The sequence below is a fragment of the Equus quagga genome, chromosome 4 (assembly GCF_021613505.1).
Source record: "Equus quagga isolate Etosha38 chromosome 4, UCLA_HA_Equagga_1.0, whole genome shotgun sequence".
NCBI lineage: Eukaryota > Metazoa > Chordata > Mammalia > Perissodactyla > Equidae > Equus > Equus quagga.
In genome coordinates this window covers 35,444,148-35,515,165 of record NC_060270.1, presented here as the reverse complement: position 1 = coordinate 35,515,165, position 71,018 = coordinate 35,444,148, and the positions used below count along the sequence as shown (strand labels likewise).

At 41.4% G+C, this 71,018-nt stretch overlaps 3 protein-coding genes across 6 annotated transcripts; 1 reads left to right on the top strand and 2 right to left on the bottom strand.

Annotated features, from left to right (window-relative positions):
• Positions 1 to 20,043: 20,043 nt before the first annotated feature.
• Positions 20,044 to 27,321, bottom strand: CRYGS (crystallin gamma S). Its single transcript, XM_046659409.1, has 3 exons — positions 25,690 to 27,321; positions 20,786 to 21,028; positions 20,044 to 20,390 (listed from the first exon to the last, which is right to left on the bottom strand). The coding sequence occupies exons 1-3, from the start codon at positions 25,708 to 25,710 to the stop codon at positions 20,118 to 20,120; spliced, it is 537 nt and encodes a 178-aa protein (XP_046515365.1). The 5' UTR covers positions 25,711 to 27,321; the 3' UTR covers positions 20,044 to 20,117.
• A 141-nt stretch (positions 27,322 to 27,462) lies between these two features.
• Positions 27,463 to 49,961, bottom strand: TBCCD1 (TBCC domain containing 1). 4 transcript variants are annotated; one of them, XR_006888309.1, is made up of 9 exons: positions 45,697 to 45,970; positions 44,912 to 45,290; positions 41,311 to 41,466; positions 38,096 to 38,462; positions 35,759 to 35,945; positions 35,111 to 35,608; positions 30,875 to 31,028; positions 27,976 to 28,035; positions 27,463 to 27,872 (listed from the first exon to the last, which is right to left on the bottom strand). XR_006888309.1 is itself a non-coding variant. In XM_046659407.1 (8 exons), the coding sequence occupies exons 2-7, from the start codon at positions 45,245 to 45,247 to the stop codon at positions 30,899 to 30,901; spliced, it is 1,674 nt and encodes a 557-aa protein (XP_046515363.1). In that variant the 5' UTR covers positions 45,248 to 45,290; positions 49,807 to 49,961; the 3' UTR covers positions 27,463 to 28,035; positions 30,875 to 30,898. The 4 variants fall into 4 exon arrangements, 3 of the variants coding, with proteins under 3 accessions (XP_046515363.1, XP_046515364.1, XP_046515362.1); XM_046659407.1 differs by lacking the exon at positions 45,697 to 45,970 and adding an exon at positions 49,807 to 49,961 and having other exon boundaries at positions 27,463 to 28,035; XM_046659408.1 differs by lacking the exon at positions 45,697 to 45,970 and adding an exon at positions 47,613 to 47,738 and having other exon boundaries at positions 27,463 to 28,035.
• Positions 49,962 to 50,401: 440 nt separating this feature from the next.
• On the top strand, positions 50,402 to 68,289 carry DNAJB11 (DnaJ heat shock protein family (Hsp40) member B11). Its single transcript, XM_046659577.1, has 10 exons — positions 50,402 to 50,686; positions 53,314 to 53,470; positions 57,504 to 57,601; positions 59,348 to 59,480; positions 63,274 to 63,416; positions 64,194 to 64,276; positions 64,920 to 64,977; positions 66,083 to 66,194; positions 66,662 to 66,821; positions 67,828 to 68,289. Exons 1-10 carry the CDS (start codon positions 50,619 to 50,621, stop codon positions 67,890 to 67,892), a joined length of 1,077 nt encoding a protein of 358 aa, XP_046515533.1. The 5' UTR covers positions 50,402 to 50,618; the 3' UTR covers positions 67,893 to 68,289.
• Positions 68,290 to 71,018: the final 2,729 nt, after the last annotated feature.

Below are 71,018 nucleotides of genomic sequence, written 5' to 3'. Positions count from 1 at the left end.
ATAACAGCTGTCAGGCTTCTCGCCTACCAGTCACCTGGTCTAGAAACCCCAGTCTTCACTTCTACTCCAACCTCTTCCTCATTTCCCACATGTGATCAATTGCTCCATCCTGTTAATTTTTATTCTGAACCATTCCTTGCGTTCCCCTTGTCCCATTGAGACCCACTGCCCTGCCCTGTGTGGACTCTCATCCTCTCTCACCTGGCCTATTTCATTAGTTTTCTGAGAGGTCCCTTTGCTCCTAGAGACTCCCCCATCTTCCAAATCATCTTCCACACTGCTGCAAGAGTGCTCAAAACAGAGTAATGATCTGATTACATGGATTTCCCTACTCTGTAAAATGGTGTGGCTCCCTATTGCCTATCAAATAAAATCCACATTCCTCCATGATGTGATCTCCACCTAACTTTCCAGTCTTATCTTCTATTTAAACCTAAAATCGTCAAAATTAAAACAACTTTTTGTTCTCCACACATATCTGTGCTTTGTTCATGAGGCCTCTTCTGCCAAGGATACTTTCCCTTTCCCATCTTGGATGTTGGAATTCTATCCTCTGGGGCAGCTAGACTCCAAAGAGCCTCCCCAGTGAACCATGTCTCCTCGTGGTCTTGCTGTCATGTAATCCCCTCCCATTTGGATCTGGGCTGGTTAATAGAATGCAGTAGAAGTGATGTTGGCTAACTCCCAAGGTTAGATCACAACCTTGTGGCTTCTCTCTTGATCTCATGGAATGATGCTCTGAGGGAAGTAAGGTGCCATGTAAGAACTTCAACTCCCCTGAGTTTGCCATGCTGTGGGGAAGCCTGGCTAGCCAAGTTGGAGAAACTGTGCAGAAAGAGAGCTACCATCTCTCTGGTCCAGCCATCCCAGATGAGGTACCAGACATGAGAGTGAAGAAGCCAGGCTCAAATGCCTATCCCAGTTGAGCCTTTTGATGACAGTGGCCCCAGCTGCAATCTGACCAAAAGCCCATGGGAGACGCCAAATGAGAACCTCTCAAGGAGGCCAGTTGACCCACAGGACTGTGAAAGAGTATAATCAACTGTTGTTTGAAGCCACTAAGTTTTGGAGTGGTTTGTTACACAGTAATAGATTTCTAGAACAACTTCATTCTAAGTACAACTCAAATCCCCCCTCCTTAGTGCAGAGACTCCTGAGCCCTTGGACAGATGAATTCCCTACTCCCATATGCCCCCACAGCTCTTTGAGCCTCTTGGAGACGTATCAGTCTGACACACAACTTGGATGGGAAGGGTGAGCATTTTGCCTCGCTCATCTACGTGGCCCTGGTGCCAATCACTGTTCATGGCACAGAGGAGAGGCTCAGACAGTGCTTGCTGAATTGAGTTCATTTCCTTTCCCTTCTCCAGTCCCTCGAAGAAGACCCGGACACAGAGCATCCAGGACCCCCAGAGCACACGGTGTTGACTAGTCAGCTTGAACGTGCCAAATCGATCTTGGCAAAGCTTTCCAAACCAGAAGGAAGGAGAACTTTTGAGACGATTTTTAAAAACTGAACCAAAGAGAGATGGAAGAGGCTAGAGGTGACTGTCACCCCTTGCTCACTGACAACAAACAGTTGTGGACCTGAGCCTTCTGTGCCAACAGCACACTCCCCCAACTTTCTGGAAGCCTCTTGCAGGTTCTGGGCTGGGGTACTTTAGTCACGAGGGTGGCCTACGGGCATCCACAACAGGCCCAGCTGAAATGAAAACTATATATTCTTAGTTCACAGGACAACGCCAACCCAGGTCTTTTAACTCCTGTTGAACCTCAGAATCCGAAAGCCATCAAGGCCTTCTCATGGGCCAGGAATAAATCTATGTCACCGCTTCCCTTTCAAAACACGCTCACAGATGTCCCTCTGGTCACCTTAATTCCCATTAAACAACCCTCTCATTATTCTTAGCCTACATTCTGCCAAACAATTTTAAGTATGTTTTATGCAAATTGCAGCTGTCAAGTTATTCAAATGACAAAAGTCTCTACTCTGCTATAGGACAGGATTCTAATTAATCTGCCTTTATCCTCTATGTGACACGTGGTGAGGATCTTTCTAAAGATTTGGCCTGTTGCACCAGTGGTTTTCCATCTTGGCTGCATATTAGGATCCCAGAAAGCTTTGAAAAATATACTTATGCCTGGGTCCCATCCCAGAACAATGAAATCAGAATCTCTGGGTGTAGGATCTAGGCATCAATATTTTGCAAAATCTCCCCCAAGGGATTCTAATGTGCATCAGAAATGAGAGCCATTGTTCCAGCAGAACATAAACATTGGTGATGTCTGGGGTTCTAGGCAACTCCCGGCAGTTTCCTGCCTAGGCTTGTTTCTCAATTAGCTACAAATTATCTTCTTGTAAAATATGGTCTGTCTCAATAGTACAGGAGGGACGCTAGACAGACCTGAAGCTGTCACCAAGGAAGTTGTAACTAAAGTCAGTACAGTCAGATTTCATGAGTTCAATTCTGTGTCGTTGAACATTGATTTACTGTTCAACTACATAGTATGGTTTTTGTGACAACTCTAAAGACTGTAGCATGAGAAAATGTCATGCTATTAAATGAGAAAGCAGAATTTTCTTTCTCCACCATGATTGCAACTGCATAAAAATATACATTTTTAAAAGCCTGAAAACGAAAGCACAAAATGATCATAATTAGGGTATTGAATATGAATTCTTCTCTTTTCTTTCAAAACTCCTTTTGTGTTGATAACCACATTTTTAAAACTCAAAAAAAAAAGCAAAATAAAGTCTGAATAGTTGGATTTATTTATAAAGAGACTGCCTTTAACCATCATCCAGGACGAAGAGAGGTTACTGTGCAACTGGAACAAATATCTTGCCCTCTCTGGGCTGCCTTTCCTGTCTGCAGATTGCACCAAGAGAGCTGCAAGGCCTCTCGGCACCACACTGTGATTCCAGGCTCCTACAAGGCTGTTTTTATGAGACCAGTTAAGCAAATGTTATCCAATATGCTTCGCTTGGTGAGGAGTCGGGGCCAAGCCAGCTCTGAGCTGAGCTGTTTCACCTCCTCACCTCCTAAGCACGCCAGCCCACCGCTCTGCCCTTGCGCCCGCCTACACCATATCTTCCCGCTTGCCAACTTCCCTCTGTGGTCCCCTTCACCCACACACAACTGCAGGCCTCCTTCCGGGCCGCCCCTACATGATGAGAAGTTTGCCAGTTAATATACATCAAGCTGCCACCTTCAAACAGCTCAGAGAGCCCCATCTGTTCTCAGGAACCTTCCAGCTAGAAGGACCACCCACCACCTACCACCAGCAGCACACAGGCCAACCCAAGAGTGTCCCTCTGAGTGATGGGCAGGGGGTCCCCTCTGAGCCCACTGGGTCTTGGCCTGGGAGAGCAAGAGGAAGGAGCATCGGTCACCTGGCTGGACTAATGGCCTCACACTGCACCTAATAAGGACCTCTTTAGTACTGTTGGAGCCTTTGTGGATCAAGGTCCATCCTGAGCCACCCTCCCTTCAAGAGATCGGAGGACTGAGGCCCACACAGCTCTGGACGCCAGCACAGGGTTCAAGGAAACTCCATCCATTGTGGATCTGGGATGCTTGTCCCTTACAAAGCATCACATAATAATTGCTACTGCACATTGTTTCTTGAGTGCTGGCTGCTTCAGACTCCTTATCCCATCTAATGTTCTCAACAACCCCAAATGTAGGTGCTATTATCATAATCATGTCTTGAGATAAGGAAATTGAAACTTAGACGAGTCAAGGAATTTCCCCCCAAAACATAGCTGAGTGGTAAGACAGTGTGAAGCACTGGTTCAGAGTTCAAACTGCTTGGATGTGAATTCTTGGTCGCCACTCACAAAGCGTGTGACTTTGGGTGAATTATTAATCTCTCTGAACACTAACTTTCCCTTCTATTAAATGGTGTAATAATCTCTATTTATCAGGATGGATGTGTAAGGATTAGATGGCATCATCCATGAAAAATGCTTAACACAGTGTCTGGGCTTGATAAATACAAGCTATTATTTTTAGCTGGATCGGAACCCAGATTCCTCTTCCAGGGGCTCAAAAATGACTTTCTGTAAGTGTTGACATTACCTGGGTTTTCCCCTTCTCATGAGTCTCTGGAGTGCTGGGCTCCACCTGCCAGCACTGGCTTCACAAGCCCATGCTGAAGAAAATAACGGAGCACACATCCCGAATGCACCTCATTTTAAAGCCCCACAGCCTTCTCCTTCCAGATGCATATCTCCTCTTACTTATCAGAAACTTGGTGGCCCCATGCCAATGGGGTAAGGTGGGATGGGGGAAGGGAGTAGAAGATGGAGAAGAAATGAAATGAGACCACCCACCCACCCAGAGACACCCCAAAGGAGAGTGAGATAGTTTCAGAACCTCTTGAAATGGGTGGCCTTACATCCCACCTCCTTCTGCCCTATGGTACCCAATCCTTGCTCCAGGCGAATAGAGGTGGGAAGAAATCTTGCAAAGCAAATACAAAATTGTTTAGTACATAAATAAAGAGTGAGCACCCAGGTGACCCCTCTGCCTTTGAGATTGGGATAATCTAGAGGATGGGTAAGCGTTTTTCCTGCTCCATCATTTAGGTAAGAATAGATAGCAGCAGCTGCTGCTGGGAGCTTTCCGAACTTGGTGAACATGTGGATTTGCTCTGCCCAATTATGGAAAATCATCCAGTAAGGGATGAGGTATGTGTGCGTGTGAGAGAGATTTTAGTGATTTCAGAATCCAGGCCACAAGTAAACAAATTGAGGTATGGGTGACATCCCCATGGAAGGGACCTCAGAGAGGTACCGTCCCATCATATCCTTCTTCAGACCACTGGCTTAGTGAATGCTGAGAAAAGGTAAGTTCATTCATTGTCACTAAGCATTGTTGTGCACACAGTTTGTGGCCAGTTGGGAATTGGGACTGTGACTGTGGCGAGCTCACTCCCATGTGGTCAGATCTGGGGACCGCTGAAGAAACTCGTCTCATTAGCCTTTGACTCCAAAGCCTATGGGGCCTGGGCTTCTGGGGAAACAAGGCTGTGTGGGTGTAAATAGACTTTCCCTTTTTTTTCTATCGTACTTCACTCTGAGCAAGACTCACCAGCTTGTGACAAGGAGATGCTCTGAAGAGGGTTGCATGCCTTCTGCTCCTTCTCGGCCCTCTGGTGTAAGGTCATCCTCCTTTAGCTCTCTAGGACGTGTCTTCTGCCAGGTGGCCCCTCCAGGGGAAATCCTCCTGCCTCTTGGAGGTCAGGCACTTTTCCTTTGCTGCTTCTTTGGAAATAACTGGTCCTCCTTTTGCCATGACAGGCTGCACTCTGTGGCCAGTCCACCTCATTTTGTTTCCTGGGCAGGCTTGCATGGCCTCGCCTCCAGGAGGCTCCAGTCCTCGTGTAGGAATCCTCGGCATGAAACTCTGGACTTTTCCATGTGGCCTTTGTCTACCTCTCCATTCCATTCTCCCATTCAGTATTCCCTTCACCCCATTCCCCTTCCCCATGCCATGCTCTTGCATGTGGACTGAAGAGCAGGGAAAGCTGGTCTCGGGGGGAGGAGTTGTTGGAGACAGAGAGACAGACAGTCAAACAGAGACAAGTAAATACAAGAGATAGAGACAGAATCTGCTGCCTGGGTTGCCTTTGGTCCTCCAGGTCTTGGATTCTAGGATTTCCCGAATGCAGCTGTAATTGTATGATACTTCTTTTTACTTGAGTTAGCTAAATGTGCTTTCTATTTATCGTCCCCCAAACAGTCTTAATACATATCTCAAGCCAGCCCACCTCCCTGCTCTAGGATTCTGTCTGTGGGCGCCCGTGTCTCTGAAGTCAGCCCCGGGCAGAATGAGCTCCCTGCCTCTCTTCCCATGGCATTCTGTACATAGTTCCGCTGTCTACAATCCGTGTGTGGTAATGATCTAAGCAGCCATTTGCCCATTTCCTTTCCCCACACCTTTGAGACAGAGCCTGAGTTTCTTTCCAGACCAGGAACCAGGTATCATTCATTCAGCAAGGTATCCAGGAAGCCCAGAAGAGCGCCTGGGCCTATGGTAAGTGCTTATGAACGTCGGGTGAATGAATGAACCAATGAAAGAATAAACTGCCAGTGCAGTGAAATACAAACAGGTTACATAAAACTTCCTAAAATAGCTCTGGAAATTTTTGTTCTGACTTAAGTTTTAAGCAGGCCATTTGGCCCAAGAGACATGAGATGGCAGGGACGCCGCCCTGAAGAGCGATGGCAGAGGCCCATTAAACAGGGCTTAGTAACTGTTGCTATGTGTTGAGAGGACGTTGCCAGCCCCCTTCTCCTAGTAAAGGACATCATCTCCCTGGACAAAGGGTACACATGACCCTGTCCTGGCCAATAGGAATCCTTGCCTGACCTGTAGCACCCGTGTTTCCCCCCAAACTGCAAAGGGTCTGCTTGCTGGAGACAGGGGAGGTCGACATGCCCACTGAACCAAACGGGCAGAGAGGAGAGACAGACTGGAAGTTGGGGGCCACCTTGGACCCTCAAGCTGGTATTTTTATCCTTCTTCTACTCTGGGAGCTGCACCTGTGTCCTTACTGGCTTTGAGAACCAATGGATTCTCTTTCTTGTTTAAGCCATTTTGAGTTGGGTTTCTGACACTAAGAACATGAAGAACTCTGATTAATTCAACATACACCTCCTGCAGGAATCAGACCTGCTTACCAAGGCTGTCCCAAACAAGACAGCTTCATAACGCTAGCCCTTCCTTCCCACCTCCGTCTGGTTGGAGTCACTTGTGGACTTTACCTTCCTTCTGGCCGAGGCTGATATCCAGGGCACAGGTGACCCAAACAAAAGAGCCTGTGGACTAGGTGTAAACGTGGCCTTTCTTAACCTCCTAGACACAGTATTAACTGCACACAGGAATAACAGGAAAGCAGGACACCTTGGGCCCAAGAACAGGTTGGAAAAACTGTGAAATCTGATCAAACGTCCCTTACTGATACCACAGTCCCCTACAACGGAGGAGTAAAGCTCTCTGGAGGACTGGCAATACCTGCTCCCTCCCTCTCCAAGGAGTGAAATCAATAGTGTCCCTTTCCACAGCGTCCCTGGTATAAATATGGCAGCTCTGAGTGTTTCCTGACATAAGCAAATAAGGCTCCCACAAAGAGCACAGCCCGCTTGCTTTGAATACGGAAGCAACAGGCTTTCATTTTGACAGTCAACCCTTGACATCTTGTCAACCTCATGGGAAGTCACTTCTGCCTGTTCTCCACTAAACTGACACCTTTGGAAATGGTAGGCAGTCTTAGAAAAGGAAAGGCCCCTTGTGTTTGTTTTGGGTCAATTCCTGTTACAATGAACATTCTTCTATTTCTAGCAATATTCTCAAATGTCCGATTTCAGTGCTCCCTTCAAAAGGTGGAGAGTAAAAGAAAAATAGAGAATTAGTATTCTCTGTCTTTGACAGAGAATTTAGTATTTAGTATTTTGACACAGAATTAAAATTTTACGTAAAGTATCTCATTTAAATCCCCTAACAACTTTATGTGGAGATGGGATCATCTCATTTTACAGAAATCGGGGCTTAGATAAGCAGGTGGGAACCGAGAATTCCCACCAGGCCTGTCTCTAAACCACATACTCTTTCCACTCCACTCTACTGCCTCCCGACATTGGTGTGCTATCTGCAGTTTACAAGGCAACTCACATGAACAATCTCATTTAATCCTCACAACCCTGAAATCCAAGAACTATTGTTGATTCCCATTTGCTATGGACTGAACGTTTGTGTCCCCTGAAAATTCATATGTTGAAGCCTAGTCCTCAGTGCCATGTGTGGGGATACAAGAAGATGGCCATCTGCAAACCAGGAAGTGGGCTCTCACCAGAAACAGGATCTACTGGCACCTCGATCTTGGACTTCTCAGCCTTCAGAACGGTGAGAAATAAATGTTTGCTGTTTAAGCCACCCAATCTACGGTATTTCATTACAGCAGCCTGAACTGACTAAGACATCATTTTACAAAGGGGAAAACTGAAGCTCAGAGATGGGCACATAAAGGCAGCATGGTGTGAGAGAAGAGCACTGATCTGGTGAGAGGAAGACCTGGGTCTTACTCCTGGCTTTGCCCCGATGAACTTTGGGACAAGTCATGCATCCTCTCTGGCCCACAGATTCCTCATCTGCAAGGGAGGACAATGGACTGGATGGTCTCATGTCCCCAGCAGCTCAAATAGCCTGTGATCCTAGGAAACCTCTTGGTGTTCCTTAAAGTGAGATTAGAACGTTAGTTGTGAAGGAGGAGCCACTAAAAACTTATGCACACAAGCTGGTTCTGGTGGGATATTTACATTTGTTCCTATGCTGAAGTACACACTTCGAACTTTCTACAGTTACAATGCCTTAATCATAACAACACTGCTTCTAGAGTGCAATGACATTCCCATCAGAAATGGAAATGCCAAATTGCTAATAGCATCCCAGGGGCTTTACACCTCATGCTATCATAGCCTTAGATGATTTTTTATCATATTTAAGTTTATTAAAATATCAACTCTTTTTGTTTAGAAACAGGGAAGTCTATGCCAGTCTTTATACAAAAGCAGAAAAACCTCCATCCACTAGAAACAAGCCAGCCCACAAGAGTACAACTCCACGGAGCTGATCAAAATGTCTGAAGAACCCAACTCTGAATGGCTCCCATTGCGGGGGTCCCTTTGCTAGTGGGTGTTGCCACCAGTGGTGGCAGGTCAGTGCTGAGTTAAAGCAGCAGCTGGAACCGGAGTAGGTGAAGGCTCATGGTCCCCGTCTACGACACAAAACTGGAGAGGGAAGCCACGGTGTCTTGCATGGTAAGGTAGTGGGTGGAATGGAAAGAAAATGGGCAGGTCGGGTTTGAATGGGCTCTGTCACTTGTGGCTCTGTGATGGTGGGCCTGTTACTTCATCTCTCTGATCTTTAGTTTCTTCACCTGTAACTTCTCTGCATTTCTAGCTGAGGATTGCCGCAAGAATTGAATGGGCTTAAGGGTGTGTAGAAAATGATGACAGTTAGGTAGATAGTTTTACTATTCCTGTAAATACAGTAATACTACTATACCATTACACTGTTACACTAGGTTGTCTATCTAAATAAAAAATGTTCTCATTCTTAGCTACATAGCACCATTGACATGCCACCTCCTGCAGATGCTGTGTCCCAAGATTTTTCACAGAATGTCTCTCATTGCTTTGGTAAAGTTGTCTTGGTTCAAGATCTGGCCTTCATCCTTGTGAGCCCAGAAACCAGCTTCTGTCAGCACAGTGAAGATGGGCCCATCCAAGTCGGTAATTTACGATGAGTAATAACTACCAGAGGAACCAGGACTCTGAAGACCTCATGACCAACAAGAGTCACATTGCTTGGAAGCCAAGTCAGAATCAGAAGTTTGTCTGGAAAACATGGACTCAGAACAGGGGGAATTAGAGGACTCAAGTGTTGACAGCTGTAGGCTGGTGAATCCAGCCACCGTAGGCGTGCCTCCTACTTGCTCCTGCCCTTGGGACCATGAAATCTTAAGGTACTAGGCCAGGCTTCCTCTTCTGAGGGCAGCGTTGGGACATACTCACCTACTCATTTGTCAATTGAACATTGACTTTTCTTAGATTCCATGGCTGACCAAGTCCCTCCTGTTTATTAACTCGTTCCTGCACATAAGGAACTTTTTGCTTTCATCAGTGTACTGTAAGACTTGGAGGATGGGGAGCCTTTCAAAGTACCTGACATGTAGTAGGTGCATGATAAATGTCTGTGTAACAATGAACAACTACCCTGGTGACATGTGGACAAGACAGTCCATGACCTGAAGAAGTTCACAGTCTAAAGAGGAAGAGAAACATGGATAGTTAACTATGATTCTTGATACCAAGGACTGTGATAGAGGCGAGGGTGGAATGTCCAGGAGCGTGGAGGGGCGGTGTGTAGGCATATAAGAAAGGGAGATTTTGTCAGAGAAGATCCCCCTGAAGGGACATCTCAGCTGGTATACAGGATGAGAAGACTCACAGCAAAAAGCTAGGCAGGGTTATTCCCCCTAGCAGGAAACAGCACGACACCTTTGAAGAATTATCAGCGATTGACGATTGACTAGGAGTGCAGTAGACTGGAGGTGTGGTGAGGGAGCTGGGGGAGTAGAAAGCGATGAGGCTTCATGTCAATTAGAAAGAAGACGTCCCTTTGAAGGCCTGGGGCTTCCTCAGACCCCTCGCTCCAGCTGCACTTGAGCACCTCCCCTTCGCTGGATGGCTCCGCGCTCACACTGCACAACTGTCCATTGAGGCCCTTGGCACAGTGTACTGTATCATGAGGGACGTGTGTCACGGTCTGGAAAGTTTGGATTTTGTTCAAAAAACACTCAGAACCTGAAAGATTAATTAGAAGGGTTTAAATTAAGGAAGTGACACAATCACCACTGTGTTTGAGAAAGAATCCTCTGGAAGCAATGACGCTGATGGATTGGCAGGGAGTGAGGGGAGGTTGGGAGGCCTGGGGGAGGACACACTGAGGACATGAGCTGAGGCTCAAGGCAGGGAGGGGGAGCAGAGAGGAAGGCTTGGAGAAATGCTTGGAGGGGAGACTGGACAGAATTTTGTAACCAAGTGAATATGGGAGAAGAGAGGATGAGGACAGGATGATGGCTGGGTTCTGAAGGTCAGGTGACAGTGTGGCTCTGGAGACATAGATTTGGGAGTCATATGTATGGAGAAGGAGAAGTTGAATCCATCGGAGAGTCAAGTGGGAAGAGGACCAAGAACAAAATGTGAGGGAACCCTGATATTTTAGAGACAGGAAGCAATGTGCCGGGAGTGGGGAGGAGGCTGAGCGAATGCTGGCCCTCTAGTCTCTTTTCCATGAAGCAGGAGGTGGAGGTATCTGTAGAGACCAGGCCTGTGGTGGGGGGGCTTCAGGGAAGTGAGGAGAAGACAGCTGCTGTGGGGAGCGGGTGAGGGAGTTGACTGGGGACACCGAGAAGGACTGCCAAACACGGATTGTTTTCTCCGGGCCTGACAGCTGCTGTCATTCGGGGGACCAGATGGAATAATGAGGTAAGAGTCTCCCAACACAAAAGCTATACTCAGAGTAGAGCAGGTACTTTTAGACACAGAATTTATTCCTCTGAACCACTAGAGGGCCCCTGGTGCCGAGGCAGTCGTTTGCTTATGAGAGTGTGGGAAGAAGCTCCCAGATGCCCTCCCCAGTTACAAGCAGGAGCAGGCCCTTGCTAACATTTGTAGGCCTGGAGCAAGAGTACAAATGGAGGCCCATATACCAGATGTCTGAACATTTAGGAACTCTAAATTAAGCTATTTTTAGAGCTAGCCTGCATTCCCAGCCAGGGCCTCCCAACCTCTTCCCAAGCATCATCCTTGCAACCCAGAGGCAAAAGGAGGTGAGCTCTGCTCTGGGGCAGCCCTGCCACCTGTGAGTCCGAGGGGCAGCTCAGATCTGCTGGTGCAGGATGGGGCACAAGCTGGACCTGGGCCCAGGACTGCCAGCTGTGACTAGACCCTCTGAACCCAGGACAGGGAACTGACACAGTCAAGGTCCCCAGGAAGCTGAGGCGGGTAAGTTCCCCTCCCTGTGTGTCATTTTACCAACTCAGGATTTCCAGGCAGTTCTAAGCACCTCCCAAAACTATGTCACCCAAGTAGAGAGAAGGGAAAGAGCATAATTATCTTGTGGAAACTTCTCTGGCTAGATACCCACTTTGGGTGACTTGAAGCAACTATAAACAAAGCAGGACTTCTGGAAACAATCCAATCTCCTTCTACTGGTACGTGGGAAAACACAATATGCTACATCCATACAGCAGAATACTACTCAACAACAAAGAAGAAACTACTAATATATGCAACACCACATAAAACGCACTGAAAAGTGTTATGTTAAGTGAAAGAAGCCAGGCACAGACGGCTACACGCTGCATGATTCCACCTACACGGCACTCTGGAAAAGGCGAGCTAGGCGGGGAGAAGACAGATCAGTTGCCAGAGCAGAAGGGGGGCGGGCGTTAACTGCAGAGGACATAAGGGAATTTGATTGGATGATGATAATGCTCTGTATCTTGATTGTGGTTGGTAGTTACAGAACTGTATACGTTTGCTAAAACTCGTCAAACTAAACAGTTTAAAAAGGGTGAATTTTATAATTTGCAAATTATACTGTAATAAAGCTAACCCCTAAATAAGTAAATCAATCAACCGGCCCCTCTTTCTCTGGTTTCCCAGGGCAGATGCTGCGATTTTCTCCCTCTTCCCTGGTCTAGGGGTCCATTTCAGCCCAAGTGACCCTCTCCTGTGATTACCCTTTACTGCTGGCTACTAAACCAGAGAGACAGACAGACAGACAGAGACAGAGAGAGACAGAAAATCAGACAGAAAAGACAGAAAACGTTTTGTATTTTGTGATTTGTAGGCCTCCTCCGTGCAGGCCCCAAGTCAGGGAAGGAGTCCTCTTTCCAGGGCCTGAGACAGGATGCGGATGTCCCAGACTTAGGGAATCTCTGTTGATGAGTCTGGGTGTACCTCCACTTCCACCACCCAATGGATTCTCTCTCATTAACACACAACTCTTTGATAGTAAACCCTCTATCAACATGGAATTTTTGCTGAAATTTTAAATGTGCATTTTTTTAAGGAGTCCCATAGTCCCATTTTAAAGTGAATATTTTCCCCCTAATTTACTTGTTTTGCAAATTTGAAATTTTTCACAGATTGGATTTGCTTATAGGGGAATATGCCTGAAGGATAAGATGTCAAGCCTCCATTTTGCTTGATAGATCTGCCATATGTGTCTTTTCATTATGGCAGGGCCCAACTGGAAACCAGAAAAACAGAAGGCAGAAGGGTTGAAGACAATACAAAACATGGAATAAACAAAACGCATTTCTCTTCATCTTTCTGATGCATACTCACAGGGACTCACACGTTCCTCCCAGACCAGCACTCCAGCTCCCGCTGGTATGTTACTAACCTTACATGAAGTCATAGGAGTCACTTACCCTGAAAGTATGCCTTATACCTGTGATAAAAACGTAAGAAATGGCTTTTTATTTATTTATTTTTATTTTTTTGAGGAAGATTAGCTCTGAGCTAATATCTGCCACCAATCCTCCTCTCTCTTTTTTTTCCTGAGGAAGACTGGCCCTGAGCTAACATCCATGCCAATCTTCCTCTATTTTATATGTGGGATGCCTCCCACAGCATGGCTTGACAAGAGGTACGTATGTCCACACCCGGGATCCAAACCGGGGAATCCCGGGCCACCAAAGTGGAGCATGTGAACTTAACCACTGTGCCACCAGGCCAGTAGCAGAAATGGCTTTTTAAAAATTGTCATATCACGGGGAAGACTTTTGGCATGAACATATGTTACCCCAAAGACTGCTCTTGACTATGGGGGTTTAGGTAGTCTATAATCCCCCCTAAAGTTACATAGCCTTTCAGTGACTCAGTTTCTGCATATGTAAAATGAGAATAACAGTAACTATCTTCCTTGTCTCACACAACCATGGTGAGGGCTTTACAAACTCTGAAATAGCACATGCAGTGTGAGCTGCTGCTGAGCAGCATGAAAATATGACTCCCTCACAACCACAAGGACCCCTGGCCTTTAGAGGAGGCCCCAAAAGCTGGCTAGTGGTTGGGATACTTCTATTTCTACTTTATAACCAACCTGCAGGCAGGCCCTCCCCTCCTCCTGCTCACGGGAAAAGTGATTTGAACAGTCTAAAGATTTCTCTTTCTGTCCTGAGTACAGGGTCCTGGAGTACTAGTCTAGTCAGGTCATCGGGTTTACTGTGAACTCAGGCAAACCATCCAGTGTGTACTGAGAAAATGCGGAGGTCAGCACTACAGCCAGGCCCACCATTGTCTGGCCCCACGGTTCAGTGGACAGGCTAATGTGGCCTGTTCAGGGAGGTGGGGCACGAACAATGGGAACAAATCTCTGCTTGCTGTGCTCCCAAGGGGCAAAATGCTGGCAGGATTTCCCCCAGAGCTAATCAATTCCAGAACCACTCAACCAGGGTGCTGAGCCCCTCTGGCTGCTGACTCACAAAGGGCCACACTGGTGCTGGGGAAATGGGAAACCATTTCACCAAAGTGAAAGGAAATGAGATCGTTCAGCAGAGATAAGAGTAGACCAAGCGGGCAGCACCGGGCCTGGCAGAAATGAAGTGAGGGAGATGAACTTCCTCTTTCTGTGCAAGCAGCTCCTCCCCTCAGCTGCACAGAGTTCTCTGGCTCCCTGCAGCCCCTCCATCGCCTCCCCTCCATGACCCCACCTCCTCCCTCTGCCTGCTCACAAGACAGGATCTCATAAAGTCACTCACAAACACCTGAGTCCCTGATCCTTAAAGATCATTAAAGCGGGGAGGGGCTGGAGAGACCACTAGCTCACTGGTTCCTGACTTTTCACCACCACCAACTCCTCGCATGCCTGCTCCTGTGGGGCTTCTGTATTTTGGAGATTTTAGAATAGCTGCCTTCACTGAGCACCTACTCCTTTGGGTCATTCACTGGGCTAAGTGTTTCCTCTTATTGTCTTATCTAATGCCAACAAGACCATTGGGAAGTAGATATAATTATCTCTATTTCACATGTGAGAAGACTCAGACTAAGAGGGGTGTGTTTGCCTGAAATACTACAACTAGAAAGTAGGAGAGTTGGAATTGAGTCTAGGTCTGTGTGGCTTCAAGGCCTCACATGCTGCCAGCATTTAAGAAGAAATTGCTCACGCTCCTAGCAATTGCACTCTTAGGTAGGTACTTGAGAAAAATGAAAATATATGTCCACATAAAAACTTGTACATGAATGGTTATAGCAATATTATTTGTAATAGTCAAAATGTGGAAACAACTCACTGTCCATCAGCTGATGAATGGATAAGCAAACTGTGGAATATCCATACAATGGAATATTTATTTGGCCATAAAATGGAATGAAGCACTGATACATGTTACAACATGGATGAACCTTGAAAACATTTTACTAAGTGAAAGAAGCCAGACACAAAAGACAACATGTGATTTCATTCACATGAAATATCCAGAAAAAAAAAATATGTAAATACTTATATACATGTAAATACATATATTTTTAGTATAATACGTAAATTATTATATAATAAGTAAACATATACATACAGAAAGTAGATTAGTGATTTCTCAGGACTGGAGGGGATGGAGAGACAGGGTGGTGATCCCTAAAGGGTACAGGGTGTCTTTCTACAGCGATGAAAATGTTTTTGAGGTGATGAAATGATGGTTGCACATATCTGTGAATACACCAAAAACCATTTAGTTGTACACTTTAAACAGGTGTGAATTTTAAATGGGCAAATTGTATGGCATGTGGATTATATCTCAATAAAACTATTTAAAAACAAATAGCTCATGCTAAAACTGACCAAGGTATCGTGGTTCTGCCTTGTGAAGACTGAGAAGCAGAAGCTGCACATGCAGTGAAAAGAGCAGGAGCTTTGGAGCCAGTGACCTTGGACACCTTGTTTAGCTTCTCCGAGGCCTAATTTCTTGTCTGTACTCTGGGGTTGGTGACCCTGACTCACCACGCCGCTACGGCGTACAGGGAAGTCCCCAGCCCCCCAGTTCTAAATTTCCCCGACTTTAAAGTTTGAGGCTTGCGTGAAGAGGTAGAGGTGGGTGGTGTCTGAGGACAGAGAGGCTGCCGTTGCCTTGAAGTCACACCTACAAGGATCTTTCTCTCCTGTGTGTACCAGAAGCTGGTCAGCCAGAGGGAGGAAGGAGAGCTTGGCGATTCACTGCCCTCTGTCACCTGAGAGACCCCAAATAAGAGAGACCAGGTAGAAGGTGGAAAACAGGGGGATTTGTGTGAACTCAAGGGACAAACCTACTGCCCCTGGAACTGGTAGGAGCTGGAACCAGGAGGGAGGCATGTGGGAGAGCTAAGAGAAGGCCAGATTCCTATAAAAATGTGGCTCTTTGTCAAAGCAGTGGGATGGGTTGGATGATTCTGATGTTTTTCTTCCCAGATACGAGGCATCTGCCAAAAATGCAGAGATGCTTTTCTGAAAACAATTGGGGGATAGAAAGAGGCAGAAAAAAGCTGAACACGTGAAAAATCAAACAAAACAAAAAAATCAAACCAATTGGTAACAGAGGTACTCAAGTACTAGGAAATGGTACTAACATGTTAGCCATGGTGGTAAAGTACAGGTGATCTTCATTATTCATAGATTCTGTATTTGTGAATTCTCCCACTCACTAAAATTTGTTTGTAATCCCCAAATCACTACTGACAGTGCTTTCAATGTCATTCATGGACATGCGCAGAAAAGCAAAAAATTTGAGTCGTCCGATGCACATGTTCCCAGCTGAGGTTGAACAAATGCTCCGCCTTCTCATTTCAGCTCTCATACCATAAAATGTCTTTTTTGCGGTCTATTTAGTTCTATGTTTTTTGCATCCTTTTTCTTTTGGTTGGTGATTTCACTATATAGAACAACCCCAAATGTAGACCTGAAGGTGCTGACTAGTGTTCCTAAGCACAAGAAGCCTGCAGTGTGCCTTACAGAGAAAATACGTGTGTTAGACAAACCTCATCCAGGTAGGAGCTGGCCATGAGCTTGATGTCAATGAATCAACACTATATATTAAATAAGGTGTCTTTAGACAGAAACACACACTAAAAAGTTATGTATCAATCAGTAAACAAAAACGTTGTGACCAGAGGCTCACAGGAACCTAACCGTTTATTTCCTCTGGGAGTGATAGTTCAGTACTTGTTATTCAGTGTTCACAGACTGCATAGAATAAAACTACTGCAAATAATCAGAATCGACATATGTGCTACATATTTTTCATACTTTATCTCATTTTAATGCCTACAAAGTGTTCTCTTTGTTTTGCAGATAAGAAAATTGAGGTTATACGTATTCGATTATGTGACTTAGAGCTACCATGTGGAAGTGGCAGGATTTGAATCCATTTCTCTCTAATTCCCCAAAGGGGAAGGGAACTCTCTAACCCTTGAACTGGGGTGCTAGTTCTTGGGACTCGGGGGCCAGGCCCATATCAGGGCTGGTGGGAGGGCACAAGGAGAGTTGAGCTTAGTCAAGAACTAGATATATCTGAGAAAGGAGGGTGACAGAACTGAACACAATCCTCCAGATGTGGTCTGGTCAGACTATAGCTAAGACAGTGGGGAAAAGTTGATCCACAGTCAGCACCGAAGAGAGGCGCCAGGATGGTGGAGTCTGGGAGCCAACCACACCAAGAGAGGAACAATGGAAGGAATAGGAACTGCTCAGCCTAGAAATGAGAGCATGGAGGCAAACAGGAAGGATCTTTAAAGATCGAAAGGGCTATCTTGGGAATGAAGAACCAGGGGGAAAGCAGAATTAGGATTGCGGGTTGAAAGTTACAGGGAGCAGATTTTGACTCAATGTAAGGAATATTTCCTGATATTCAGAGCTCTCCAACAAGCCTATATTGGGGACTGGTGGTCCAAAGGCCAAATCCAGCTGCAGACACATTTTGTGGGCTCACAGTGTCTTCTTAAAAATTGTATTAGATGCCCTTCTGTAGGGCATGTCTCCAGTTTTCCTGCACCACTTCCTGTGCTTTTTGCCCCATGACACTCATGTGTAACTTGCCTTGGCCTTCAGGTATAGGGTTGATGGATTTAGTAAATAAAAATACAGGATGTACAGTTAAATTTGAATTTCAGACAAATGACAATACATGGGACATACTTATACTGTATTTATATTTGTCCCAATACTTGGGATTTGCTGATACTGTCTTGTATTTAATCTGGCAACCCTATCCTAGAAGCTTTAAATAGGAGCTCCTGATGTTGCATTTTGAGGAAGTGGGCTCTATATTTGGGAAATATTCGAAGACTTGTCTCATAGGAATGCTTGGGATGGAACAGGGCTAAAATGGTCTAAGTAAGCCCTTGCCCTAATTTCTTGAGAGTCCCCATTCCAGAGTGACAAAGCAATAAAAGGTAAAGAAAGTTAGTAACTCTGAATAACAAGCCAGGTGCTATTCTAGATGCGCTTGACAGATGGGATGCCAGCTTCTTGCTCTAACAGCAGAATGTTCTACCAGAACTGGGATTGATTGATAGATAAGGGCATGAAGTATTTTTGATCTCTAATATCAATTGCTAGTAAAATTCCTTTTAAGTGCAAGTTGATTGATGTGTCTATAGCTGGGGATAATGGTGGCAACCTTGTTCTGGATCAGGGCACGAACCAAGAGGCATATAACATCCCCAAACGATAATTCTGTTTGATCTGTCAAAGGCCATCTTCTACTTCTCTGAGACTGCCATTAGTCATTCTGACATTTGTTTTCCTCTCCTGCTGCCAGAACTGCTTTTCTGGGTGTTTTGAACAGATTGTGACCAACTCACCAAAGACTGGAACATGGAAACAGTTGATACGTGAGAAGAGACTGGCACTGACTCTCACTGTGACCATGTCCTCAGTTTCCTCGGTGGAAAAGGAAGGGCAGGATCTGTCAGGTCACTTTAAGAAATTGTGCCTCTAAAAATGAGCGTCAGTAGTCTGGACATCAGCTAGTCTTTCAGTGTCCTCCTTCTGGCTTTCAAAGAATTGGAATATTTCTGTTCAACGGGACTTGAGTGAGCATTTGGAGATAAGGAAAGTTAGCTTCCTGGCAGGGCGACAAGGTCCAGAGCTCTTTGCAGCTCAGCAAATGGTCTCCCTCGTGTCTCCCTCGCTTACTTTCATTCAAGTTTCTCAAAATCTCTCACTCAAGACAAACACAAAAAAAGGCAGAGGAAGTTAACAAAATGAATAAAAATATTTGGGGGAGAGTATGCACTAGACACTAGAGAGTAGAGCATACACAAAGGGAACATCCTTAGCAATTCTAATTTGTCCTTTTCAGGAAAGCTCCCGGGAGGTATGGGCTTTGCCACCTCTTTTAAAGATGGTGTATTCAGGGGCCGGCCCCGTGGCTCAGTGGTTAAGTTTGTGCACTCCGCTGTGGCGGCCCAGGGTTTCACTGGTTCGGATCCTGGGCGTGGACATGGCACTGCTAGTCAGGCCACAGTGAGGCGGCATCCCATATGCCACAACTAGAAGGACCTGAAACTAAGATATACAACTATGTACCGGGGGGATTCGGGGAGATAAAGCAAAAAAAAAAAAAAAGGTGTATTCAGTAGGGCCCCAGGTTCACTCAGATGCTCACTAAATGTTCCTGGTGAGGCTGCGTTTCCCTCATCATTCTCCTCTTCATCAAGATGAGAAAGATAAAACCTCAGGCGTTACCCAAAGTAAGTGAGCATCAAAACTCCATTTCAATTATTGTAAAGTACGGACAAATTCTTTTTACAGAAAAACTGAACTTAAGGGTTGAGAAGTAACTGACACAGGAGTCTGGATCTTCAACAAGGAGTAGGTGACTCCTGGCTCTACTATTACAGTCATAGCCCTGTTTTCCCTGGCTGTTCTTGATAGGTATTCTGTGTCCTCAATCAGACCTTCAGGGGGACCCTGTCTTTTCCACCTTTTTAATTTCTCAGGATCTCGTAATTACATTATGCACACACATCCTCAGCCAATGTGTGTTGAATGAATGAGTTGGAAATAAAGAGAAAAGAACAAGGGCTTTGGAAACATAAATAACCTGGGCAAAATCCTGCTTCCTCCATTCACCAGCTGGTGAACTTGGGCAAGTTTTTAATTTCTCTAAGCCTCAGTTTCCTTATTTGTAAAATACAGATAAACCACCTCTTTACATAGTTGTTGAAAAGAGAAAATGGAATAATGAAGGCATTCAATCATGGCAGCTATTTTTATTGTACTTGTTGAATTAATACAGAACTTAAGTAACAAGAACCACTACACAGCACTGTGATTTTCTAACCTTTTAATGCAGTCCCATTTCGTTTGGCACAAAGATACAGACTGGTAAACTGAAGGATGAGCTGCTTTGTGTAACTGCCCACTATGGTGGGCGCTCCTCTGCTGGTCCCTAAGCGTTTAAGGAGAGGCGTTACAGTCAACAGCAGAATGCATGCCAATTGTTTTATTTATGATGCCTATTTAGATGACAAGGCCAGCCAGCATTTGGCCCCATCCATGTCATTACTCCACAATGCGGCGGAAAGACTGGACAGCTGGGGAAGCTGCACCCCAATCGATGGGCTTCTGGTACTCCTTTTTGTCCAGGAGGTACTGCCTGCCACGGTAGTTGGGTAGCTCGTAGAAAATCCAGGCACCCTCCAGCACCTTGCAGGAGTGGACCTCTCGCATGTGAAATTGCTCCATGATGGAAGGGCAATCTTCAGAGGTTTCATACATCTGACCATTAAAATCCCCTTTCTCAAAGATCTGAATCTTATACTGGCCTCCACTAGACTGAAAAACACAGGAGGAAATGAACAGCAACCATTATGGAAATAACCAGCAGGTCAAGGACTCAGAGAACAGCATGGGTCAGAACCCACCATCTCGAGTGCTAGAGGATCTGAACTTCTGTCCTCACTCTGCACTGACTAAAACAGCTGACTTTCAATAAGAAAAACTTAATTTTTTAAAATACTCAAGAGGTAGAGGAGGTGCCATAGAAATGACTAGTATGTTCAGTCTGTGATGAACTGACCTTAGATTTTATTTAAGCCTTAGCAGCCAACAAAAGACAACCACCCCTTAAGGAGAGGGAGCGAGAGAGAGAGAGAGAGAGAGAGAGAGAGAGAGAGAGAGAGAGCGAGAGAGTGCAAGCACGTGCGAGCAAGCCTACCCTCCAGACTCACCAGGCGAACAGCCCTGCAGGAGCTGAGGCGGTCGTTGAGGCCCATCCAATGCTGGTGTTCAGGGTACTCACCCCGAGGTAAGATGTACATGTACCCAGCAAAGTTGGGCCTTTCATACACAGCCCAGGTGCCTCCTTCTACTCTAATGGAGTTGCAGCGACTCAGGTACACGTGGAAATCTGCACAGTCGCAATCAGAGTCATACTGGCGGCCTTGAAAATTTTTGTCTTCATAGAAAGTAATCTGAAGTACAGGGCAAATAAAGAGAAGAACGGAGGAGTTGGGTGGCTTTATTCATAGGAAAATAAAAATTAAGAACACATTTCCTACTTTATACACTCCTTTCTGCTCAATTTTGAGGAGGAAAGGTCTAGTTCTACCTAACTTCACAACATTTACCTTCTGGCAGACAAATGTGGTTGTCAACAATAGTACTTTCTGAAGGCTTAAAATAAAGCAAAACGAAAGAGTGCTCTAACATAAACCAGCAGTTTCAGACTCCAGTTCATTGCTTTCTCTTTTTGCTCCCACAGCTCACTGTACTTACCACATTACATCATAAATTATCCACTTATATAGCTGTCTCTCCCATCAGCCTCCTACTAGACTTCTTCCATGGGCAAGGGTCAAGCCTTATTTAAGCTATGGACCCATTCCCAGCACTTGACAAACCCTCAGTAAATGTTTGATGAAGACGAGTGAGTTCCAAATGCAAAAACTCGTTCTAGGTGATATGGAAGATATACAGAAAAAAAATAAAACATAGACCTTAGCTTAGACAGCTTATTTTAGATGGATATAGAACACACACATGAAAATATATCATATTATTTTCTGTATTATTATTTTGCTGCCAACAGAGCAGTTGCAAAGTAACAAAATGACAAGGCAAGAATGTCCTTTGTTTCAAACTCTTACCAAGTTTCTACCACAATCTTTGGGGTAAACCTCTGAGACCTCTGACAGCACTGGAAAATATGCAACCCCAAGAAACAGGAAATAATAAACCTGTGCCCTAGAGCTACAGCTCTACAATCAGGCAGCTCCATCACTTAGCGAAGCCATATCTCTGGGCTCCGGCTTCTCATTTGTCAAACAAAAGGACTAGACTAGATTGGAAGCCTTGGCTGCAAAATAAAACTTTTTTGTTTGAAACAAGAGATGGAATTCCCAAGAACTCCTAGGGCTTCATGAAGCAGTGTCTGAAAACCACTAGACCAAATGGACTACAGAGTTTGCCCTTTTTTGTTCTATAATTCCACAACTGAGGTCAACATTAGGCTATTAGTTAAACTGAAATCGCAGGTGTAATTGAGTCCAGCAGTTAATTCCCTGGCGTTATGCTGCCACCTCGTGGCTAACTTACTTTATCGGTTTAAAAGGACAAAACCATGTCAGCCATTTCAGACGAAAGGAGCAGGCTGAGTCGCGAGAGGATCTTTGAGGTGAGCATTGAAGGATAAGTGGAGGTTTTTCAGAGGCAAAGGAAAAAGAACAGCCTGTTCAAAGGAAAGGAGTGAAAGGACATGCCCTTAATAGGGACAAATAGTTCATTAAGCCTCGTGCATACTGAGTATGTGGTGAAGTATTAGGACATACAGCCAGACAAGTGACACAGAGCCATGCTAGAATCCCTCTGGTGATTGTGTTGGAAATGTAGTGTAGAGGTTTGTGCCTGTGCCTGGAAATGGATGGTTGCTATGGGCGAGGTGAGAGATGATGAGGGCCAACCAAAGGGCACTGCAATGTAATGACAATGAGGAAGCAGAAGAAATGTAAGATTCGGTGACTAATTAGATGTAGGGAATGAAGGAGAGGAAGAAACAAAGAATGGCTCGCAAACGGGCCTAAAACCTCGTTCTTTTCTACCCCAGGTGAGTCTTTCTAGATAATAACACTAATAGTTATTTCCTTCCACCTTAATTCCCTGCCCCCCGCCACCCTTCCCATTCCTCTCAACTCTTCCATTCTCTTGTCCCTAAAAGCTTCCTTACCCCTTCCCAATCCTAAATCATGTACTTCATCTGTTTCTTCCCTCCCCAAATTTCTCTCTTCCATCTCACTTTCCCATTTCAGCATAGCACAGATTTAGAGGTACATGGGATCCCAGTTTACAGATGAAGAAAACAAAACCACAGCACCACTGTGTTACTAGCTATAGTTACTAGCTCTGTGACTTTGGACAGGCCACTGAACGTCTCTAAAGCTCAGGCTGTTCATCTGTAAACTGGATAACGATATGCACTGCAGAAGCTTGTTCTGAGGGTCCAGTGGGACAATGCCGATAAAGCACTTAGTTTAAAGCTGGCTCATAATTGCCAATAATGCCAATATAGTTGTTACAGATAAAGAAGTTAAATGGCTTGCCTAAGGTCACTCACTAGTTACATGTTAGTTGCAAGTGAGTGGATTGCAGTGCAAAACTCCTAGTTAGTAATCTGTGGGTCATTTTATTTTACCTTATCTCCCTTTGCCGTCTTCCTCCCTGCACGGCTAGCTCTGGTCAGCACACACCATCTACTCTCTTAGAAGTGGAACAAGACTGACCCTGAGTCTGTGAGGCTTTTCTCAAAACCTGTGGGAAGACCTTCAGGAAAATCAAGGTAACTTCTCTAAGAACAGATAGATTCTAAACTCCTTCATTCAATTTACCTTTGGTTTTTGGTCAACTATTCACCAAAAAAGAGGCTTTGCAAGGGGTATGTTACAGGAAATTAAGTTAATATCATCTTCTTTATTGTTTCTCACTCACTGCCTCTGCACATGCACCTGACTGACATCAGTATCTGAGAAGTGGAAGGATCCACGATGTTCTATAAGGCCCCCTTGCTGTTCATCCTTCCAGCAGAGCAGCCGACCATCCCAAGGTTGAAACAAAGCACACGGAACCATTACTGAGCACCAGGACCAGGCTCTCCTTCCAGTGGGAGACCTTCCAAATCTCAGGGCCCAGAGAATGTTGCACCTCCACTCAATTTCCGTTTGTAGAAGGACCATGAAATTCATTCCGTGGTGAGCCCAGAGAAGGTCTGGACTCTTGGGCAAAAAATTTTGTAGAGAAGGCTAAGAAATGTGCAGGAGATTTTTCCTAGAAATTATTACAAAATTCCTCTCAAGTTTTTTGAAAAATAGCTTACTAATCCAACACAGCAGAAAGAACCATGTCTTGAGCATCCCAAAGGTAACAAAAACAAACTTAGTAAAACGTATTGCTTTTGCCAAGCTGATAACTCTTCTGATTAAATTGCTAGCAAAGGGAGAAGCAGTAAGAGAAACAGTAAGAGATAATTTACTATCTCCTTTAGCCTAGCAAGCAAAAGTTATTTAAGTGAACAGCCCAGCTACAAGAAACAAAAGAGAGCACACTATTACTACAGAAATCTGCGAAAGCTGGGGATGTTTTCATAGATGGTTCTGGAACAGTTTTCCCTCGAGCATATGGATATCCCTCTATGGACTTCAAATTCTTTTTAGTGGGATTTGCATGGCATATTTTCAAGAACCTCAGAGCACTAAAGACACTGTCTCATCTTTCTCTCTAAACTTTCTAGATGACAAGCATGATTATTAGTTCTATTTTCTAAATGGAAAAAAAATTAGGCACTAACCAGCTACGGAACAAGTTAACAGGTGCCTCCTGACATGACGCAATGGGAAGTACCTGACACTGCCTGTGTAACTTTCTTGCCAAAGACTATTGAGTCTACACAAGAGGAAAAAATCAGACAAATCCAGATTTTGGGACTTCCTAAGACACCTGATCCAGACTTTGAAAAATGTTCCATGTCTCAAACAACAATAGAAAGGTAGGAGGACTACTCTATATAAAAGAGACTAAAGGAAAAAAACGAGGCTAGAGAAACGACAGTGAAATACCATGCATGACCCTTTATTGGGTCCTAGATCAGGGGAAAAGCCAGTCATGTGGTACATTTTTGGCAGGAATTGGAAATTTAAATATAGTCTGAATATTAGGTATTATGTTTACGATAAATTTAGGGGACATGACAATGATACTACGTTTATATGGGGAATGCCCTTGTTTTTAGGAGATACATGTCTAAATACTTACAGCAAAAGTATTGTCTGATATTTATTTTCAAATGGTTTAGTAAAAAGAGAGAGACAGAGAGAGACCAAATAGGGCAAAATGACAACAGTCGAAGAACAGAAGTGAAGGATATACAAGTATTTGTTCAACATCTCTTGTTTATTAAGATTCAATGGGTTTGAAAAATTTCAAAGTTAAAAGTAAGGGGGGAGATCAGGCTTTGCCTTAGACACTCTGCTCAGTGGAAGAGCTAACAGAGAATGAAGGTAGCTGCCCTCTTCCCAAAGCCCGCCTGAGAGATCAAGTTCCAGTCCAACAATTGTGAATCAAGTATTTTAGAGGCAATTTTCCTAACTTAAGCACTTTATTTGGGGAAAGGGATACAGGTAACTGCTTGCCTACAGGGGATATGTGGCGTTTAATTCACGTGATTGGTCCATCCACCTTGGCCTTTTAGAATAGTAATGGTTGAGGCTAAATTTCACAAAACATATTGAATACTAAAAGTTTTCTACTCCACAGAGTCCTCTTATCAGCACGTACTATGTCTATGGAAATGCATAGAATATTAGTTGCTGGAAGGCAGAAATCATGATGATTTATACATTATATACCTGTATATTATTCAACATAACACCACCCATAAAGATAAACCCTTAATAAACTGGTAATTCAGTTAGAGTAGAAAATATAATAAGCATTTCTTAATCTTTTCTCCCAATTCCAGCCTTCTAACCACTATCATACTCACCTCTAGGCAAAGAAGCAAAAGCTTTTCTCCATGTTTCCTTCAGTGTATTATTAAGTGAAAAGAAGATGGGTAGGCCAAAAATCAGCATGACCGTTTTCTTACCTTGGTTCCAGTTTTAGACATTTTTGGAGCATAGATTGGTTTCCCCAGTACTGAAATCCAGGAACAGCCAGAGAGAGTTAGAGGCACAGAGACATTTATACTGGGCTGGTTTCAAATCAAACATTTGCTTAGTCATGAGAATAGGATCCAAAAATTGAGTCAGTCATTTAGAGGCTATTGATGGTTTCTAGAAAAACAAATGGGATTATGAAATAAAGCAAAGCTTCAGTACCCCCTTTAATGCTTACCAAGCCTTGCTGCATTATAGACTTTGCTGAGTCAAGACAACAAAACCCAGACAAAGTTTTCAAGATTAAAAAAGTCCCTCTGATCTGGGCAATTTGGTTTTCTAGCAAGCAGCCACCTTGAAATCCCCCACGTCCTTTTTTTCTTCAACAAAGCTCGCAGGAGATGAGTCAAAAGACCACCCACTAATTCTCAACAAAAGTGACACGTTCTAAGGCAACAAAACTTATGTGACAACTAAAGGCAATGCATGACCTTGTGTTTGGGAAAAAAGTCATTATAAAGGACATTTTTGGGGTGATTAGCAAAAATTTTAATAAGGACTGTGTATTAGATAATAGTATGTACTATTGTTAAACTTCCTGAATTTAATCATTTGCATTATGGCTACATAAGAGAATGTCTGTTTTTAGGAAATACATGCTAATGTATGTAGGACTAAGGTCCAAGATGTCTGTAACCTACTCTCTTAAACTGTTGAGCAAAAATAAAATAATAATACTATATAGAGAGTGGTAAAGTGAATGTAGCAAAATGTTAACAATTGATGAATCTAGACAAAAGGTATGTGGGAATTCAGATTCCTGCAATTGTTCTTTAAGTTTGAAATGTTTTCAAAACACACACACACACACACACACACATAAATTCTAATCCACAAGAAAGGGTGCTACAGTATGTAGACTGAAAGACAGAAAGCTACTGCAGAATCCTGAATTTGCAAAGATTTAGCTAAGCCTGACTTGCCACCTGCTAGGTGGCATTTCTCTGCCATGATATCATATTGGGACCTGTTTAGAGAACATTTTCTGGCACTTAATACAACTCTGACTTTAGGAATGAGATTATGTCTTACGGAAACTCAAAGAAACAACAAAGTGACTCTTCTCCATTTTAATTTTCCTAGTCCAGTATATTCTTCTCAAAAGTCTGACTTCCTTTTCTTCCCACTAACAAAGCTATCCAACAAATACTTTTATAAATGGGATGCCCCTGAGATATATTATGGTCAATTCATAAAATGGCAAATGTGCCTGGACATGAAGATTATTGATAAATAAAGTATTAAGTTATATGCTTAGTTTTATGAATTTTATAAACATTAAAGAAAATTTCTATTACCACTAATTTCATTAACCAAGAGCAATTTCCAAAACATACTTCTGCTACTCCAGTGTTTATCTGGTAATGCTTTGCTTGCTTGAATTTCATCTTAATATAAAAACTATGAAAACCTCAATTAGAATTAACACATACTCTGAGGGTTAATTTTCACTTTAGAAATAAAAATCAAGCTCTTTTTTGATATAATTACTAACTAAATGGCCAGTGAGCATATGAAACAATGTTTATCAGCAATCAGCTTCATTTTATTAAGTTGATCATCGTTTTCCTTTATCTTAAAGCACACAGCTTTCCCAATCAAATGTAAACTTTATTTTGATATAACAGCACACAATGACATTGGAAACCGTTTCTAGACTTAAAAGTAAAGCTTTGTCTTTTCATTAAAAGGAGAAAATTACGTTTTAGAGTTTATTTATTGAAAATTTAAAGCAGAAAATGAAAAATAAAGATTCTAAACAATTTCATTGTTTCATACTTTAAGGACTAAAATATCTTTGTATAAAACTATTTCTGCAATTTATACACCAACAAATCATACTTTCATCCCAATTATTCTTTTAAAGGAGTAACAACTTCCTTTTAAATAGTTACAAACAACTATAAAACTCTTATTTAACTCTAGAAAGGATGAAACCCTTTCATCATAGAAATTAAAATGTGAAGTTTACCTGTAAATCTATACTCAATAACTTTAATATTAACATACATACAATGGGACTGCCTTCATCCAGGTTTTCATTTTGGCATCACAAAGATGAGCCTTCTGATGCTCTATAAATAATATGTTTATAGGACAGTCAGAAGTTTAGCTGAAATTCAATGTAAACAGTAGTAAATAAGTATGGAATGGAAATTAAGGAAAGGTCTTAAATAAAAGAAAAAGCCCCAAAGTCTCTTAAGCAGCAAGAGCACCTTCTCAATTTAGTTTCAAGATGTGTACCATCTTCCATTCGTCCTCATGTTTCTAGAGCCCTAAAGGTAACAAAAGAAAAACATTAACAATTTTCTATTGCTTTCATGCAAATAATAAGAAAAAACCATGCATTTATTAAATCAAGGTCAGATGATAGTTTAGAGTAACAAAACACAAAGTTTAAAGTTAATTATATTCCTTTTTTCTGAGGGTCACATTAGTTCACAATAGAAGAAAAGAAATTCATACATAGATAAAAAATGTAGCAGGCTATGTGTGGGGATTAGTCTAAACTAAAATTTTATCCTCTTATAGTTCCCATTTCCTTTACATAATCTTTGATAGACTTCCAATTCTTAACCTCAGCATTTATTAACTAAATATTATAAAATTATTGTTTTATAAAAACAATACACTTTAAAATACACACTTTAAAAATGTAAACAATACATAAAGTAAACTATAAAGAATAAAGTTTTGCAGCTTTGAAAAACAGTTCAGCAGTTCCTCAAAAAGTTAAATATGTGACCTTGCAATTCTACTCCTAGGTATACACCTAAAAGAAATGAAAACATGTCTACACAGAGACTTGTACACAAAAGTACACAGCAGCATTATTCACAACAGCTTAAAAGTGGAGATAACTCAAATGTCCATCCACTGATGAACAGGTAAACAAAGTGTGGTAGATCCATACAATGGAACACTAGCAGCCATCAAAAGGTATGACCTACTGACACTTGCTACAACACGAATGAACCTTGAAAACATGCTAAGTGAAAGAGGCCAGACACAAAGGCCACATGTTGTATGATTCCATTTCCATGAAATGTGCAGTGTTGACAAATCAAGAGACCAAAAGTAGAGGAGTGGTTGCCTGGGTCTTGGGGGAAGAGGAGACACTGGGGGTTGGAGGAACGGGGAGTGACTGTCAATGTGTATGGGGTTTGTCCTTAGGGTGACAAAAATGTTCTGGATTTGTTAACAGTGATGGTTGCATAAACTTGTGAATACAATAAGAGCCACTGAAATCCTCACTTTAAAAAGGTGAATTCTATGGTATGTGACTTACATCTCAATAAAAATTAAGAACAAGTTTTCTCCCACCCTAGACAACCAGTCTCATGCCTCAAAGACACTATTAATAATTTCTTTATATCCTTTCAGAAATTTTTAAGGCACATAATTAGCATATAAATGTGTGATAATCCCTCTTTTCTCAAACATACAAGGCAACATTTTATTCCCCCCCTTTGGCCTTCACTCTCCAACCCCCCACCTTAGCGATCTTTTAGTATCAGCACATACAGACACACCTTGTTCCTTTCACAGATGCATTCCAGGACATGGATGAGGCAGTTCATAAGGCACCAGCCCTCTACTGAGAAGCATCTGGGTTGTTTCCAGTCTACAGCTATTTCAAATAATCCTGCAATGAACATCTTTTTTTTTTTTTTTTTGGTGGGAAAGATTCACTCTGAACTAACATCTGCTGCCAATCTTCCTCTCCTTTTTTTTCCCCCACAAAGACCCAATGCACAGTTGTATATTCTTGCTGTAAGTCTTTCTAGTTCTTCTATGTGAGCCACAGCCACAGCATGGCTACTGAGAGACGAGTGGTGTCGTTCAATGCCCAGGAACTGAACCCAGGCCGCCGAAGCAGAGTGTGCCAAACTTTAACCACTAGACCATCAGGGCTGGCTCTGAACTTCTTTTTTAAACAGATCTTTACATACCTGCATGCAACTGTAAGATAAATCCTAAGAAGTGAAGTTGCTAAGTCAAAGAATCTGTGCATTTTAAATTTTGATTTTGTCAAACTATCCTCCAAAGAGGTTGCACAAATTTGCACTTTCTCCAGTAGGAGGTAAAATGTCTTCCCAGTGCTGTATACTACCAGTTTTTCATTACTGCCAATCTGATAGATGAAAAATAGTATCTTATATTTCTTTAATTTGAGTGAAAGTGAACATTCTTGTGTTTCTAAGTAGTTTTATATAAACTACCTATTTATGTCCTTTGTCCGTTTTTCTATTGTTAGTCTTTAAAAATACTTTAAAATAGCCCAATAAACTAATTTCTACAAAAAAAGAATGAATACTACATATTTAGATTAAACAACTTCCAGTAAATTTGCCTGTGTCCATATTCTCTTCTACTGAGTCTGTGATCTTCCAGAGTTCAGTATTCAAATCTTCATTTGTACTTTTTTTTTTTTTGAGGAAGATTAGCCCTGAGCTAACTACTGCTAGTCCTCCTCTTTTTGCTGAGGAAGCCTGGCCCTGAGCTAACATCCGTGCCCATCTTCCTCTACTTTATACGTGGGACGCCTACCACAGCATGGCTTGTCAAGTGGTGCCATGTCTACACCCAGGATCCGAACCGGCGAACCCAGGGCCGGCGAGAAGCAAAACGTGTGAACTTAACCGCTGCGCCACTGGGCTAGCCCCTCAAATCTTCATTTGGATTAATTCTGATAATTTATTAATGCTCATATGTGCAATTAACAAAAATCACCTAATTTAATAATTGGTTTGTGTGTGGGGTGATGGGAAAGAGGAAAGATGTGTTAGAAAGGGGGAATAGAACTTAAAGCTGTGTATGGGGAAAGTAGTATCTTCGGACAGAACAACTTTTGCCCGGCAAGAAGTGAAAAAGACAAAACCTGGCTGTTATATTTACCCATAATTCTATAGGTACCACCTGAATATTCTGGTCTTCTCACTATAAAATGCCAAAATATCGGTATGTAAAGGTCTGTATATGCCACCACTAGTGGGATTAGTGGAAAAAAATTGGCAATGGTTGGTAACATGATATTCTGTGCAGTTTTTTTGTAAGCTTATAAGATTTCCCCAAAATAATCTGTTTTAGGTGGCCTACATTATAAATGCCTACCAGTGTGTGATGCAGGAGCCTTACTCATCCTGCTGCTTGTTTGGAGCCTGCTGCAGGAGGCACGAGGCTGTCCAGCTGTTGGCGATGTCCTGTATGAATCAGCCACTCATAAAACTTGTTCTCCACAAGTACCTGGAACTGCTTTCTTTGATCCCTAAAATTGTAATTGAGATCAAAAAGAATGTAGCAGCATTAACTCATATGAATTTTACTCGAAGTGATTATAAAACACTTTAATGGGATAAACATTAAATTAGTTCTAGTTAACCATTTGTTCTCTCCAAATAGTTGTTCAGTTCTATACATTGGATCACCACCACCAAAAGAAAAAAAAAGATTGCTTAGATACAATGCCTTCTTTGTAAAGACTTACCAGTAATTACATATTTTGTTCTACTGTGGTTATTCGCTCATCAGATATTTACTGAGGACCAAGTGACACTGGGTAGTGTTCTGACAATGGGGATAAACGTGTAAAGAAAAGAGAAAGCTCTGTCTGGGCAGCTGTGCGCTGTGTGACTCCAGAGGGCACCATTCACACTGTGATCTACGTAGTCTATGCTCCTTGTGGACTGTATATTGTAGTAAGGAAGACAGGCAATAAATAAAATAAATATATATAAACTTAAGTAGTTATAAGTGCTCTGGAGAAAAAATACAGCAGGGTAAGGGAATGGAGAGTATTGGCAATGCTATTTTACAAAAAGAATGGACTAAGAAAGCCTAAGATGACACTTAAGCAGAGGTCTGAATGAAGTGATGGACTAAGCAAAATAAATATCTGAAGAACATTCCAGGCAGAGGAAACAAAAAGTGCAAAGGCTCTAAAGTGAGAGCATATTTAACATGTTCAAAATAAGAAAGAATAGGAGCTCCTGACAGCCAGGAGCTAGCTCAGCACTCTCAGCTAGGCCTCGGTGTAGCTGGATCTGGCCTGGCCGCAGTGTTCTCCTGGTGAACACAAAGAACATAATTCCACAGAACACTAACATCAGATAAGGCCACCAAGGGATGCTGATAGATCGAGGCAAGAACAAGACCACCCCATAATCATACCTCAGTCCAGACAAAAAACAAACATTTTGTGGTCCAAACCACAAAAATGACCAAACATCACCCCTTCCTGGCTAATGAGTGACTGCTGCATCTTTAAAATTATAGTTTTAGCCCCACTTTATTCCTCTTACCTTTGATATAAAAATTAAGATTCCAAATCATAGAATTACCCTTGCTTCCAAATAGCATTCAATCCACAACAAAGCCTTGCTTCCTAGAACCCTCTCCAAAATTACCTACCATAAGCCAAAATCCAATTATAAGTTCTTTTCAACACGCTTTTACTGAGATGAAACAAGTTCTTTTCTTCCTTGCAATGAGTAATAAAATCCAGCTTTATTCTACAGATACATTCCTGGTGGTCTTTGGCCAGAGAGCAATGACTAAGTAAAAGCATTATAATGATTTATTATATTATATATTATATATGACAACAGTTCACAAAAAACACTAACTACACTAAGAACTCAGGTTCTGCAACCAGGCTGAATAGGTGTGAGTCCTGGCTCCTGGATGACTTTTAAATCTTTCTGTTCCTGTTTCCTCCTCTGTGATAGGGTATTGGTATGAAGAATAAATGAGTTAATACATAGAAGGCGACTAGAATAGTACTTGGCACATAGGAAGTGCCCGATACATATTACCTGTTACTACAGCCATCTTCATTATTCTACAGAACTGAGAATGACTGGTGTGTAGTATTAATATCTTGGTGGCTCAATCCATGAGATACAAACCAGGCGGAATGTTTGTAACAGATAACAGCAGTATTACCATAATGAATTCCCAGGTAAAGCATGAGTTTTCACTGTTACTCACCTTTATATTTTTCAGCAAGTAGCAACTGCCTTAAAGAGTCTCAAAGCAACTGTGTAACTATATATTATATATTTCATCCCTTAATCTATATGATGAGAACAAAGCCATGAGAAAGTATCCAAAAAATACCATGGCTGGACTAAGTCTTTTTTCAATTACTATTTCTCTTACGAAGTTCTATTCTAACAGGTCAGGTCTCAGACATTCTGGGTGAACAATCCCACCGAGAAGATGTGTCTCACAAACACATCACTAAACAGAGTGTCTTACACTCATACTACTACACACAGTGCAGCACGCACCACCGCGCAGAGTCATACACACACATTACTACTATATCCTATCTGCTTAAACCTTCACATGGATCTCATCAGGTGGAAAATAAACATATACTTTATATATGATACAATTAAGAACTAAAGAGGTTAAATGACACACTCAGTGTAACACAGTAAATGGCATAGTCAGTGCTAATTCCTGAGTCTGAATACTTTCAAGAACAACACATTTTAAAAATCTAACAAAACTAAGAGCTAATTAAAATAAGCATTTTTGCTCACACATTAAATAGCAGTTCTGGATCATCAGAAATAAAAACATTTTGGAATGACTGCTTTCAAGCCAATGACAACCAGAAAAAAACAACTAATACCAGGCAAATGGAATCCAATTATTAAAGTAAGAGGTCTTCTAAGTCTTAAGGAAAAGGGTCATAATGATCAAGATATCATCAGGACATACGACATTTCATGTAAAGATCTCCAAAAAGGAAATGGATACCCTTTTCTCAAACTAGCTCCAGCTTTGAAATGGACAATGTTGAGGAAGAAGCAACCCTCCATCTTTTGGTATTATGTTTCCTACTTTCCTCTCCTAAAATCTCTAACAAACAAAACTGATTAAATACCAAAATACTTGTACGAACAATAATTACTTATTCTGAGCATCCACTAATTTTAAGTTGTATGTGCTCCTCTGTCCCGAAAAAAACTGATTAACCAAAAGTTTCTAAGCTGGGCTCCAATTTTTGGAGTCATCTTTGATTTTCGTCTTTTTCACAAAATCTTGCACCAAGTCCTGCCTCCTGTCAAAATATTTCTGGTCTCCACCCCCTTTCTCTCCACTCTAGTCCAGTTTCTTAGTCTGGACTATTGCAACATCACCTTGACTTCTCTCTTTCAAATCTCCCTTAACCAGGGTCTTCAAATGTGCCAATCACATTTTTTAACCTGCCATAGCATCTAATAAAGTGGTTTGCATATTATAGGCATTCTATAAATATTCCTGAATAGATGAAATGGATTTATGAGTTTCAGTCCATTGTTCAAAAGTCCTTGATGGCTCCTATTGCTTAATTCAATTTAAACCTAAGTTTCACTGCTGACATTCAAGATTCTACATAGTCTGGCTCAATCTACCCATCCAACTTTAAATACCACTATTCTATACCCAGAATCTTATTTCAGCAATTAATTTCCAGAATACCTAAGGCCTGCTTCTACTTCCACATCTGCTCCTCTATTGCTATGAAAAGCATTCTGCCCAGTTCTCACTTCCTATCCAAACTCTGCTCCTTCTTCAAGGTCCAACACAAATCCTACTTCCTCCAGAAATCTTCCCTGACTACCCACACTGATGTTTTCCGAATCTCCATAAACCATCCTGGCTTCCAGAGTTCAAAGACTAATACATTTGAAGTAAAATTTTGTGGTGGACATAATAAACCACAACCATCTACTATCACAAGCATGTTATTAAAACTAAGATATTTCAGTACCCCAAAAGTAGGAAGGAAATAATTTCAGACTAAAAGACAACATTTTAAATTGACTAAATTTAGCTTTACTTAAAAACACTGTACTTATTTTTCACATTTTACCATGGATTAGGGAAAACTTTGACAAAAACTGGCATTAGTCCATGGACCAGCATTAGGGATCCACCCTTGGAGAGTCTGTAGTGTAGTGAAGCCAGGAAATCTGTATTTTTAAAAAGTTCCTTGGATGATTCTAATATACAACCAAGTTTGAGAACTGTCAGTATACTGTAGAGAAATAAATTAAAAACTAAAACCAATCCATTTAAGTACTGGATTATGTGGCATATTTTCATTCATATGAGTCTTATATCTGCCAAGGAAACTTAAGCTTCTTAAAAGAGGGGAGTCTAACACTTGAGTATACACTTGCTCCTATCCCCCAAGCAAACAGTGCTTGGAACACTGACCTGAAACTCAAGCCTTAATAAAAGACACACTATATCTTTTTCATTACTTTAGCACAGCTGTAAACATGAGCAGATTAATTTGCTTTCCCATAGAATTTTATATAAGACTAATTATTACTTCCAGAAAACACTCACTTTGTCAAACGAGCCTCCTTCACAATTTTCTGCCAGATCTGTATCTTCTGCTCTCTTTGACCCAGTGCTTTCTGATATGCAGATGGAAGACCCCCAGGTATCTCTGTTGTGTCCCCTTCCATTTCAAAAGGAATAATAAATATGTAGAATTCACAAGGTGGTAAGAGTCGGAAGACACTAGTGTCACTGTTCTCTCTGCACACAACCATTGGTTTATCCCAATAGTTAGGCACTGTAGCAAGGCCGGTCCTGGCCATATGGTCCTCCAGCATTGGGTAATGAGTATGAAAAGGGGCAAAAGTTACTGTCTGGTTCCCAGAGAGAATAAGTGGGCGTGTAGGCGTCAGAATGTGAAAGACGCAACCTGTTGTAGAAGAGATGGACAAACGATGGCAAACAGCAATGACTTTAATGTTGTCACAGCTGTGGAGGTGAAGAGCAGTCTGTACAGGGCCCAGAACAAAGGTGCTATTCCTGCACTTCTCAATTGTCACAGATCTGAAAAACGAAAAAATGAGGTAAATTCATCTGAATGAGAATAAGAAAAAAATATTTGACTACAGTATAATTCTCTGATGGCAGAAAAAGGATCAATCCTACTCCAAAGAAAATGTGAAAATATCAGAATACTACAAAGACTGTGCTTACCGTAAGGGAGAGAGCAGATATATAAAAGATTCGTTGCAACGATGAATCTTTACATGTGCCCCCACCAGAGTATCTGAGCTCTTGGCCAATGTCTGCTTGTAAACCTGGCTCATCACCACCATGCGGTGCATCCTAGGGGCCACATGAGTATTACAAGCAATCTTGGCTCTTTTGGTCGTCCCTTCAACTATTTAAGAAAAATATGAATAAATGAGAGAGTTTCAAATCAAAGAAAAACAAACAACCATATGAGGTTACACAGTCTACATGTCTAAAATTAGATACATGTGAGGTTTAAAAAAATGTGAGAGCTGCGTGTTGGGTAAAGAGGTATTTGCTATACTATTCTCTGCTTTTTTGTATGTTTGCAATATTTCATAATTTTTTGTTATAAAAAAATTTTAAAACTTAAAATCCACTCAAGATTGCCTATAGATCTAAGACTTTTTTTCATGTCTATCCTTGAAGTTAAGTAATGTGGCTAAGGTCATATGGCTAGTAGGTGGCAGAGCTGGCCCAACTCAAGTATTTTCTCCTCCAAGATGCCTTAATTCATCATCCCAACACTTAAATAATCTTTTTATTTTTTATTTTATTTTTTCTAGGAAGATTAGCCCTGAGCTAACATCTGCCGCCAATCCTTCTTTTTGCTGAGGAAGACTGGCCCTGAGCTAACATCCATGCTCATCTTCCTCTACTTTACATGTGGGACACCTGCCACAGCATGGCTTGACAAGTGGTGTGTAGGTCCGCACCCAGGATCCGAGCTGGCGAACCCCGTGCTGTGGAAGCAGAATGTGCAAACTTAACCGCTGTGCCACCAGGCTGGCCCCTTAAATAATCTCTTTAAATTGCCATAATACTAATTATGAACCCTTCCTAAGGTTACTTACCACATCAGTCCATGATATTTGGTTCATGTCTTTATTTATATATGTATTTATTTATTTATGTATTTGGGTTCATGTCTTTACTCCCAAGATCATTACTAACGTGAGCACATCTTCCTCTCGTACACAAATGCCTTGCACAAACTGACACACAAAGTTATCTGTTGCCCTCCTAACACAGTCCCACTATTATGTGATTGGCTTCTCAGACTGTACTTCCTGCAAGCCACCAGGACACCCTTGTAAAAAGTACTGGCCAAATGTGGAGAGGTCACAAAAGCATGCTGTTATTCTTCTTTTAAAACAATTCTATTGTTTCCTTTTATTAGATAAGTAATACATGCTTATTGTAGAAAAGTCTTAAACACTAGTAGTAAAAGAAGATAAAAATTCTTTGTAATCCTACTATCTACCACTGTTAACATTCTAGTATAATCCTAAGAGGTTAGATATCCTTCTTTTCCCTACTAGTGCCTACCCTAACAACATTAAAAAACTTACTTGAACCTATATTCTTTTATCAACATCAAGAATTATGTAGTATCTCCTATATACTTATGGGAGCCTTACGTATCTGAAAGTCCCTGACCTCATACTTAGAGCAATAGTTTGATTGGATACAGAGTTCTTAGATCACCATCTTTTTGCTCAATATGCTGTTGATGTTGTTCAACCATTTTCTGTTTTTTAGCATTATAAAAATTTGATGCAAAACTGGTTTTTTTTTACATTTTCACAGAACCTATTTTCTCTTTATCTTTGAAATTCAGAGATTGTGGAAGTATATTCTAGTTTCTTTCATTAATTTTGCTTGGCATTTGCCTCAGTACAGGCACCTACTTCTCTTTAAACTTATACTTGGCCTCCTCTTCTCTTAAAACTTATGCCTGAGCCCCAAGAAGTCATATAGCACCGGAAACTATCCCTTTAGCCATCGCTGGACTATCAGGAATAGATACCTGATGCAACCAAGGCCAGATTCTCCCTACTGTAAATATAAATTTTCAATTTAGAAATATCTCATCTGCTTGTGTCTGTGTAGCTAAAAAGAACCTCATCTCTACACCAACTCTCTGAGGTTGTAACTGTGGAATAGCTAAATTCTGCTGTGGTGCACAGAAAATAGGAAAGCCTCAAGCAAATGAGCATATGAGAGCAAAAGGGAAAGAGTCAGAAGATAGAAAAGCAGAGCAAGGAGAGCACTAACTGAAGTTAGGGTTTGTTAACTGCAACCTAAACAATTTGGACTAATAAATCAACTCTCTGAGACTGTTGCTGCCTTGACACAAAAAGCTGTATACAAAATAGAGAGGTTTCTTTTTCTCTTTTACAGTAGCAATATTTTTTAGGTCTTCTGCAGAAGATGTGTAATCATTAATACACCAGAAAACACTAGGTTCCTTAACTTGCCATTCAATTGACTCTAGATTAGAATATTAAAAAATACCTTGGTGAGCCCAAGCCAATTTCTTTCCAGACTTGAGGCAAGCAGATGTACCAAACGGATTCCCAGTCAAACAGGCTCTCAACCAGGCTTCCAGCTTGTAGAAAGAAAAGGTCTTAGAGATCTTTGAGAAGCCATTTTCTGCATGCAGTGGTTGCCACAATGCAAGTTCATGAAGTGGATATATCTTCCCGGCTCTACTCGCTGTACCTTCAATAAGAAAGCTGAGCGCCACGACAGCTTCTTGGGAGACTAGACTACTATGTGTCGAATGAAATGATGCAGTGAGTTGTTCTGGATCTAAAAGCAGCTCAAGAAGATCTGACAGATGATCATAGACAAAAGCTTGGTGACTGTAATCATTCCAGTTCTAAAGAATATCAAAATAAAGCACTCTTAACAGAGCAAAGAGATTCGGCAAGACCTGAAACTTTTATATTTTAATTATTTTGTATTTATACTTTGCCTCACCCCCAAAAAAGCATTTGAGGTGGCTATATAGACCTTATAAAGATTTTTTGTGTATTTACTAGGTATAAACAGATTCTCTCTCCACTTTAGCTAATTCAAAAGTAATGCTAATCGCTAACCCTTAGTGTGTGCCAAGCACTAAGTGTTATACAAAATTTAATGTATTTAACCTTAACAACAATCTTATAATAGATGCCATTATTATGCCCATTTTAGGCAGGGACCAATCATGCAAGGCCTTGTATGAAATATTAAAACATCTGGACTTTATTTTGTGTGACAGGGACTTTCAAACTATTTTCTAAATAGCTATACCTTTTTTCTTTTTAATAAGCTCTCATTTGGATGACAAAGAACATATCAAAGTAGAGCTGTCCACAGCCTCAAGTGCTCTTCCTGCCTCTTGCCGCATCCCCCTCCCCCATAGCAGGCCCTTTGGTGGGTCCATGGAGTATAAGATGAAAACAACAATGACAATGAGAATTCATTGATGAGTTTGAACAGGAAATGGATATAATCCATCTGCATTTTAGAAAGTCCAGCATAGTAGGTGGAATATAGACTAAAATCAGGGTGACTAGGTAGTACTTACTTACAGAACTCAAGGCAAAAAAAAAATGTCATTAGGGCCTATAAAAGAGGACGAAAAGGGAGAGATTTTTAAAGAGTTATTTTGGAGGGAGAATCAGTAAGACTTGACAACTAACTAGGTACGGGCGGTGAGAGAGAGAGCATGGGTGGCTGGTGGTACCCTTCACTGGCATAGGGAATACAACTTAATTCAAGTAAAGGGAGAGTTTACTATAGGTACTCATGGTCATCTCCCAAACTGAAGTGTAGGTAGGCCTCATCAGAACTGGAAAAGAATCTTGAACCTGGTTCTCTCTCGGGGGCCAGTGTCTCTCTGCATGTCTGTTCCATTCCCTTCTTTTTCTTTGATTACCTCAGAGTTTCTAATCCCTCATAACTCCAGGTCACTCATGAACATAGTGGCTATTCTGGTTCCAATGCCACATGAGCTGCCAGCTCAAGCACCTATCACCAACTGTGTAATTTCTTCCTCCCCTGGGGGTACTGATTGGGCCAGGTAATCATTTCAAATCAGACCAATTTTAAATATATACCTATGAGTGGGTTACTCTAGTCAAGTATCCATCCCTGGTCCAATCAGTTGTTGGCAGAGGTCATGCTGTAACACAAACTGGAGTCACCACTTACTGGTGCTTACTATGTAACAAATGTCATGACTGAATTCTCACAGCCATTCCAAAATAGGTATTATCATCTGCATTTAGAGAAGAGAAGCCAAGGCCTAGAGAAGCTAACTGACTTGCCTAAAAACATATGATATTAAGTGGCAGAGTCAATATGAATACAGGCTACTTTAGTTCAAAACACTGTCTCTACACGGTGCCCATTCAGCAGGAACTACGTGTGAAAAGAGCAGGCAGTGACTGGCATCTCTCATACATCTGAACTCGGATAATCTGAATGTAAGGTATAGACAGGGCATCTTTGTGAAGAGGGAGATCTAGAATGGACACAAAGTCAGTAGCCATAGAAATATATGAAGCCAAGGGAAGAGAAAGAATTACACTGAATGAATACGTTGAGTGAGAAGAAAAAATGGTCACAGACAGAATCCTGGGGAAACAGTGAACTGTAAGGGTCAGTGGGAGGCAGGCCCATGAAGACGAGCGAGAGGGAAAAATAAGAAGCAGAAGCAGGAGGGAATAGCATCATGGAATATAAGGGTGGACAGATTTATTTGAAAAAGTAGATTATAAAAGTGCCAAATATCAGAGAGGTGGTTTTTTTTAGCCTCAGAACATTTTTAAAGAGCCTGCACATGACAGTAACACTGAGATCTACATTTTAAAGTTTTTCAGGGGCCAGCCTGGTGGCGCAGCGGTTAAGTGCACACGTTCCGCTTTGGCGGCCCGGGGTTCACTGGTTTGGATCCCGGGTGCCAACATGGCACCGCTTGGCAAAAGCCATGCTGTGGTAGGCGTCCCACATATAAAAAAAGTAGAGGAAGATAGGCATGGATGTTAGCTCAGGGCCAGTCTTCCTCAGCAAAAAGAGGAGGATTGGCAGTAGTTAGCTCAGGGCTAATCTTCCTCAAAAAATAAATAAATAAAAATTAAAAAAATTAAAAAAAATAAATAAAAAATAAAGTTTTTCAAAATACTTCCACTTAAATCGGTAAAAATATTTTGGTATTCTTTACAAAAACAGAAAGAATAACATTTTCTGAAACTCACAATGTGAAGCAATTAAATTTAACTTCTAGGTCATATCATATATAATTACTTAAGTATGCTGAACTTAAGTATACTTAAGCATATTACTTAAACATACAAGAAGATATTTTTATAGAAATTTTTTCAGTATATTTCAAAAGACTTTGCAAACACTACATCTTCTCATTTATCCTTAGTCAAAGAAGTAGATTCAAATTCATTAACATTTGAAAAATGGGAATGCTAATAAGAGTATAGTGAATAATTTGCCCAAAAATCATGTAAGTAATTTCTGTGTTGTTGAAGGAACTGAAATCACTTCTCTAGTTTGATTAAGACTGCACATATGATTTTGTTTTATAATCAGAAAAAAATGTAAAAAGGAAAACAAGCCCGCAAATCACTGGCTTATATAAGTAATCCCAACATAATTTTTAATGAAAACAAACCATCTCTCTCACAAATTGTCCCTTTCAGAGAAGAAAGCTAAAATTTAAACAGTACCTTATTATGACAACTGGATTTTTCCGTCAGGTCAGGAGACTGAGACCTGTTTCTGGGACTAGGCCACTCTTCTCCAATCAAAGATGTCCTCAAGGAGACCTTGTTTAACTGCTGGATGTATAAGAAGAGCAGAAACTGTAGGGTGTCCACTGAAAGCTGTCCCAGAAGAAAATAAATGATGAGCACATGTCCTAAAACCAGTAGCTAAATAAATATCTACTTATTTACTAAGTAGATATAGTAAAACAAATTCACAACAGTTTGCTGATCCTTAGAAGACAAATGTAGAAACATTGCTAGCATTTGTAACGTTATGTCTTTGATACCCAGTTATAAGATTTCTAAAACTAATTAAAGTGGAGTCATTTACCTTTTCAGAAAGTTATGTAGCATCTATGACCATAGACATTCTCTTCCAAAACTGACGAAGAGGAAAGGATGAAGGATGGGCTTTTTTAGAGTACATTATTTCAGCAGTTTAAAATTACAGTTTAAAGAAAACCCCTCAGTATTTGAATAAATAAATAAATAGAGGAAAGGAAGAATGAAATTTAGTCAAGATACAGAGGTTAGTTTAACCTAAGGCTCACAGACTTATCAAAAAAGTTTAGGATATCAATGCAATACCTGAAATTCTATGCAATTTTTTGGTGTATGTGCATTTTGTGGAGGAGTAGGCCTCAGGTTTTCAACAAATTCTTAAAGGGATGTTTGACTTAAAAAATACTACTGGCCTGACAGACGTTTGTAAATCATTCCTTATTTGAAGAAGGGTGTGGTCTGAAGCTCAGGATTTGACGGTCATGATTATCTTCATATACCCATTCCCACACACACACACACAGGAGAGCCAAAAAAGTGAAGAAAAACAACTGGCACTATAGCTATACTCACTCTGATTCCCAACCTGGCTAAAAATTGCTATACCTAAGAAACTTAAAAATACGGATTCTCAGGATCACCTAGATCTATTCGATCAACTGCCTGTGTGCAACCCCGCAAATCTACATATTTAAAAAATTTTTTAGTTTCTTAAACTTTTTGTTTTTTTAAAGATTGGCACCTGAGCTAACATCTGTTGATAATCTTTTTTTCTTCTTCTCCTCCCAAAAGCCCCCCAGTACAGAGTTGTAAATTCTAGTTGCCAGTGCCTCCGGTTGTGGTATGTGGGACACCGCCTCAGCATGGCATGATGAGTGGTGCCATGTCTGCACCCAGGATCTAACTGGGAAACCCCGGGCCACCAGAAGCGGAGTGCGCAAACTTAACTACTCGGCCATGGGACCGGCCCCAACTAAACTTTTTGAGATAAGTGTAGATTCACGTGCAGTTGTACGAACTAATAAAGATCCCATGTACACTTTACCCAGTTTCCCATCTTGCAAAACTATAGTCCAAAAGCACAACCAGGGTATTGACATTGATGCAGTCAAGGTACAAAACACTCCAATCAACACAAGGATCTCTCATGTTGCCCTTTTATAGCCATATCCACTTCCCACTTCCCTCACCCCTTCGATAACCCCTGGCAACCACTTATCGGTTCTCTATCCCTATAATTTTGTCATTTCAAAAATGTTATATATTGGGGCCAGCCCCATGACCTAGTGGTTAAGTTCACGCACTCCGCTTTGGTGGCCCAAGGTTTCCCTGGTTCAGATGCTGGGCGTGGACATGGCACCGCTCATCAGGCCATGCTGAGGTGGCATCCCACATGCCACAACCAGAGGCACTCACAACTAGAATAGACAACTATGTACTGGGGGGCTTTGGGCAGAAGAAGAAAAAAAAATGTTATATAAATGGAATCATACAGTATGTAACCTTTTGAGATTAGCTTTTTTTCCACTCAGCATAATTCCTTGATTTTATACATACTTCCATTTAACAATTATTTGTTATCATTATTCCTTCATATACCTGCCTCCCCATGAGACTATAAGATCCTTGTCTTTTTCATTTTTATATTCCTAGTAACTAGCATAGAATATAGCACACAATAAGGACTCAAAACATTTGGAGCTTCTCGAAGGTTTGATTAATCTCTGCATCCACAGCATCCACTGTTGTACCTAGCACACAGCAGGCACTCAATAAATGTTTAATTAATGAATAACTATAATGCCCCTCCCCTCTTAGTCACTGGCCAAATGGTTTTTCAATTTCCAAAGCCTTGTTCAGATATTACCCCATGTGGCAGAGACTGGCTAGATGCTAATTACCTTTTCTTTTCTTGCTGGGCACACAATTAGATGGCATTTCGCAGCCTCCCTTGAAGTTAAATATGGAATAACTGGGTTATAGTCAATGGAATGTGGATGGATTTACATATACCACTTTCAAGCCTCTCCAAAACTCTCCCAAAAGATAAGGAAGTGAAGGACTCTGAGGTCCTAGTGGGCATGGATGTGGCAAATTGTATTATATTTGCAATTGTTCACTTTCCTATCCTCCAAGAGGCTTATACGACCCTATTCATGGCCATGGGATTTCCCTAACTCCTCTGAGGTAGTTTACCTTCCCATCTTATTGACTTTAGGCATGGATGTGCGCCAAAGCTTTAGCCAATGCAATGAAAGTAGTTGTAGTTTATGTCACATCTTTGCAAAAGTTTTAAGAGGCATATCCTGCTCTGTTGCTCTTCCCTTCTGTCACAAGAATAGGCATGACCTACACAGAAGCTGTTTCTTCAGCCTGGGTCCCCAAATGAGTAGACACATAGAGCCAAGCCACAGCCTGGAAGATAGCCAAGCTAAGGTGCAGCCTACATGTAAAATGAGCAAGAGATAAACCCTTGTTACCAGAACTCATTTTTGTTGGTTTGTTTTTAACTGCAACAAAGCTGACTAATATAAGAGTGGCTCCAAAGGATAGAAGACACCTAGATCCCTGAGTCACTGGTTGGACAACAGCAGCCTAGGGACTCATCTGACCAGATGCCCTGTGTTTGACGGCTGCATGAATGAGAAATAAACTGTTATTGTGCTAAGCCACTGAAATGCTGGAATTGCTTGCTACTGCAATTAGCCTCCTCTGATTAATATACTTTCTCTGTGAAGTCTTTCCTGGTCATCAGAATTAATCATTCTTCTTCTCTATTCTACTTTTGTACTTTATGCATACTTTTATTATTGTACATTCCACACTATTAAATGGCACTTTTTTACACACCAGCTTCCCCTACTAGTCTATGAACTCCATAAGGGCAGAGACACTGTTCTAATCATCTTTGAATCCCAGCACATAGCAGATGCTCACTTAAAAAACAGTCAGGTGCTCTGACTGTAAGATATCAGTAGTTCCTAAGCACTCACTCACCTCAAAATATTTTTAAAGTCAATGAAAATATTTCCCTCTTTCAACTGCAGGCTTCCTGTAACATTATTGCTTTGGAAATAGGTGAATAAAGATTACTAAGTAAGGACTAATTCATTAAATATTGCCAAACTGGAACTGCTAAAACTCAAATAGTTCTTTGGGATCACCATGGTTAGGTTAGGTTAATACCTAAAACTACACAGTGTATAGCTAGTACAAAAATTAAAAATAGTTTATTTCCCAAAGTAACTAAACACACATACATATACATATAAATGCAGACCTGATTTCTTTGCTTTTCGACCTCATCCTCAGTCATGCAGTTGGACAGAATCTCAGACCATTCCAGGCGCTCCTCCGGTGTCTTCACTGCAAGACTATCAAATATTTCAAAGTAAAGCCACGCCAGATCCTTAGCCAGCTGCAGTTTCCCACACGCAATGTGCCTCCATGTAGACCAGTACAGGCGTGGGTAAGCTCCCTCTGTGGCCCGGGTTCGCACATAGGTGGATATCTTCCTGAGATAGTGAAGACTGAACTTGGATGGAGGGGGGACCTGCAAGGCACCCACCATAAAGGGTTCTGCTTTTACCCAGAGGAGCACTCCGGACTGATCCATATTATCTCTAAGGACATCCGTGTGAAAAGGCTTCTTTGCATACCTAGGAAACAAAGTTTCTTCACAAACTGATTTGAAACAAAAGTCATTTATACATTTTCTTGTAACATGACCCCTCCCTTAACTGTTTTTAAATATACTGTCAGTTTAAAAAGCAGATCTAGTTCATCAACCAAGAGCAGAACAGATCTTCTGTCGGATCTCATTACAACCTATTTGAGCAAGAAAAATTTTGTGATAAAACAAAATTATCTTACTTGAATTGTTCCAAGTGGTTGTTTTTAGAGAGTGTGTGTAAATGCATGAGGTATGAGGTGGATCTCTGCTCAGAACAAGAAGAAAAGAAGAAATGCGGAAAAGAGTCGGCCTATCATAGGAAATCTTGCTCTACCCTGAGGGGAATACTAGTCAAAACAAGGGCAATAAAACTTCAGAGTCAAATCACTTACACATAGACGATGGTTGTTAAAGATTTGGTTAAAGATTTGGACGTGTTAGCTGACCATATAAGCTCAACATGAAACGCTAACAGGTGGCAGACAGGAATGCTCATGTAAATGTAGGCTGCAAAAATAGATCAAGGGAAGTTAAAGCATCTTTATTCTCTATAACAGTGAACCTACTCTGGCATATTCTACTGTGCTTAGTTCAGGTGGGATATTTTTAGATTTTGTTTGTTGTTTCTTTGTTATAACAACGAAACACTATTTTATGGAATATTTATAAAATATCTAAAAATAGAAGGGGATGAATCATCCACAGTCCCACCACTAAAGGGAATCTAGTTAATACTTTATTGTACTTCCTTCTTGTCTTTTTTTCTACACAGATTCGATGTTAAATTTTTGAATTTTCATAGCTGTGATAATTACAGCTGTATTATTATATATATACAATCTGTATTATTCTATAAACTTCATAGCACTCTAAATGAATGTACCTTAGTTTACTCAACTGTCATCCTATTTTCAGACATTTAGTAGTTTTAAAATTCTTCACAAAAACAAGATGGCAAAATATTGATCATTGCTGAAGCTGGATAATGACTACATGGGGGTTCATTTACCTACACTACTTTTGTGTGTGTTAAAATTTTCCACTATAAAAAGTTTAAATGTTTCACTCATAAATAATGCTATAATTACCATCTTTCTGCATATTTTCTGCATTATGATTAATTTTCCAGAGAAAATTTTCAAATGTGCATTTGTGAAATGAAGTAATTGACATTTCTGAAGCTCCAGACATATATTTCCATTGCTTTCCAAAATGCTTGCACCAAATTGTACCATCACTTGACCAAGGTACCCTCTTCAGTGAGCACTCCTCGGCATTGAGTAACATCACTTTAAAAACCATCCTTACGTGAGTGATGAAAAAATGTTTTATTGCTATTATTATATTTTGCATTCGGTTCTAAGGAAATCGTACTTCATTGGGGAATTTTCTGTTAAAAAGAGTCGATATCAATTGAGTGCTTACTATGTGCCAGGCAGCATGCTAAATATTTTGTGTTCTTCACCTCCTTTCATCCTCACAACCACTTGGAGATACACACAATTATCCCATTTTCAGATGAAAACACTGAGGCTTAGAGAAGTTAAGGGACTTACCCAAAGTCACATACTTAAGTTGGCACAGCCCTGGATTAGAATTCAAGTCTGTCTGATTTAAGAACTGTGTTACTTACAAATGTACTTTAGGAACCCAGTTTTGGGAGAATCTCTGAAAACCGGGCGTGGATCCAGAAGAGGATTACCAGAATGAGTGGCCTTAGACATGAGGCCATATAAGGGCCAGGTGAAGGAACACGGGAGCATGAACCCGAAAGAAGGGTGTGAGAGGACAAATGGCAGCTGTCTTTCAAGATGGGAATGGCTTAGCGTCGCTCCGAGTAAAATCGGACGACGAAAGCTATGTGAGGAAGATCTTAGTTCGCCCCCAAATGGAAACAGGCTGCTTTGTGAGGACTGAGCTCTTGTCCCCGAAGTGTGCCTTAAAAGCCAGATCCTGCGGATGAACCGCCTATTCTCACTCCGGGACTCGAGAGGGCTAAATTCGTAAACACACATAAACGGGGCTCTTTCTCTCTTCAGACGCTTCCCCGAGGGGCGCTGGGGTTAGGGCTTTTCGGGCGGGAAGATCGGCGTGAGGTCCAAGTCGGTCCTCTTGAGGCTCCGCCGCCACCTCGGATGATGTCCGCGGTGGGACGCTGTCCGCGGTCGTGCGCGGCATGGGCCGCCCCAGCGCCCCGACTGGACTTCAGAAGAGCGAAGCCCCAGCCGTCAGGGTCCTTCGTGGACCGGTGACCTGGCGAGCGTGTATGCAGCCTCACCAGCCCGAGTCTGAAGCGTAAGCGGCTCACCTCTCCTCCCCGGCGCCGGACCGTGCGCGGTACCTGCGAAGGCGGGCGCCGCTCCGCCGACCTCTCCGCGCGCCGCCGCGCCCAGCTCGCCTGGTCCGCCCCTCACCCGCCGCCGTACCCACCGCGCAAGCGCGAGGCCTCGCACCACCGAGACGTGGAGGACCATGTTGCTAGAGCGGCCAACTGCTTCTCCCTTGGGCTGAGAAAAACATGGTTGACGCCGAGAGATGCCGGGACCTGGAGCCCGACGCCGCTTTGTGGTGCCGCGCCCTTCAACTCAGGGGAGTAGGAAGGGTTTTTTTTTATTACTCCACAGAACTGTGGTCAGCCAATAGCTGCTAGAAGGTCAGCACGCTTTGGTCAATAATAACAATAACAACTTACCTTTATGGAGAGCTTACTATGGGCTGGACACTGTGTAAAACCCCTTTGTATGTAGTATCTCAGTCTTTCCAAAAGCCCTTTAAGTTAAGTACATTTGTTTTACTAATGAGGAAACTAAGGCATAGACAGGTCAAAGTAACACACCCCCTAAGGCCACAGCAAGGGACAAACGCAGGCCAGCGAGAGCCCCCAGAGTTAGCTCCTTAACTCGGTTAGCTTTCCCGCCATGTTACCACCTTCAAGAAGCTGTTTTGGATTCCACCCAGCAGAAGACCTCACTCCTTCTCTAAGTCTCCATTTCATGAGTTTTGGCCATTTCCTGCTTTCTTCGTTCGTTTATGGCCTCTTTAGATGTGGGAGATACGAAGGCAAATAGGGCCATAAAATGAAGTTTAGTTCCTCCTTTACGTGGCTCTCCCACCTAATAGGCACTTCCTGAAAACAGTAACCTGTGTTCCTCTTACCTCTGCTTGAGTCAAGCGGTAAAGAGCAGGGGCTTTGGATTCAAATAGATCTGCATTCGGACCCAAACTGCACGACTAAGTAGCTCAGTGACCTGAAGCAGATTCTGTCATCTCTCTATGCCTTCGTTTTCTGCAACAGCAATATTTACTGAGCACCAATGTGCATCTGGCACAGTGTTGAGCACTAGGGTTACAGTAGTGAACAAAACAGATAGGTCCTTGTTTTCTTGGAGTGTATACTTTAACAGGGAGAATAGATAATACATATTAAGGAAATAAAGCAGGATAATTTCAGATGTTAATAAACGCTATGAAGTTTGAGGAGAAGGGGATCAGTGCCAAATTTGAGCTGAGGCCTGAAGAATAAGGAGCCAGCAGATGAAGATCACAGTCAAAGCAAATTTTACTGCGTGGCAGGCTCTGTTCTAAAAATAAAACAATAAAGTTCTGTTCTATACAGCTGTGAACAGAATAGTCCAGATTCACACTCTCATGAAGATAGCATTCCAGCGTATGTGAGTGTGGAGGGCAGAGGTGGAAACAATAAGATAAAATAGGATGGTGTAAGAATAAAGGACTCAGCACAGGCTAATTTTGATTGGTTGGTCAGGGAAGTCTTCTCTGAAGTGACATTTAAGCTGCTATCTGAGTTTTAAAAGGAGCACTTATGTTAGGATCTAAGGGAAGAGTGTTTCAGGCAGAGAGAACAGCTAGAACAAAGGCCCTAGGCAGGAATGAGTTTGGTGTATTCAAAAAAGAGAAAGGAAACCAGTTTTGCTGGAACATGGTAAGGAGTATACCAGATGAGGGTACAGATCATACAAGGTTTTTAAAAATTTTCTTCCAGCTTTATTGAGACATATAAGGTTTTATAAACTAGCATAAAAGGTTGGGATTTTATTCTAAGCGTAATGAAAAGCCATTCGAGGCTTTTAAGCAGGGGAATGACATGATCTGTCATGTTTGTAAAAAAATCATGGGGTGAGGGGCAAGAGTGAACAAGAGATATTAGGATATTAAGAATGGAGGCAGGAGGATGAGTTAGGAGGCCCTTGCCAGGTAAGAGATGATGTGACTTGGCCCAGGGAGGTAGTGGAGATGTACAGTAGTGAGCAGATTCAGGATATAGTTTAAGAGCAAAGATATAGATAGGGGATGCAGGAGAGGAATCAGAGTTCTCGTAACTGTGATAACTACTATTCATTGCGTGCTTACGGTGTGACAAACGGTTTACAGATTTTTCTCCCCTTAAAACTTCACAACACTGCCAGTAAACGTTTTGCCTCAGGTTTGTAAATAGAGAAGCTTAGGTTAGACTGGAGGACAAGGGAGGAGGATGTTCTCACCGCTAAGAAGTGGTGGAAGCTGAATCCGAACCTAAGTCTCTCTGCCTCCACGCCTCTTCTCTGTGAAACCGAGACAATCTTCTCCTGGGCTTGTTCGGAGAGAGTAAAATAAAATCTCCTAAGCGAGGCATCCGCCATACCGTCGGCAAGGAGGAACTGTCCCCTCCCATTTCGCCCCGGTCCCCCCGCCCACCCGCTTCCACCAAGCAGCTCATTATGAATGAAATTCCAAGACTTGCAGCCGAGATAAAACCTCCCTCCCGCAATTGGTCGGGGCTAGAGAAGGACCCTCGTGATTGGTGGAGAGTCTGAGGAGGCAGGCGGGAGGAACTTCGCGTACCTCGGGTGCCCTCTCTTGGCACCATTTTCCCCACCATCACCCTTTTACGTAATTTTCTACGACTCGCGGATGCCGGGGCTGTCGGATTCCTGCGGCGGCGCGACTCTCTGACGTTGCCTCTTCTCATTGGCTGGGAGGTGCGGCTGCAGTTCCGAAGCCTAACTGGCCGCCCGCGCCGCCTCGGAGGTGAAGTGTACTGCGCTGATTGGCCGCGGGGCGCCGGCCTCGTGTGATGTCCTGAGCAGCGATTGGCTCTCGCCTGCGGGGGGCTTCTCTCGCCGGGACTGGGGACTCCCGGGAAGTGGACTGGCAGAGGAGAGGGCAAGCTAGATGTCGCTCCGGACCTAGTAGGAGACCTCGGTGTGAGGCGGTTTCTCAGGACGGGGTGGGCTGGCGAGGCGACGCGGCGGCGGAGGAGGCTGTGAGGAGTGCGAGGGACAGGGGCCGGCACAGGGGCCGGCACAGAGAAATCATGGCCCCGCAGAACCTGGGCACCTTCTGCCTGTTGCTGCTGTACCTGATCGGGGCTGTGATCGCCGGGTGAGGAACTGGCACCTGTGGGCAAGGGGCCCGTGAGTCAGGCTTGGCTGGGGAGGAGGCTGGAGAAAGGAGGGGCATTGCTGTGGTAAGGCAGTGGGGAATAGGAATGGGTAATGTGGGCCAAGCTAGTGCGATGGAGAGGAGAGCAGTGGGTGACACGAGTGAGAGGAGCTTAGCTCCAGGGGCCCTAAAGAGCTGGATTTGCTCAGAGGAGTGGGAGTTAGATGCAGTGCCAAACACAACGTGTGTGTGTTGGGTGGGGAGGGGGTATGCTGAGCTGGAGAAGAGGACGATACAGTGTTGATCCTGCAAAGAGCCGTTGAGGGGCTGACGTTAAAGTGGGTGGGTTATGATGCCAGGGCGATTAAGCAAGGGGAGAATAGGTAGGGAAGCCATCCTGGAACTGAAGGAAATTGCATTGAGGGAGCAAGGCAGGCACTTTGGAGAGCCCTTGTACTTCCCAGCTTATTAAGATAATGAGCCTAAACTTCATCGTGCCTCCCAGTCTCTCTCCATGATACGTTCTTGGGAAGCTGAATGATATTGTGAATGGGAAGAGCATTTCATCAACAGATAGTAGACTGGGATTGTAGCCCCCACACTCCCACCCCATTTATGAATTACATGACCTTGAAGGAACCACCTAAATTTTCATGTGTAACATGAGGATAGTAATGCGCCACCTGTATGAAGGGAGTAGGACCACCTGAACTCTTGAGGATCTTTCCAGCCTTTAAGATCCATGATCCTATAAGCCTGGTGACCACAGGATATGATATGCAAGGCTCATATTTTAGAATGTGAGCAGGTAGGGTCTTAGCTTCTAATAATGTATGGGTTGTTCTAAATGGAGAAGATACTACCTAGCAGAGCTTTAAAATTTCTGTTTGTTATTCTCTTAAAAGTTTTTTCCCTGTTCATATATGCTTAAACTTTGTAATTTTTTTCTGTGAAACATCTTACATTTCTAAAAAAAAATTTAACTTCTCCTAGGTAATACTTTGTTTATCTTAGTATGTTTTTGTTAGTACCTTTTGCGTTTAAAGCAACAAGTACTCTAAGGTGTTTAAACAAAATATCTGTATAAATAGTGTTAATACTGTAGCTTTAAATTTCAGTCATTCATAAAGGAGTCTCTTGGAAACTGTAATGTTGACACTGAGCTGTGCTAACCATCTTTTCCTTGCATCTTTCTGAGCTGTTTCTTAACCATTTTTTGATTAAGCATGTTCTAAGTAAGCCTCATTCTTTATACAGTTAGCTCTTTTGTTATAAATTTTAGTGAACCTTTCAATTTTAGTTCTTGTTGCAAGAGATGTCAAGTTTTTGCACATTTTTGGGGGGAGGGTAACGCACCTAATTAATCCTCATGGAACCCCTTCTGAGTGATAATTTTAGAAACTTATACACGAAATGACTAAATGATTTTCCTAAAGTGTGACTAAGAGCTTATGAAATAATTTTTTTAATGTTCTGTCTTATATCACCGGGAACTTGGTACCCAGTGCATTTTTTTCCCCACTGCATTTTAAAATGACCATCACTACTACATTAGCATCTCCGTTGTGAATAACTTTCCCATCCCCTTTGTTGAGAGAATGAATTTTCAGAATAGCTTCTGGTAGCTAAAGTGACTCTAGCAAAAGGAATAGATTTTTGTGAGCCTGCTTATTTATTTATTTCATTCCGTGAATATTCGTTGGTGTCTTCTGTGGCCTGGAAACAGTCCCTGCCCTGAAAATTTATTAGAGTCTTATTCTCTCTTCCCATTGGCCCTTCTTGCAAAGATTCCTTTTACAATTAAATTGACTCCAGCATAGTCCTTGGCAAGGAGGTCAGTGGATCTCTACCTTATCTCCCTACTCGTGCCATATGCATATTTGCAGCTGCTGAGACTTATAGGCGCCTGCGTATGGGCTTTAGCAGCTGTCTGTAATTAAGACCTGACCTAGCCAAACTTTTATAACTACTAGCAATGACTGCAAGTTTGATATTTTTTCTCTCTTTCAGCAAAAAACCCTGCAACTCATGCGTCCAAATGGGTGTAATTCTTTCTTCAAGGTTCTTATTTGGACTTTGTGTTAACCTCCATGTTAACATCTAAATTAATTCGGTCGCTCTATCTTTAACATTCCAACAGTGCTACTGGTAGTCAAGACATTTATGTGACATAATCTTTTTGAATAAAGAAAATCATCCTTTGGGGTTATTTGACCTTTGGAAACAGCCAAAAGTCATTTGAAGTCAGTAATAGGGGGAAAAAAGAGAGAGTTAGTCTGGTTATATAGTTATTGGTTGAAAATAATATGTGGCCATAAAATAGGGAAATGGTTTTCTTGACTGAAGGTAGTTCTAAGAGAAGAATACCACAGATATTTTGAATAATTCTAACATTGTTCAAAAAGTACATAGCCTCTCATTGTGATTTCTTCAATGTATAAGACTCATTGCAAGTTCTGGTATGTTCTCTTTTTAATCATTCTTTTTTATGTGTATATGTCACCTGTTACCTTCATTTTCCTACATCTTTGCTCAGATGCAAACCTAAATGTAAAGGAAAAAATTTCGCTTTAAAGATGTAATTTGTAACTCTTTAATGAAGTATCCTCTTCCTCTCCCCACCCCAGGCGAGATTTCTATAAGATCTTGGGGGTGCCTCGCAGTGCCTCTATAAAAGATATTAAAAAGGCCTACAGGAAACTTGCCCTGCAGCTGCATCCTGACCGGAACCCTGATGATCCACGAGCACAGGAGAAATTCCAGGATCTGGGTGCTGCTTATGAGGTGAGTCAGGAAAAAGGATCAAGTATGCATAAAACCTAGAGATACAGAAGAGACCATGTAACTCGGAGTAACACTCCCTTCTTTCAGGTCACTGCTTTTTAAATATAGACAATAGATAAAAGTAAAAGTAGTGCTTGATGCACTATTGTACAGTAATGTTAGATGCCATTTCCTGCATTTTTCATATTAGTATTTGTTTTATTGACAATAATGTTGAAAAATATGAGTGAGAGAAAGAAAGATTGATAGATTAATAAGCAATTGATCATCAATCAATCAGTTTGGGAGCTGGAGCTAGAAACAGAAACAAAATCTAAATGAGGATTGCAAACCCTCATGCCCATGGGACCAGACAAATAACATGCAGGGCAAGTGTAAGATAAAACATGATAGTGGATATTCTTACCTCCATATTGGAAATTGATAGGAATTGATGAGAACTTTGATAAACTGAAGGCTTTGCCCCATTTCTTGCTTGACCCTAGCCAATTTTTCCATATACAAATGCAAACACTGTGTTGCCAGTCATTTAATTTTTCAAGAGTAGTGGAAATCCAGATTTCTATGTCAATTCTCCTGATTGTAAAATTTTGGTAACTAAGGAATATTTTTTGAATGCTTAATGAACTATTTACTTTTTGAAAAACTGTTATACACAGAACCTTTCAACACTATGGTGAAAAAATTCCATAAATAAGCTATTGATAATCTTTCATATCTATTAATTTAGGAGTTGGCTCTTTTGTATGTGTTGCAATTCATCTTTCTTAGAAATAGAATAAGAGATCTCTAGTTTAACTTTTTTTTCAGCTTTATTGAGGCATAATTGACAAATAAAATTGTAAGATATTTAAAGTGTACATCATGATGATTTGGTATATGTATACGTTATGAAAGGATTCTGCCCATCTAGTTAACTAACACATCCATCCCCTCACATACTTATTCTTTCTTTGGTGAGAACATTTAAGTTCTGCTTTCTTAGTAAATTTCAGTAATACAATACAGTGTTACCAATTCTAGTCACCATTTATTCCCATTTTCTAAAAGGGCACAGAAAAAAATAATTTAACTCCAAAAGTCATGGAGCCAAAACTTCTGAATTCAAGTTAAATCCTTGTAGAGTGGGAAGGCTGGAAACAAATCTGAAAAATATTTTAGTAGTGGAAAAAAAACCAAAAGGAAAGGATGCCAAAGCCTCCTAGATTAAAGAAGAGAGTGAGCTAAAGCAGTGACTTATACAGGTGAAACTTAAAACTAATGGAGTCCCCCTTTCTTCTCTTGACACCGTCAGGGACCCTGTAGGGCTGGAATTCCTAACAGGAGGCCCACAAACAAACTTGAGAGGGTTGGCAGACCCTCTTAAATTATATGTACCATTTTGTTTCTTGTTGATAATATGGATTTCATATTTTGCACTGTATTTCCCATGAATATTCCTATTGTTTGGTGGAAACCCAGTACTCAAAAATATTTTCTAGGAAAATTGTTGCTAAGAATTTGCCATGCTCTTTACAGAATCTGCCATGTTCTTTAGCTGTGACCTAGGCTGGCTATGCAGAGATCATTCATGAGATTGCATTTTATTTAACTCTAAGAACGTTTCTAGTCACTAGTTCAAATCTAGTTCAAATTTTCTTGTTTCTTTGTATCACTCACTTTATTGCGTTTGGTCCTTAGATAAATTAGTGTTCACAAATCAGAATCCCATTAAAGTTGAAGAGTCTTTTGTGAATACAAATCTGTCTTCTCTACTGAGCTGGGATTACTGTTGGCATTTTAATTAGTTGAGACTCTGGGTTGGTTGGCCAATCAACTAAGAACCTTTTCTGAAAATAAAATCGTTTCCAAGACCATGAAATAAAATTGCATTGTTTAGACAGAATAAAAGTAAGGAGGAAGTGAATAATAAGAAATAACTTTAAGGGTAGTTTTTGGGGAGTTATTACAGAAGCCTCTGATATCCAAAAAGAAGCTGACTTAAAAGTAGTCTTTGTTAGGGAGTTCTGAAATGGTATTTCTTATAGACCCAAATGCAGGATTCATTTCTTTGCCAAAACAAGACCACAGAAGTAGGCTTGAAAGTGAAAATATTGGAAATCCAGATTGCATAGTGAGGAGTTATTTGTTTTTTGGTTTTTTTGGGGGTTTTTTGCTGAGGAAGATTCGCCCTGAGCTAACATCTGTTGCCAATCTTCTTTTTGCTTGAGGAAGATTTGCCCTGAGCTAACGTGTGCCAGTCTTCCTCTATTTTGTCTGTGGGTTGCCACTACACCCTGGCCACCAACAAGTGGTATAGATCTGCCTCCAGGAACTGAACCCAGGCCGGTGAAGCAGAGCATGCCAAACTTAACCACTAGGCCACAGGGCCAGCCCCGTTTTGGTTTTCTTTTTAAGTTAACTCTGCCCACTTCTGTTTCCCCGAAGTAGTTATTTTTTTCAAATGTTTACGAAAACATTTTTTTCTCTCACCTGGTCTATCACAGTGGCTTTAGTCAAGTACTCTGGTAACTTCTGGACTAACTCATTGTCTGCTTTTAAGAGTGCTCACTCTTTTCTGCACACAATTTCTTAGTATTCTTCTAAATATGCCTTAAATGTTAATACATTTTTTGCTGTGGCTTCTTACACGTTATTCAGGCCCTGAGCCGAAAGTGTGTCCTATTTACATATGCCAATCAGAGCTTCCCTTTCTTTTACTGAATCTACAGCCCCATCTACTTCCAACCTCTTTGCCTGAGCCAACACAAGTATGGGTTTGAAATAACTTTCTCTTTCAGTCTGCTGTCTAAATAGGAGTTTAAAAATATCAAAGAGAGGGTATAAAGTTATTTAGTTTTTAAAGTTGTATGTATGCATATACTTCAGATTGCTCTAAATAGACAGGAAGCTCTTTTTTTTTTTAAAGATTGGCACCTGAGCTAACAACTGTTGTCAATCTTCTTTTTTTTTTGCTGTTTTTTTCTCCCCAAATCCCCCTAGTACATAGTTGTATGTTGTAGTTGTGGGTCCTTCTAGTTGTGGCGTGTGGGACGCCACCTCAACATGGCCTGATGAGCGGTGCCATGTCTGTGCCCAGGATTGAACTGGCGAAACCCTGGGCTGCTGAAGCGGAGCACGTGAACTTAACCACTCAGCCACGGGCCAGCCCCTCTGTTTTTTTTAAGGCAAATTTTGAAGAATATGGAAGCTTAGCTTGGTTTACATTCATTGGTATTGTATATGGAGTGGACCTAATGAGAAAACATATACCTATGACTGTGACTATAGTTTTCTTAAACCGTTAAAACTTCAAAAAGTCTTTTCAAGCTGTGAAATTGACCTTGAGCAACCTTCACAGAACAGCATCCCTTTTTACTCTCTGTGATTCAAACTTAGGTGGTATGAACTTAAACGTGGATATGACAGACAGCATTCTTCCACAAATGGATTGCTACGTAAACCAATGAATGAAAAAGGGAATATGAAAATCTAGCAGTATAGGCCTATCATTTGATTTCTTTGACTTGCCAATCTACTAATGTGTGTGTGAGGGGGTGTATGGTATGGAAATGTAGGGCTGAACAAATTTTAAGTGTATCCTAATTTACTGCTTCTATCTATCCTCGTCTTATCCTGGTTTATAGTTTAGAGAAAATATAGCCTACTGGTTAACAGCATAAGCACTGGAGTCAAATTGCATGGGAAGTAAACCTGAGATATTCTTCTCGCCTCTTTCCTGTTACTGCCCTCACTTTCATGGCCACATTGCTAATTTCTGATATGATTTTTATGTGACTAGCTGAGTTTTGATAAATTTAAATTAAAAACGAGTTGAGCAATGTGGAAGTTATGAAATGAATAATACATCAAAGAATTTAGTCTGTTAAAGAAAATGACTTTATAAATATGCCTTAATACCATACATAATGAAAACTACATTCCACTAAAATTTTAGGCACAGTATCAGAGTTAAAAAATAAATAAATATGAACACACCTAAACTGAATGTGACCTACACGTGATCTTTTCCTCCATTGGCCTTCATCCCCAGGTTCTGTCAGATAGTGAGAAACGGAAACAATATGATACTTACGGTGAAGAGGGATTAAAAGATGGCCATCAGAGCTCCCATGGAGACATTTTCTCACAGTAAGTAATTTACCTGTGTGCAAAGCATTAGTGTCTGAGAGTGGATCACTTAGTGATCATTAAAGAATTATCCTTGCTCCCTTGTTCAGAAGCTTATGTTGAAGAGTGCAGCTCAACTGATCCTTGACCTAAAGGCCCATCATCATCCTCACTGTGGGAATGTCCTCTTCTCTTTTCACAAAGCTCCAGAAGAGATAGGTAGCACTGGAAGGGCTCTCCATGTGGCCAACCATGTCAGTCAGATCAACCCTCACAGTGTTTGGGGGATGTATGTTGGAAATCAGCTCATCCTCGCCTCCTTGCTGTCTTAGAATCTGCAAACTATTTAAAGAGCAAAGTTATTCTTGTAAGCAGAGAGAAAGAGAAATTCGTATTCCCAAACCCAGAGCTGCTTCTCTTTCATGCTCTCAACAGGAGAGGGACGATTGTGATCGTCAGCATTGGTGGGAGGAATTAGGGTAGAGGCACTTTATCTACTGCTGTGCACAGCTTTCTGGGAGTGCTGAGTGGCTGGAATAATAAACACCTTTCCTTCCAACTCTTTGAACCCCTCTTTATTGAGCATTTGAATTTCCATATGCCCCAATGATGCTGTGTACTAGGAGATCTTAATCTGGAGTTTCAAGTCAAGTTATAAACAAAAGATGTTTGAGTGTGCATTTCTGTGGGGAGAGGGTTCATTCCTTTCTTCAGATCCCAAAGAGTTTTGTAAACCCTTCCCCTAAAAGAAGTAAGAATCCCCATTGCATGCAATAGCTCTGCTCACGTAGTGTGTGGAGGTGACAGTAGATTTTCGGGACTTATGGAGATGTGTGAGTAATATGATTAGGAAATCCTTCTCTTCCTCAGGATTGGTTTGACTGTTTTGGCCCACTGGGGAAGTGTCCTGTTCCCCTTGGGTGTTGGAAGTTATCCTGAGGGATGCCAGAAAGAGAAAAAGCTCCATTCGTGCCCCTCTCCCCCAAAAACTTCCGTCGCTGTTTTTATTTAAGATTTAGGGAATCCATTCACTAAGATTGGTTGGCTGGTGCAGGGGAGGGAGTTATATAGTTGCCATCATTACTGTGCTAAGATCTGAGGGTCCTTAATAATACCAAAAATTAACATTAAGGTTGGAACACCTGCACATTCGAAGGTCACTGTATTAATCTCAAAGTGATGCTTCTGTTACTTAGAAAAATTAATTTTGATCTTGTAGAGACCAGAACTTCCTTTTCCTTAAGGTCTAGAGTTTTGCTAAGACTGATGCTTTGTTAGTTTAATTATGTACCGAAGATTTTTGTACAGGGCAATAGCTTCTTTCACCAAAGTTAGTTTCTAAAAAGCATATAAAGTGAACATTACAAATGTTCAAAATTACCATTAGGTTTAGCATTACATGGGTTTTATATACTATCCCCTTTCTCGGTAAGTCCATAATATTCTGATACTCCTCGATATTGAAACTGATTATTTCATTGATTAAGCCCAACTTTGAATTCATTGGCAAACTGTATATATGCACTGTACTATATATCTAGACAACACTGTATTAAAAAGTAAATTTTTGTGGTGGGGCAACAATATAGTTGATATTGTATAAATTAAAAATTGTGTATGATGTATGGCTCCCATGTATTCAAAAGGTCTTTCAGTTTTGCACAACACGTTGGTAGGGTACAATATTTTATCAATGTGAAGAATACTAAATAATTGCAAGACATGAACTCTGATTTCTTTTCCTGATGATTATACACTTATCTACAGCTTCTTTGGAGATTTTGGTTTCATGTTTGGAGGAACCCCTCGTCAGCAAGACAGAAATATTCCAAGAGGAAGTGATATTATTGTAGATCTAGAAGTCACTTTGGAAGAAGTGTATGCAGGAAATTTTGTGGAAGTAAGTTCAAACAACACAGCTATTCATATTGACTCCCAGAACTTGTTCTTTTGACTAAAACCAAGAGGTTTCTTGGTATCTTCTCTGTCTTTTAGGGGGCAGGGAGAGTGACCAGATTTATAGAATTGAATTAATCATAATCCTTGGTTCATGATACACTGTTATTGTTTCATGAACTCACCACCCAGCCCAAGAACTAAATAAAACAATACCATGACTTACATCTCCCTGCGTGCTACTTCCCTATTCCATCCTCTGCCTCCCTCCAGAGGGAACTACTGTCCTGAGTTTTCTCTTTATTGTTCCTTTGCCACTCTTGTTTGTTGTATTACATATATATGAATACCTAAGTAATGTACTGTTTATTTTCATTGTTTTTGACTTTGTAAAAATGGTGTCATACCATACATTATCTTCTGGGATTGGCTTTTTTCACTCACTACTATGTTACCAAGATTGATCCATGTTGTTACTTATAGCAATAACTCTGCTGAATAGAATTTCATTGTGACCATATAGTATCAATAGGCAGGTAGGATATTTCCAATTTTTTGAATTCCAAAAAGTGCTTTTATGAACATTCTTGTATGCACATCCAGGTACACATGAGCAAGAATCTCTTGGGTGGATATATGTGAGAGTGGAATTGCTGGGTAATATGAACCAATGTTCATTTGTACAAGATGATACCATATTGTTTTCTCAATTGATTGATACCAACACTTTCACCAGCAATTTATAAGAGATCCTATAAATCTGCCACATGGCTAATATTTTGAATTATTAATCTTCTCAATTCTTGCCCATCAAATGGGTATAAAATATTATCTCATTGTGGTCTTGGTTTACACTTTTTTGATTAATAGTTAGAATAAGCATCTTCATATGTTTATTGGCCTTGTTTGTTTCCTCTCTTATGAAATGTCCATTCATGTCTTTTGCTCATTTGTTTTTGTCCTTTTCTTATTGATTTCTAAGAAAAGTTTATTCGTACTACTAATGCTTTGTTGGCTGTATGTGATACAAATATATCCTATCAGTTTGTAACTTGTCTCTTCATTATATTGAAGATTTATTTAAATGAACAGAAATAATTAATTTTAATGTGGTCGAGTTTGTCAGTCTTTTCTTTTATGGTTGGTTTTTATGTCTTGCTTAAGAAATTCTTCCCTGCCCTAAAATCAGAAGTGAAATATAAGTTCACTTATATTTCCTACTAAAACTTTGAGATCTTTTAATTTGAGGTTATTCATCTATTTTTAAAGCTGGAAAAATAACTTTCATTATTTTTTCAAATATTTAATCCTTTTCATTGGCCCTTCTACTTCTGTCTGCTCTTAACTTTCTTCTAAGTTTTTAAAAAAATATTCTACTTTTTTATCCTTCCCTGCTTCCTTCTAGGAGAGTGCCTCACTCTGGTCTCTACATCAGTCTTCAGCTATATCCATTTGAGTAATATCCCATCAGCTGTGTCTTTATTTCAACTCATATTTTTATCCATGATATTTCTACTTATTCTTATATTATTTCTTATACTGTTTCATTTTGTTAATGTTTTCCCTTATCTCCTTAAGTGTTACTGTGCCTTTAATTTCTTAGCCTGTCTTCTCTAATGTACTTCCTTAAAATACATGTGTTATCCAGTTGGTTGTCTTCAGGGACTATGGATAGTTGGACTCCTCAGGTTTCCAGCTATTTTGGCCTTTGAGCACATATTTCCCCTATAGATATTGGCAACTCTCTTTCCTTGATAGGGTATATTAGCGCGAGCTGTTGCCCAGTAGTTTTAACTGTGTTTTGTTTGTTTTCTTGGAGTTTTTTTGTTTTTGTTTGGTGTCTGAGGTCTTTTGTTTCTATGGAGAGGGACCAGACAGTGCTTCTCCAGAGACAGTTCAGGAGAGAGGCAGGAGCAGAACTTCAAATGCTTTTTTCTAACATCTTCTCACTGCCCCCACTAGCTGCTGCTGCCCCTGGTTGTAGCCACCACCCTGTACACACGCCAGGTCAAAACAGCCTTCTGTCTCTGGAGTTTGCTCACAAATTCTGTTATTGTTATTTCCTGGAATCCATGTTTTCTTATAGTTTTTCCACGATTTTAGAGGAGATAGCCAGTAGCCTTTGCATATGTGCCATCTTGACAACAAGCATTTTCTTCTTTTTTTTTTTTTTAAAGATTTTATTTTTCCTTTTTCTCCCCAAAGCCCCCCAGTACATAGTTGTATATTCTTCGTTGTGGGTCCTTCTAGTTGTGGCATGTGGGACGCTGCCTCAGCGTGGTTTGATGAGCAGTGCCATGTCCGCGCCCAGGATTTGAACCAACGAAACACTGGGCCGCCTGCAGCGGAGCGCGCGAACTTAACCACTGGGCCACGGCGCCAGCCGCCAAGCATTTTCTTCTTAGTTCTGGCTTTTGCTCTGAATAGTTGAAAGAAGAGGACTAGACAATTATAGAAGATGCAACTGGCTTGTAATACAGTTGTTCAGTCTGAAGAATGGGAGAAAAGGGCATTAAAATGTTTGGGCCATCTCTCCTTCAAGAACAGGATGGGTTGTTCAGGTGGGAGAGAAGAGGTGAGCCTGTGTTCCCCTCCAGAGCCCTTGTCTGTACTTGTCGCTTGTGCACAGGAGACATCACTTTTTGCAGTTAGTGTGTTCCTAAACAAACTCTTTTTAAATCCAATTATTTGTACAGGATGTAAGTGTCCTTGCTCTTTAAATGGCCCCATGGTAAATTCTTTTTTTAAGAAAAATTTCCTTGAGAGAGCGTAGTGGTTAAAAGCGTGGACTTTGGAGCTAAATGGCCTGGCTTGGCATCTTGGTTCTGCCGTGTGTTAGTTATGTGGCCCTGGGCGTGTTGCTGAACCTTTCTGTGCTTTCGTTACCTCCTCTGTAAAATGGAGATAAGAACAGTACCCACCTCATAAGGTTGTGGTGAGGATTAAATGAGTTCATATATGTAAAAGTGATGAGAGTGTTGCTTGGCACATAGTAAGTGCTATAAAGTGTTTGCTCTAATTCCTGTTTTTGTTGTTATCTATTCTGTTGACCTGGGCTTGCCTGTGTTGGTCTGCTTCAAGGGATTTCTGTCCCAGCATTTGTGTCTTCCTGCTGCATGAGCACATGCCTTGTGATTAGGTGTTTGACTAATTAAACAGGCAAAACCAGGAATGCATTTCTGCATATGTATTAATTTCCACATACTTAGAGGGACCAGAATGTTTGATTGCAGTCAGCCACAAAGAGGTGATCAATGTGTCTCTTCTTACATGTTAGAGTACCTGAATAGAGATTGCGCTGGAAAACAGTCCTAGACTGAGGTGCCTGAAACAAGGAGGTGTTTTCATTTGGTTAGTTATCACTAAGCCTATGCTGACAGCCACATACCAGCCTTTGAAGGCCGTGGTGGTTCTTCAGGGGTTATTTTTGACACGGCTCAGGTTTCTTGAAAGATGGTAATTCTGTGAACTACTTTAACTTGGTAGTATTTAGTTGTGGCTTAGAAATGCTGATATCATACACATTATTTTTCTGTTCTCTTCTTTCTTACTCCCCTCTCTGTTCTCCAGTTTTAGAATTTGAGTCATTTAAATATCCATTTGCTTCGTTCTTGTTTGGGGGCTGATGTGTAACTCCTCAGAGACTTCTGTCAGCTTTAAGTCTCCCTGAGGGGTAGCTGGCCAGAGCAGGGGAAGTTCCAGCTCTGGTATGTGTGTGTGCAGAGCCCTAATCACTTGAGGAAATCAAAAGCTGTTTTACATGAGAGAGAAGCTGACATTGTTTGTGTACATCTCAGGTCGTTAGAAACAAGCCTGTGGCGAGGCAGGCTCCTGGCAAACGAAAATGCAACTGTCGGCAAGAGATGCGGACCACCCAGCTGGGCCCAGGGCGCTTCCAAATGACCCAGGAGGTGGTCTGCGATGAGTGCCCCAATGTCAAGTGAGTGAAAGCACCTTTGTTCTACCAAGAGACGGTTGAACCATCTCATCAGTCTAATAAAGTGCTAATGGTCCATGTCTAGATTCGTTTTCCCTCCCTTGCCCCACCCTTCTCTCTCTGTCTCATATTCTGTGAGAGGATAGAGCAAAGAAATGTACATGTTTGTTTTTCCAAAAGTATTTCTTCTATCTCCTTTTATGTTTCTGAACTAGTAAGCAGTGCCCTTTATTTCTGAATATACTTAAAAAATGTTGATGTTTATTTTTCCTACTTGCAATATTAGAACAGTCTTATGTCCAGCTAATATTTCAGGTTAGAGAAGTCCTATTTACTGATTATGTTATAAAAGCAACTATTTAATTGAAGCTTAAATTATATATATTAAAACTGGATCAGTTATTTGTGGGATCAGGAAAAAATCAGATAGGATAAACTCTCCTGCTGGATTCCTGATAAACATGACCTTGTCCTTCCAGGTGCAGATTTATGTGCATGTGAGTAGTTTTCTCTGTTAGTGATCACTCAGTTCAGAGTAATCATCTACTGCAGGCCCTTTTGGAGGCAGCACTTGCATGATTACATAATACATAGTAGCTTTGCCCTGGCTTTTCACATGTAGAAGACGTAAATGGATATCAGATGGCTGTGTGTCAACTAAAGCTACAGGATAGTCTTCCAAGAAAAAGCTCTGATAGAACAGATAAACCTTTAATTGTCTGTACCTGGGATGTGGTTTGTTTTTTCATTTTTTTTCTTTTTAAATTCTCTTTGTCTCAGACTAGTGAATGAAGAACGAACCCTGGAGGTAGAAATAGAACCCGGGGTGAGAGATGGCATGGAGTACCCCTTTATTGGAGAAGGTGAAATGTTGATATTGATGTTTTATTGTCATAACTTTCGGCTCTCTGCTTGCTTGTGAATACCTCCCACCCCTACCTCACTCCATATCTTCCTGGCCACACAGTAAATGCATATATCATTTCCAACACTCTTCAGTAAGTTTTAGGGTACAAAAAGCCTTTTATGACCATCATGGTTCGTCACCTTAAGCAATAACGTTATTGTTTATCCTTTGAATATCATAGCCAAAAGTTACTATCAAGTACCCTAAGTTACATCAAAATTTATAGTGTTTGGACTTTAATGGATTAATTTTAACTCAGCAATCAAAGAAGATATGTACTTCTAGTTGGCATTAATAAGATGCCTTCAGACCTTACCTTTGGGGTTAAATTTAAAACTCTAAAAGAAAAAAAGTTCAGGAAATCAGTGAATCATTCTTTGTTTGGGAAATAGGTCACGTTATTTATTGCTGTGCCTAAGGCACAGGTAATCTTCACTAACAATCTGAAACTTCATATAACCGGGTAGAAACACTGCCCTCACAGATAGACTTGATAGTCAGCGCCTGAGGGAGTGGCTTTAAAAAATTCTCTCAACTGCTGAACAGATTTGCTGCAGCGTTCCACTTGTGTGACTTACAGTCTGGTCTCTTCCGAGCAGGGGAGCCTCACGTGGATGGGGAACCAGGAGACTTACGGTTCCGAATCAAAGTTGTCAAGTAAGTGAGTTCATGTTAGAGGCCGTCTCTTTAGCCCCTGCTTTTCAGATGAGTCAGATTTTGGGTAGCCACCAGGGCATTTCCAGACTTTTTCTTCTGTTTCATCCCCTTAATACCGTAAATGATTATTTGTGACTGAAGATTTTGCCCTGGGGCCCGGGGTTGAGCCCAGTTACTTTTTTACTCAGGGCCCACAGACCCAAAGGATGTTGAAAGGAAAGAATTGGTAAGACAAGTAAAGAGTTGTAAAGGAGAGGGAAACAAGAATAGGGAATCAAAGAGATCGGGGATTTAACTGAGGAAGTATGGTACCATATCAGAATGGGAGACTTTTCCATAGAAAGGACCTTCTATTACATAATATGCAGCTGCTGTGCAGAGAGAGCTCTTCTTTTGTTAGCTTCTCTTCAGCAAGAAGTGCCGCTTAGACAAGAATTTTGCCTGGGACTCAGGCTTTCTTCTTTGTATTTCTCTCTTGTTACCACTTTGGAAAGCAGCGATACCTCTGCTTCTAAAGATTCATTGAAACAAAGGTCCCACCTAAATATGGAGACATGGGCCCCACTGTCTAGGACTTTTCTCTCACTCTTTAATCTCAAAGATCTTTTCCTCAGCTTTCCTTACCAACCTTGTCTTTCTCATCACTTGCCAGAGAAACTGAACATGTGTTCTTCCCTGAATAAACCTGATACCTTCTCAAGTCCTTGTCTTTGCCAGAATTTCCTCTCGACCTCTCCCCATCCTCCCCTGCACCCATCTCATCTGCATCTCTAGAGCTGCTCTGGAAACCTCCCCAGATCCCTTCTTGATGCCCATCTCCCTCAGCCCCCACTGCCAGAAGGTCTTTCTGTCTTTTCCATAATCTAGTTACTTTAGTTTTACTTATGTGCTTTGGCTTCTGCTGATTATATGCTCCCTAAGAGTAGAATGATAAATCTTACACAACTTCATAATCTCCATTAATACTGTAACACAGGAGTATCTAGTAAATGCTTATTGTGTGAAAGAATGGTATTCATCCTTTTCCAAGATTTTTCTAAAAACTTTCTGAACTCTTCCCAAAGAAAGATGGAAGTTGAGGATTTTTACCTTGTTCTGTTTTTAGGCACCCAATATTTGAAAGGAGGGGGGATGATTTATACACGAACGTGACAGTCTCACTCGTCGAGTCCCTGGTGGGCTTTGACATGGATATCACTCACTTGGATGGTCACAAGGTAAACAAACCAGTTTTCCTGCTTCCTGTCCTTTTAAAGCCTTCATGTGTATGATTTGCGATTATTTCAGCTGCTTCAGTCATTGAGAACCACGGGGACTCCTTTCTTCGTCTCTGTTCTGCCTCCTCTCTCCCTCTACTGCTGAACGGCCAGCAGTACCCATGAACCACAGACCTTCCTGCTCCTCAGAGTCAATTGCACAGCCTTTGGCAGTCTTGTTTTTACGGTCTCCATTGGCACAAACCTTACTTTTTGACTTGTTTGTGGCTATAGTTTTTCTTTTTATTTTGAAAACCTTCTCTTTCTTTGGTTCTCACTGTCCTACTGATGGTTCCCTTGCCCCCCCCCCATCCTTGCTGCTCTGCTGAGTTGGGACGTGAGCTTTGGGCACCAGTGCTTACTGGAGGCTGCATGTTGTACTCCGAGAGCACCAGTCCCACTCCAGTCCATTCCCTTTTGCTTTCTAGGTACATATTTCCCGGGATAAGATCACCAGACCAGGAGCCAAGCTATGGAAGAAAGGGGAAGGGCTCCCCAGCTTTGACAATAACAACATCAAAGGCTCTTTGATAATCACATTTGATGTGGATTTTCCAAAAGAACAGTTAACAGAGGAAGCAAGAGAAGGTGAGGGGTATGATGAGAGGAAGAGAGAGTGTGTGAATGTGTGAAACATAAGTGGGAAAACAGGATAGTGAAAGAGAGCAAACAGGCAATAAAAACATGGCTGGCCTGGTGGTATGGTGGTTAAGTTTGGCGTGTTCCACTTTGGTAGCCCAGGGTTCATGGGTTCAGATCCCGGGTGCAGACCTACACCACTCACTGAGCCTTGCTGTGGCAGCATCCCACATACAAAATAGAGAAAGATGAGCACAGACGGTAGCTCAGGGCCACTCTTTCTCAAGCAAAAAGAGGAAGATTGGCAATAGGTGTTAGGTCAGGGCCAATTCTCCTCACCAAAAAACAACAACAACAAAAACCTCCAGCGACAGCAGACATCAACCACTAGTACTAGTGAACACAAGACTAGAAATGAACTCACCTTTCTGGAAAGGCAGTATTAAAAGTCCTTCTGTCACTGTGTTGCAAAAGGCTGTGTAAACTGGGCTCTGAAACCTGGGCAGTGATAGGTCATGTGGGTGTGAAACAGAATCACCTAAAGCAAACTGGCTGGACCAAACTGTAAAAGGAAAGATGAGGTATACATTAGAAGGATTCGAGACTTAGGGGTGAAGTCTGTGGAGAAGAGGGCCCAGTTGGTGGGTCCTACATAGTGAGAGAAAGAATGGTGAAAGAGGTCAAAACTGAAAAGAGGACAAGGCAGGAGGAAGGGAAGAGAGCTGAAGAGTTTCTTTCCATTTCGATTGCCTCTCTGATTTCTCGTTTGATAAGGTTTTGTTGGATGTGTGTGGTATGTGTGCCTCAGAGAGAGAAAGAGACAAGCCATCATCTTGGATGTACATGTGCGCGTGTGGGCGTCTCCATGTGGATGAAGAACATTGGTAGTTACTTGTTCAGTTCACATCCGGGGTTGTCATAAGGCCTTTTGTGAGCCTCCCCAGGAAACAAGCTCCTTAAACTCCAGGGAAGTCACCTTTTCATTAATGGAGTCATTTGTTCATTCTTTCCTCAGGTATCAAACAGCTACTGAAGCAAGGATCAGTGCAGAAGGTATACAATGGACTGCAAGGATATTAATAGTGAATAAAATTGGACTTTCTTTAAAATAAGTGAATCAGCGATATTTATTATCTGCAGGGGTTTTTTTGTGTGTATTTTGTTTTTGTTTTCAATATGCAAGTTTGGCTTAATTTTTTTCTTCTAATGATCGTCATGAAATGAATAAGAGGGCTTAAGAATTTGTCCATTTGCATTCAGAAAAAAATGACCAGCAAAAGGTTTAATAATACCTCTCCCTTTGGGGATTCAATGTCTGGTGCTGCCGCCTGAGTTTCAAGAATTAAAGCCGCAAGAGGACTCCAGGAGTGAAAGAAACACAATATAAAGGGTTAGAGTTAACTGTTAGCTGTCTCATTCAAAATGCCAACTGGAGAAGTCTGTTTTTAAATACAATTTGTTGTTATTTTTTTCTCGACTCTTGTTTCTTGTTGGTTTAGCTACACTGTTATCTCTTCCATCTCCGTTTTGGTCATCTTCCCTTGGTCTGGCCAGTGTCCCTCCCTGCTGCTGTGAGCTAGTTGTGTTGTCCTCCCATCAAGCAAGATGGACACACAAACCTGCAAAAGAGTGATAAAGATCCAGTCCCCAGACACAATTAAACGCACATGGCATCTGCTAGAAAGGAGCTTGAAGAAACTGAATAGATTGGAGGTTGGGGTAGATGAATCAAGGTTACACAAAGATCTAATTGTCCTTGAGAAAATATATTTCCTCTCATTTAATTTGGGAATAATAAAATCTGATATGGATGCTTTACTGTTTAGAAAATACTTTTCATATATACAATCTCAGTTGACCTCATGATTAAAAAGTCTTTGGTTTGTGTTAGAAACTAGGATTACCATTGGCCCTAGAAAGTGAATTTAAAGTGGAATTGCAAATTACATTTGCCTCTCCCAGTGGCACCTATTTGTATGGTACACAACTTGAGTCTATTCGCCTTTTGACCCTCCTCCGTTTTTCTGCATTGTACAGTCATGTCACACTCTACTTTTCGTATACTCTTCGACTTCGTGCCTCAGCTAGGAAATGTTTCAAAGCTGTTGAACAATTGCTGTTGCCATGTGTGTGGAGCTGCCTTCCAGCCATCAGTATGGTTCCGGGCGCATTCCCACCTTTGGCTGTACAGCAGGAAATGCTGCTATTTGCCTTTTCATTGCATTTTTCCCCGTTTTACGAAAATGAGTGGAAAAAGGAAAGGTGGAAATGTCATCAATTCAGAGAGTAAGAACAAGGTGAAAAGCAGCACACCTTTTAACCTCATCCAGACGCTATCTGGACTCAAGTAGTCCGACTGTGTGTTCACTTGTGAAGGAAGAGAACAAAATTAAAAGGCTTATTTGAAATGCTGAAAATCTTAGAAATGAAACAAAACCACATAAAAGCATATGTAAGTTTAGTGGACTTTTTGTACCTTTAATAATCATTATGTACTGAATTGTCCCAGTTGAGCATTTCTTAGAAATAATCATCAACATTTCCCTTGTATATCTTAGCTCAGGAAAGCTCTTGATCATTATTTGCCCTTGCTAATCTCCCTTTTCCCAAGATTTTTCCAAGGGTCAGTCACGTGCTAAGAGCTAGAGATCCTAGTCTTGGCCAGAAAGACCCCATAGAGATAATGCTCTTGCTACAAATAAGAGTGTTAATGGGGCTTTGTCATTCCTGTTTATCTATGGTCCAGACTGCCGTGATTCAACCAGTTAAAAAAGAATATTCTTTCATCATTTGACTCTGTGTGAGCTTCACTTCACTTTAAGTGCTTTATCTAAAGCACATGATAATGTAGGAAGATTTGTATCAAAGTTCCATGGGTTTTCTTGTAATAAGCCTAGTGCCAGGTTGGTGGTGGTGGAGATGCTGGGAAGATCCTAAAACCAGGTTCCGAAGCCGAAGCTTTTTGTACCATGGTGCAGAAGTTAGTGCTATCCAAAAATGTAGTGGTGGACCCTGAGGCAGCCAGCTCCTGACCAAGTAGACTGAAGATATCCATCTTTCCATGAATGTTGCAGAGGGCGTTCCTGGGCTTGGGAAGTTGTGTTAGTCAATGTGTAAGTTCCCGTCAAGCCAGCAATATTACAGAGTTTTTAAATGTAGAGCTATGAAAACGTGGTCTCTTACTGAGTGAAAAATATTTACTGAGAGCTTATAGGGGCCAGGTTCTGTTCAAGTATTCTATGTGGATGAGCTCATTTATATGGATTAGAAACTGCTATCCTCAATTTACAGATGAAGAAATTGAATTACATCTCCCAGCTTACAAGTGGTGAGACCAGCCTTTGAACCCAAGCAGTCTGCTCCAGAGAATATACTCTCATCTGCCATAAATTCATAAGTAGAGAAAATGAACACTGTGGACGAAGGATTCTATGTAGTGATGGTAGGAGAACAGGTAATAGTATCTTCAGTCCTGTAAGGAAAAATGTCATTCCAGGGAGGTGTGTAATGAAGCAGAAAAGGTGCTTGACTGGGGATCAGACTTGATCTCTGTGACACTGGTCCAGCCAGTTCACCTCTCTGAACCTCAGTTTTCTCATCTGCAAAATGGGGATAATGAAGGGTGATATTTTTGAACTTGAGCTTTTGTTCATTTCTAAAACCTATTTTGCCTATTCAGACATTCTACTTATTTATTTTTACTTCCTGGTCCTCAGCTGCACTCACTATTGGTTAGGTTGCAAGATTCCTGGATCCTAGATAGGTGTTGGTGCTCAGAAATCACTGTTTTTGGAGAAGGGAACAGGATATGGAAACTTAGAATGAATTTGAGAAGTTGCTTTGTGTGTTATTAGAAATGGGAATAGAAGGAGGATGTTTATTCTATTCCTTGACAAAAGATGAGCTGCCACTAGCTCTAGTAACGACATCTACCACGAACAAGAAGACAGATCCAAGGACTCCAGGAGATAAGCAGAGAAGAAACAGCAGTTTGGTAAGTGTTCACTTTGTAAAACTTCTAGTCTTTCAGTGACTGAAATTATACCATGATCAAGAGATGAAATCAGGTCAAGGCAGTGGGCATCAGTACAGCTTCCACAATGATTTGTATGTCAGTGCTAAGACCCTTTCTCTTTCACTAAAAGAAATCAATACTTACGGGTGTTATAACTTTAGCCATTCTTCCTCTATTAATGCGGCCATCCT

Excerpts from the sequence above, each read along its gene's own strand:
- CRYGS (XM_046659409.1), bottom strand. The coding sequence starts at position 25,710 with ATGTCTAAAACTGGAACCAAG. Across the intron at positions 21,029-25,689 it reads TGTCTAAAACTGGAACCAAG|ATTACTTTCTATGAAGACAA; the intron begins GTAAGAAAACGG and ends CCTGTACTTCAG. Across the intron at positions 20,391-20,785 it reads CCTGCAGGGCTGTTCGCCTG|TCTAGTGGAGGCCAGTATAA; the intron begins GTGAGTCTGGAG and ends TGTGTTTTTCAG.
- TBCCD1 (XM_046659406.1), bottom strand. The coding sequence starts at position 45,800 with ATGAGCATTCCTGTCTGCCACCTGTTAGCGTTTCATGTTGAGCTTATA. Across the intron at positions 41,467-44,911 it reads TCGAAAAGCAAAGAAATCAG|CTTTCAGTGGACACCCTACA; the intron begins GTCTGCATTTAT and ends CTTCTGGGACAG. Across the intron at positions 35,946-38,095 it reads ATTGGCTTGGGCTCACCAAG|TTGAAGGGACGACCAAAAGA; the intron begins GTATTTTTTAAT and ends TTTCTTAAATAG.
- DNAJB11 (XM_046659577.1), top strand. The coding sequence starts at position 50,619 with ATGGCCCCGCAGAACCTGGGCACCTTCTGCCTGTTGCTGCTGTACCTG. Across the intron at positions 59,481-63,273 it reads ATGCAGGAAATTTTGTGGAA|GTCGTTAGAAACAAGCCTGT; the intron begins GTAAGTTCAAAC and ends TGTACATCTCAG. Across the intron at positions 64,277-64,919 it reads GTACCCCTTTATTGGAGAAG|GGGAGCCTCACGTGGATGGG; the intron begins GTGAAATGTTGA and ends TCTTCCGAGCAG.